This window comes from Toxorhynchites rutilus, chromosome 1 (assembly GCF_029784135.1).
Source record: "Toxorhynchites rutilus septentrionalis strain SRP chromosome 1, ASM2978413v1, whole genome shotgun sequence".
Lineage (NCBI taxonomy): Eukaryota > Metazoa > Arthropoda > Insecta > Diptera > Culicidae > Toxorhynchites > Toxorhynchites rutilus.
Window position 1 is genome coordinate 117,871,784 of NC_073744.1, and position 62,306 is coordinate 117,934,089.

Genomic DNA, 62,306 nt, shown 5'->3' on the forward strand with positions numbered 1-62,306 from the left:
AACGATCCCCGATCGATGATAATCTGGAATTCCATGGATTTTCTCCTTCATGAACAGATCAAAATGTACAGAGGAATTGATGTAGTCAGGAAAACAAACACGGTTGGGAATATACGAAGAAGGATCAACCTGCATGGAGATGAATTCATGATATGAAGTCATGAATCCAGAATGAACATTTAGCCCGATCAGCTGCTCAAAATTTCCGATCACCAATGGGTTCATGACCTTACACCGGAGGAAGAACCGAAGAGATAATAAATTGAAGCGATCTTTTAGTGGGAGTAGGCCTGCCAAAACCTCGAGACTCATGGTATGCGTTGAGGGCATACATCCCAACGCGATACGAAGACAAAGATACTGAATTCGCTCGAGTTTAATGAGGTGTGTTTTGGCAGCTGATTGAAAACAGAAACTGCCATACTCCATCACTGAGAGAATAGTTGTTCGATACAACATTATAAGATCTTCTGGATGGGCTCCCCACCAGGTGCCGGTAATTGTACGGAGAAAGTTAATTCTTTGTTGCCATTTGTTACTCAGATACCTAATATGGGCCCCCCAAGTACATTTGGAGTCGAACCAGACCCCAAGATACTTGAATGACATAGCATGAGTGATCGGTTTACCCAAAAGTTGAAGCTTTGGTTTTGCTGGTCTGTGCTTCCTAGAAAAAACCACCATCTCTGTTTTCTCCGTGGAGAATTCGATCCCTAGCCCAATGGCCCAGGTTGAAAAATTGTTCAAAGTATCTTGTAAGGGTTCTTGCAGGTCGGATTCTTTTGATCCTACGACAGACACTACTCCATCATCTGCAAGTTGTCTTAAGCTGCAATTTTGTGTAAGGCAATTGTCAATGTCGCTTACATAGAAGTTGTACAAAAGGGGGCTTAAACATGAGCCCTGAGGGAGGCCCATGTAAGAGACCCGACTTACTGCCGAATCTCCGTGAGAAAAATTCAAATGTTTCTCACAAAGCAAGTTATATAGCATATTATTCAATAGAGGCGGTAGACCCCGAGAGTGTAATTTGTCTGACAAAACCTCTATTGAAACTGAATCAAAGGCCCCCTGTATGTCCAAGAATACTGAAGCCATTTGTTTTTTTTTTTCGGCGTAAGCCATTTGAATTTCTGAAGAAAGCAACGCAAGACAATCATTCGTCCCCTTGCCCCTGCGGAACCCATATTGTGTATCTGAGAGTAGGCCATTCGTTTCAACCCATCGATCAAGGCGAAACAAGATCATTTTCTCCAACAATTTCCGTATACAAGACAGCATTGCTATTGGGCGGTACGAATTGAAGTCGGACGCGGGTTTTCCGGGTTTTTGAATAGCTATAATTCGCACTTGTCTCCAATCATCTGGAACAACATTATGCTCCAGAAACCGATTGAATAAATTCAACAAGCGATGTTTCGCCACATCAGGGAGGTGTTTCAACAAGTTGAACTTAATTCTATCTGTTCCTGGAGCCGAATTGTTACAAGAAAGGAGAGCAAGAGAGAATTCTACCATCGAAAATTCGGAATCAAGATCGCACCTATCTTGTGATATATCTCGTACAATTTTTTGCACAGGAACGAAATCGGGACAAACTTTCCGTGCAAATTTAAAAATCCATCGATGTGAATATTCTTCGCTTTCATTCGATGAAGAGCGATTTCTCATGTTTCGAGCCACTTTCCATAATTTTTTCATTGACGTTTCTCGAGACAAACCTCCCACGAAAGTTCGCCAATAAGCACGTTTTTTCCCTTTCATCAAGTTTTTAAATTGATTTTCAAGGTCCAAATACGTTTGAAAATTCTCAATGGTTCCACGTTTTCGAAAAGCTTTAAATGCGTTCGATTTATCCTGATAAAGCTTGGAACATTGGCTATCCCACCATGGATTGGGAGGCCTTCGACGAATAGTGGAGCCTGGGATGGGTTTCGTTTGAGCGCGAACCGCGCTGTCATAGATCAAACGAGAAATGAAGTTATACTCCTCCAATGGAGGCAAACCATCTCTGGAATTGATGGCTAGAGCAATCGCGTCCGCATATTTTTTCCAGTCAATGTGTCTTGTGAGGTCATATGCCATGTTTATAGATTCAGAAGAATTCGACCCAATGGTGATGGAAATTTTGATTGGCAAGTGTCAATACCGTTGGGGTCCTGGATTACATTCCACTTGCAATCTAACGATAGTGAATTCGAGCAAAGCGAGAGGTCAAGAGCACTTGGGTTAGCAGGAGGTTTAGGTACACGTGTTGTTTCCCCAGTATTCAAAACGGTCATATTGAAGCTGCTACAAAGGTCATATATCAACGATGAACGATTAACGTCGTACTGTTCCCCCCAGGCAATTCCGTGAGAATTGAAGTCTCCCAAGATCAATCGTGGCTCAGGAAGGAGTGAGCACATGTCAACAAGTTGCTTGCGGCTAACCGCAGCTCTCGGAGGCCAATACAAGCTGACAATACAGAGGTCTTTGCCTCTGATGTTTGCATGACAAGCAACAGCTTCTATCCCTCCAATAGATGGAAGGTCAATTCTAAAAAATGAGGTCTAACAGTTGACTCCCATTAATTAATTAATTAATATAGTTTGAAAACTTCAAGAAACAGTATAAGTTGCGTTACGTGATCCAACTTGATTTCTAGTAGAAAGTGTTATTGTTGTACTTTTCAAAAACTCAACAAATAGTTGAACGCGGATAAATTCGTATAAGATGAAAAATTTACCATATAAATTTGGCATTTGCGTTCTGAAATTTGTTGGAACTTGAATACACTCATTTAATTATTTAAAGAGATAACAAGAGATAACTAAAGTTTACTAGCTTAACCCACGGTTGCCACACTTCCAGATTTGTCTAGAATCTTCCAGACTTTGGTAAATCATACAGATATCCCAATCGTCCTTTGTCTAGTCCTGTCTTTCCGCACATTGCCCAATTTTTTCCAGATTTAAATAAAACTCTGCAGTCACATTTGATTTTATTGAGTTGTTTTGGAAAGCTAGTTCAAACAATTATTCAAAATGGCATCACTGATTTCACCTAAGGAATTGGGAGGCCAGACTGAGCTGGCTTTCTCAGAGCACCGATAATCATGCTGGTTGCTGCAAAGTATGTAGTAGAAACATAAAGTGCCTTGAAGGATTGAAAGATTTCTTGAAGCATGCTGCGACTGAGAAGTACAAGAGCGACTGCTGTGATCACGAATGTTCTCGGAGATGGTGAACACGAGGAGCCCATTAGTCATTTGTGACACAATCCATTCAGTTTATTTGCCAACAAGTCGACGGATCTGTCGAAGAAATAGTCACTTACCTTAAGGTAGCCGAACACTGTTTGTCCAGAGGTCAAACAATTGACATTTTTTGATAGATAAAGTTTGGTTTGAAATTTGAACAAACACTATTTTGTTTGCAACTCTTCAATTATCAACAGCGGAGAACAATGTCAAACATCGAACATGGTAAAAATTCGACTGAAATATTTAAGGTAACCTAACCATGTACGAAGGGTTCGAAGAACAGACCAAAAAATATTTTAGGCGTCCAAAAACTGAATATTTGCTTGTCGAGTTTTGTGTCGAATATATTTGATAAAAACACGTTGATCAAATTTTATCGGTCAAAAAAAGTCAAGTATTTGGATTCGGACAAACAGCGTATGAGCACCCTTAGTAGCCAGAACTAGCTATTGGAAGAATGGTATACTGTTCGTGGATGATTGTTTTTATTATCTTATACAGGTTACCGAAACGGATTCTAGAACATTGTATGACGAGATGGTTTCATTGTTCAAGAGGGACAAAATTGCATATCAAACTTATTTGATTGGCTATGGGGTTGATGGAACCACAACCAGGCAATTCACCTGACGCTTTGATTGTGAAGTGTATTTGCTATAGTTCTGCCTTATGCTCTTTGATGCGTGTAAGCATATTGCAAATGAAATTGAGCGAACCAATAGCTGTCTTAGCTACAGTTCCTTGTGGACTAGTAAATGTGATGAGATTCAGGAAATTGTTGAATTAAAACCCTTGAAATTACTGCATCCATGCGCGACTAGATGGCTTTCACTGGAAGCAGTGGTACAAAGAGTGCTTGAGTTTATGGGACGCTAAAAGATCTGAATAAAGTTGCGTTTGATCAACAAAATTACTAGAGCTTGGAAACTGTGTAGGTTGTGACAACGGCTGAACAACTCATTAGGGAGTGCGTAAACGATGGACAAATATCTGTTGATCGGCTCAACGAATTTAAGGCTAATGTAATGCATCAACTCAACGGGCCTGATTCTCGAATTCACTTCACGGTGGAAACGAAAAAAACGGCACGCCATTGAACTACGTTTTACGAGTTAGTGAAGTGTCGAAGATAATAATGAGTTTTCAGGCAGAATGTGCACTTTTCAAATAAAAAATCATTAATGAAAATTAACTTCTTTGTATCAAACTGGTATTCAATCTAAAAGGAAAACTTTGTTTCCTTCATGCGATAGAATAATCTCATACAAAAATTTTATCTGAAGATGATTTGATATTATAATGATTATTTTAATGGGAAACTGATCTCGTATCCAGATGTCGACACCGTACCGTTGTCATCGCGGATACGTTTATTTCCGTTTCCACCGTGAAGTGTATTCGAAGTGTATTCGAGAATCAGGCCCAACAACTCAACGGTTATGATAAATCTGACCATGCTGAACCCGTCCAATGTCATCAGAAGAAAACATCTAATCATCCTACCGCTTACTGAAAATTTTCTTAATCTGGTTCCCAGAGAAATGATTCAGTCAATTGATGAGGAATTCAGAGAGCTGCGCAATGTTGATTCTCAGACTATTTTCCGGATGAGCAAATTAAAAAAATTTATTCCAAAAATTTACTGAACACCGAAGAAAGTGGTTTGATGCACATGTCTGCAACCATCAAGTTTAAGTATAATGCGTCGATTTATGATAAGAAAAAATAACTGTTAAAACATGTTTTACACATCAGACGTAGAAGCTTCGATTGATTGATTGTGCTCAATTATAGAGACTTAAAACTTTGGCAGTACTAGTCCTGAGAAGGGCCATTGTGGACAAACTTAATCCAAACTCCTTCTTCACCTGCCTGATGTTGAGAAAGACACTTCATTGTCATTGCTTATTAGCAAACCGTGTCCGCTTCCACAAACATCAAACGTCGTTCTCGTGAAAATGTTTAATTATATTCGCAATTGAATACACTAGAACCCCTATTATACGCTAGCGCTGGGGGCCAGATCTGGAGAATACGGTGGATGCGGAAGCAATTCGAAGTCCAATGCATGCAATTTTGCCATCGTTTTCATTGATTTGAGATTTTTCCATTTTTTTTCACAATAACAATTTTTTTCCATTTTTTTTCACAATAAAAAATTGCTTCACTCTCAATGCTGTAACTCACGAACCAATCGACCGATTGCTGTCAAATTTTGACACGTATCCATTGAAAGATGGTGCTTTGCAGGGTACGTTTATGACAAGGTATCCTGGACTCGAAGTGTGTCCGACACGATTCACTTATACACTCTCAGCTATGACATCTTAGCTTTGACGGAAATCAGCGATCGCAAAGCAATTCATAACAAGCGTTTTTTTGTGGCGAATATTACGTGTTTTGCTACTTTTTATTTGAAAATACGTCAATAATACGTGAGATAGAGGAGTTAGTGAAACATTAAAGTTAAAATAATGGAACTAGTACCCAGGATGTGATCTTTCTGTGTTGCTTTTTAAAGTGGTATTTTTACGGCTTGACTGCGAAGGAATATATATAAAATATTTCTATTTTCAGATATCTCTATGGCTCGATGTGTGGCACCCGGATGCGTGAGCGTTCGGTAATTAATACCCGGGCTCGAGTCCAACTCGAATTATGAAAACATATCCCACAAATCATCATTCCATCGATCCCCAAGGGATGTGACTATTCGGAAGAAATGGCTTCGATTCTTTGGACAAGACCTAAACAGCAATACTAAAAACATGTACATTTGCTCGCTTTACTTCAGTCCAGATTGTTTCATTCATATCGATGACTTGGAAGTACAATATCGCCGAAAACTGATACAAACAGGCAAATAAAATCGGGAGCAGCACTATCAACATCTCTAACGAAAAACCCAGTGATACTGCTAGTTCCGATAGCTTAATTCAAGCACTGAAGTAAGAGGTATCGGAGATCTACAGAGAGATTCAGGAAGCTAAATTCTGAAATACCGAATCACAATTTCTCCAAGGTTTTGATTAGAAAAAAAATCTAAATAGATTATCTTTACGCAGCAATGAATAAATGTATACATTTTGCTAAAATACAAAAGAAATAAACTTATTTAGACAAATTCATTATACCGTTCCATGATACTGCCAAAGCTAACACGTCACAGCCTCACTGATGCACTAGTCAGTCCAGAGTACCTTGTCATATACGTACCCTGGGTGCTTTGTGATATTAAAGTAGGTTTTTGCAAGAGGCATCATCTAGACGTCAACGTTTAATGATTCCTGTATGGATAAAACATAGTTTTCATGCTGAAATATATTTTTTTCGTGTTTGCACCTCATTTTAGTCCTTTATTGCGTTATCCGCGATTTTCGTTATACTTGCCCGACTATTTCGCCGATAATCGGGGTTCTACTGTATAAAAAATGTCGTCAAAAATCCAGACAAATCCTGACTTTTGATTTTCCAACTTTTGATTTTTTAGGTTCATTAGCATTTTAGCACTAACAGAGCCGAATTCTAATCGTGTTCATATCACATGTTTATCATATCTATAATTAGCACATTACACAGTTGCCATTTTTCGGCGTTAGAGTATTCCCTTCTATACCATTGCATATGGTATACGTTCACATAGTAGCCATTCAGGCATAAGAATTTTTCTTCTATTCTTCCATTATCCAGTTAGACCGGACAGCGGAGATAGTAGATTGATCTTTTGTTGAGTTATTAATAGAACAGAAGCCCGATGTGTCTTGCAGAGCAGAGCAGTTGTATGTGAATGAATGAATATGTGGATCGATTTCCATCGCTGATTATTGTTGCGTGGACGTAGGTATTCTGTAACAACACAAAGATGGTCAATGAGGTCCCTGAGTTTTGAACTCACGATCGATCGCTTACTAAGCGAACGCGCAACCAATGTGGCTACGAAGACCCCCCTATCGTACATTTTAGCAGCCCTAAAAAATTGGAGTGTTGCCAGAAACTTTTAGAAGATTTTGAGAAAAATATTGAAAAAATATTCCAAAAAATATTTTCTGATGGTGGCAATATAGTTGTTACGGCCTTCTAACAGGTTAACCAGCCGCAAAGTCTTTTTTTTTTATTAATTCGTTTATTTTTACAGGCTCAGTTACTTAAGTTTAAAGGAGCCGAATTCTTAAATATAATTTTAAAACTATATATATAAACAATTTTCTTAGATCTATGGTTAGTAAGGTGGAAAACCGATTACTCGCGGTGTACTCGAGTTTAGGAGGGTGACATATTTTTAGGAGAAGGATGGGATATAAGGAAATTGTAACAATGTTGATGAACACTCATTTCTTAAATCTATTCGTATATCTATAGTGTATTTACATTTCAACTTATTCTACTATTTATAGCAAGGGGACGAATTACCCGCAAAGGAAGGAAAGGAGGGTATAAGGATGTAGGGACAATCACACACGAAGATCTATAGCTTTAAGGAAAACATATATATGGGACATGTAATCAAGGTCTAACCGAGCCAACACATCTCTCACCGGCACATTGGGCTGCCTTCCTCTAACCCGAAGGGAGTTTTCTAAATTCGATCTGGCAACAAGATACACCTCACACGACCAAACAACGTGTTCGATGTCGTGGTAACCTCGGCCACAAATGCAGAGATTGCTACCGGCCAGATTGAAACGAAAAGTAACAGAAACTGCCATACTCCATCACTGAGAGAATAGTTGTTCGATACAACATTATAAGATCTTCGAGATGGGCTCCCCACCAGGTGCCGGTAATTGTACGGAGAAAGTTTATTCTTTGTTGACATTTTTTACTCAGATACCTAATATGGGCCCCCAAGTACATTTGGAGTCGAACCAGACCCCAAGATACTTGAATGACATAGCATGAGTGATCGGTTTACCCAAAAGTTGAAGCTTTGGTTTTGCTGGTCTATGCTTCCTAGAAAAAACCACCATCTCTGTTTTCTCCGTGGAGAATTCGATCCCTAGCCCAATGGCCCAGGTTGAAAAATTGTTCAAAGTATCTTGTAAGGGTCCTTGCAGGTTGAATTCGTTTGATCCTACGACAGACACCACTCCATCATCTGCAAGTTGTCTTAGGCTGCAATTTTGTGTAAGGCAATTGTCGATGTCGCTTACATAGAAGTTGTACAAAAGGGGGCTTAAACATGAGCCCTGGGGGAGGCCCATGTAAGAGACCCGACTTACTGCCGAATCTCCGTGAGAAAAGTTCAAATGTTTCTCACAAAGCAAGTTATATAACATATTATTCAATAGAGGCGGCAAACCTCGAGAGTGTAATTTGTCTGACAAAACCTCTATTGAAACAGAATCAAAGGCCCCCTTTATGTCCAAGAATACTGAAGCCATTTGTTTTTTTTCGGCGTAAGCCATTTGAATTTCTGAAGAAAGCAACGCAAGACAATCATTCGTCCCCTTGCCCCTGTGGAAACCATATTGTGTATCTGAGAGTAGGCCATTCGTTTCAACCCATCGATCAAGGCGAAACAAGATCATTTTCTCCAACAATTTCCGTATACAAGACAGCATTGCTATTGGGCGGTACGAATTGAAGTCGGACGCGGGTTTTCCGGGTTTTTGAATAACTATAACTCGTACTTGTCTCCAATCATCTGGAACAATATTATGCTCCAGAAACCGATTGAATAAGTTCAACAAGCGATGTTTCGCCACATCAGGGAGATTTTTCAGCAAGTTGAACTTAATTCTATCCGATCCCGGAGCAGAATTGTTACAAGAAAGGAGAGCAAGAGAGAATTCTACCATCGAAAACTCGGAATCAAGATCGCACCTATCTTGTGGTATATCTCGAACAATTTTTTGCACAGGAGCGGAATCAGGACAAACCTTCCGTGCAAAATTCAAAATCCATCGATGTGAATATTCTTCGCTTTCATTCGTTGAAGAGCGATTTCTCATGTTTCGAGCCACTTTCCATAATTTTTTCATTGACGTTTCTCGTGACAAACCACCCACGAAATTTCGCCAATAAGCACGTTTTTTCCCTTTGATCAAGTATTTAAATTGATTTTCAAGGTCCAAATACGTCTGAAAATTTTCAGGGGTTCCACGTTTCCGAAAAGCTTTAAATGCATTCGATTTTTCTACATAAAGCTTGGAACATATGCTATCCCACCATAGATTGGGAGGCCTTCGACGAATAGTGGAACCTGGGATGGGTTTCGTTTGAGCGCGAACCGCGCTGTCATAGATCAAACGAGAAAGGAAGTTATACTCCTCCAATGGAGGTAAACCATCTCTGGAATTGAAGGCTAGAGCAACCGCGTCCGCATATTTTTTCCAGTCAATGTGTCTTGTGAGGTCATATGCCATGTTTATAGATTCAGAAGAATTCGACCCAATGGTGATGGAAATTTTGATTGGCAAGTGATCACTACCGTTGGGGTCCTACCGTTACATTCCACTTGCAATCTAACGATAGTGAAAAAGCAAAGCGAGAGGTCAAGAGCACTTGGGTTAGCAGGAGGTTTAGGCACACGCGTTGTTTCCCCAGTGTTCAAAACGGTCATATTGAAGTTGTTACAAAGGTCATATATCAACAATGAACGATTGTCGTCGTACTGTTCCCCCCAGGCAGTTCCATGAGAGTTGAAGTCTCCCAAGATCAATCGTGGCTCAGGAAGGAGTGAGCACATGTCATCAAGTTGTTTGCGGCTAACCGCAGCTCTCGGAGGCCAATACAAGCTGACAATACAGAGGTCTTTGCCTCTGATGTTTGCATGACAAGCAACAGCTTCGATCCCTCCAATAGGTGGAAGGTCAATTCGAAAAAATGAGTGGCACTTATTGATCCCCAAAAGCACCCCTCCGTATCTATCATCACGGTCCAAGCGTATAATATTAAAATCGTGGAAAGAGATATCATCTCGCGAAGAAAGCCAAGTTTCGGACAGAGCAAAAACATCACAATTGAAGTTATGAATTAAAAATTTGAATGTATCCAATTTAGGGATAAGACTACGACAATTCCACTGAAAAACAGTGATATCTCCGACCTCTCTATTTAAATTAGACATCAAGAGAGATAATCATTGCAAGGAGGGGCCATGTTTGCATCAATTGCTGTAAAATTGTCTTTAATACTGGAAGCATTGAGATGACAAGGGTTCTGATGGAGTCGGAAACATTAAAACACTTGAAGATTTGATCCAAAAGGTCAGACAACTTTATAAATCCCGATTGGGAAGTTGAGCTGGACGGAAAAACAGGGACAGTTGGGGTTTTTGATGTCCCCTCGAGTGCTGGGTCGTTCGAAGGTGAACTATTCCCACGGAAGCCAGGAGGAACCTGATTTTGCTTGTCCGCTGCACTCGGTTTTTTAGGCAAGCTAACTGGGGGTATCACCGGGGGGACTTGTTCTTGAACTTTGGGAGTGGTCACATTTTTGCGCCGGGGATTCCCTTTGAAAATAAACGGTGTGCCCCCGCTAGCTGTGTCCGCTTCCATTTCATCAACTGGCAACGTGGAGAAGATATTGTGTGTTGAGATTGGTTGTTGTTGTTGTTGGGCCAGTGGAGAAGCGCCCTTTAAAATTTCCGCAAAAGTGCGCTTCGAGCGTTCCTTTAAAGAGCGCTTCTGTTTCTCCCAGCGACTCTTGTAAGTTTCACAAGCTGAGAGCGCGTGTGGGGATCCTCCGCAATATGGACACTTATGCTCAGTCGCACTGCAGGATTTCCCCTCATGTTGCTCTCCGCAAGTGGCACAGCGCTCCTTGTTGGCACAATAATCTCACACTTCAGACCAACTGACTTGCATTTGTTGCAAGTCATGGGCTTTGGCACGAAGAGTCGCACAGGTAGTCTCAATTTGTCCACCATAACGTAGTCAGGGAGGGCGGCACCAGCAAAGGTGACTCGAAACGAGTCTGACGGCGTAAATTTAGTTTGGTCCCCATCATGGGAGAGTTTCCCGAGTTGGCGACAGTCCAAGATCTTTACTTCCATTGAGGGAAGCTTCTTGAACTTGCCTTTTCCTTCTTTTTTTATTTGTTCGCTCGTCAGACCCGTTTCAGTTATCACCCCCTCAATTTCTACGTTATGGGAGGGTATAAATGTTCTATATTCGAGAGTGAAGTGTTGGTCAGCAACAATCTCGTTTGCGTGTTTCCGTTCATTCACGACAACCCGCAATTTGTTCGGTCTAACCCTGCGAATTTCAGATACAGAAGTGTATCTGGCCAGATCTTTCATGATCTGAATCACGTTAAGGCTTTTTCCTTTTGGTTTTGGCCGGAGGAAAACAACCCAAGGGCCAGTTTCAGGTGCATCTTCTGGATAAACTCTGACACGTGGAGCGGAGACAACAGAGGGAGAAGACGAGGACAAGGACGAGGACGAGGATTGGGTTGGATCGGAAACATCAGAAGGGGGAAGCGAAATCGATGATGGGAGAGGGGGAGTGGAAGTAACAGTGGGTTCAGAAGGGAGGCTTGCTATTTTCTTAGAGGGGGGCTTGGAAGGATGAGCAGATTCGTCCCCAGAAGAATTATCTTCTTTTTGAGGGACTCGTTTATGTTTTTTCCCAGATCTTGAATGGGATTCATTATCGGAGATCTCCATCTCTGGAGATCCTCCACTATTCTCCATTTTACAAAAATTTGTGTCTTATTTCTAATCTATTATTGATTTTAACAATAATCTCAAAAAAAAAATAACAAAACAAACAAACAAAAAATTATGATGATAATATTAAGCAATGAACATATGAGTTGAACAATAATATTAATATAAAATATGTGTACCTTAATATAAAAGTTGTTCCGATACTGCGCTCTACTGCCCTAACCAGGGAGAGACAGAGGCTACGCGCTATGGATCAACACAATAGCGCAAGAATAGCTCACACGGTCACGTGATGATAATTCCCGTTAACGAAAGCCACACGATGGCGATCCCGTTATGCCAATGTTCAACAGCCGCCAAGGGCTGCAAGCTGCAAGAGCGCTGCTTCCTTTGTTCCACTTCACAAAAGGTCAATTCGAAAGCGGACAGCAATGACCTTCACTCGTACACTATACCAATCGCACAATAGTAAAAGTGGCAATGCACAATAACGAAACTGAACTTTACTCGTCAAGAGTTGGATAGCGAATGTTGTTCGATGCTTAACCAAGAGTCATTTGGAACGATGCGGGGTTTTAACTCACGGCGGATGGCAAGCAGCACTCCACCTCCAGAAGCTTTCGAACTGTTTGACTGACAGCGATCGCAGCGAAAAACATCGTAACTCTTATCAAATACCTGAGACGGTCGTTTAACCAAGTTTCGGTGAGTGCAATAATGTCGGAACATAGATCAGAACTGGCCAGCAAATAATCCTTAATGCTACTAGTTAACACCGAGATGACTTCATTATCGCGCAACGTCAGCATAGCCACCCATAAACATCATCCCAGACAAAGTGCAGAAGATCATAAATTAGCCACCCAGCGGACAGGCGGGCGATCGAGACATAAACATTGACCAGACGGATTATCGAGAACGGAACTTTCCCAGGAAATCGATAGCATGATTTCATCATGCTATTTCACCACGACGCATCACCAAATCACTGGCGCCCGTATAGGGACCCAGAGTGTGCAGTGATAGTCATAGTGTGGAATCAAGTGTTATGAGTATTACAACGTTAAAGTGAAGTAGTCCATATCACAAGCACCGGAATAGTACAACTGTTAAAGGATTTGTACATCCGGACTATCATCAACCGCTTAACCCAATCGCAACAAGGCAGCCGTACGTAACGTTCCTGAGTAGCTGGTTTATCCTGAGGAAAGGGATCCAACGCGACGTACTGAGAAGGTGAGCAACACACTCCAGGTTCCTGCTCAGCAGATTCCATTCGCACCCGGCGAAGCTGAGATAAAAGATAGTAATAGGACATCGGTAAGGACCATCTGAACACGCGTACCGGAGCTTGCTGAGATCACCACTGATAAAGGATTGGTGGCCAGAAGTACGTTGTCCCGCAGTCTCAAGGAGTACCCTCGAGATGTTCAGGCTAATCATGTAAGTCAAATAATTTTTTTTTATATAAAAATACCGCATAAAGCGAAGTGAAATATAAAAATACCGCATAAAGCGAAGTGAAATATAAAAATACCGCATAAAGCAAAGCGAAATATAAAAAGACCGCAAAAAGCAAAGAAAAATAATAATTATCAAAATAAAATTATACCACACAACATCACAAAAATTAAAAAAAAATATCTTCTTCTTCTTCTTCTTCAATGGCACTAACGTTCCTAGAGGAACTTCGCCGTCTCAACGTAGTATTACTTGCGTCATTTTTATTAGTACTTAGTTGAGATTTCTATGCCAAATAACACGCCTTGAATGCATTTTGAGTGGCAAGCTCTAGAATACGCGTGATCACAGTGCAAGTCGGAGGAAATTTCTTTGACGAAAAATTCCCCCGACCAGAACGGGAATCGAACCCGAACACCCGGCATGTTAGTTATGACGCTAACCACTCGGCCAAGGGAGCAAAAAAAAAATATAAGAACGTGTTGAACTCTCTTCAGTAGTAGAAGCCGACATGATAGCCATCCAGGACAGGATAATGCCGACGAGAAACTGCAGGGAGGTCCCAATAATTGTTCCAGTCGTTCTCTCTGGAACTGGAATTACTGAAACAGAACTGAAACAGCACGAGCATGCAGATACGTACATTCCGCAGAGCCTAGTCCCCCTTTGGCATTCAGAAGCCCTGGGGCAGGTGAAAATTCTGGCTAGGTTCGCCTAGTTAAGAAGTGAGATAAGTCTGCCAAAAAAAAAAATTAAATAAGAATACGAAAATACGAAACAAGTAGAATTAGATAACGACCCTCTTTAAATAAAGAGGAAGCATTATTTTAAACAAAAAAAAACGACCTTCTTTCAATAAAGAAGAAGAATTATTTTAAGGAACGACCTTCTTTTACTAAAGAAGAAGAATTATTATTAGGAAGCGACTTTTTTTTAAAAGAAGAAGAATATTTAAAAACTTACTAATATTTAAGGATAATTTTTAACTTCCAAATTGATCCTGACAGCATTGCCGACTTATTGCAAAATTTCCATCTTAATATGGCTCAACAACAAATTCAAGATCTGATCAATCGAGTAAATGTACTTGAAAATGCAAGACCAGGAATCGCAGAGTTGGATTACAGTGATCCACCACTTTTTCTCCAAAACGCAGACGGAACACCCGTTAACCCAGAGTCTATCGAGAAGCTATCTGATTTGGTGAAAGATTTACCGATATTTAACGGCGAACCAAATGAGGTCAGCATCTGGATAAATGACGCTGAAGGTTTAATCAATCTTTACAAGCCTCATCATCAAAGTACAACTGATGAAAAAAATAAATTTCATATGATGTGTAAAGCCATAAGAAGGAAAATTCGAGGTGAAGCGAATGATGCTTTAGTAGCATCAAACGTCAACATAAATTGGCTATTAATTAAGAAAACACTTTTAACATACTATGGAGAAAAGAGGGATCTCGGTACTCTAGACTATCAGTTAATAAGTTCGCATCAACATGGTCAAACTCTTGAACAATATTATGATAAGATCAATAGATTGCTCTCACTTATTGCCAACCAAATTAAAACAGATCCTCGATTTCAACATCCTGAAGCCTCTCGTGCTATGATTGAGAATTATAAGGATAAAGCTATCGATGCTTTCATCCGAGGTCTAGAAAGAGATGTAGGAAAATTCTTGAAAAATTACAAACCTGATTCATTAGCAGCCGCATATGCTTACTGTGTATCTTTCCAAAATGTAGAATTCGGAAACCAATTAACAAGAAATAGAACTCCAACATTCGCTAGTGTCCCAAGAAACCAAATTCCATTACCACCTCCTATTCCTCCAAAAAGAAGACCTGAAATTACTAACTTCAGATTACCCTTAATACCTCCACAGCGACCGCTTCAATATAATAGACCTTTCCAAAACAATTATCCACTAGGACCTCAACGATATCCTAATAATCAACCAATGGTACCTCAAAGAAATAATTTCAACCAACCTCCAGAAATAATTTCAACCAAACCCCCAGAAATCCTTTCAATCAAGTCAATAAACCTGAACCTATGGAAGTAGACCCTTCCATTAGAACAAAACAAGTCAATTACAAAAATAGACCCCAAATTTCTAATCAATTTAAACCACCACTAAAAAGACCCCGAATGTATAACATAAATTCTGTGAACCAACCTGAACTTGAACAAATAATAGAAGAACATAATACAGAAATACCCGAAGAAATGGAACATGAACAACAAATCGAAGAAATGATGTCTATTGATTCTACTTTTGAACGCTATATGCAACAATGGGAACAAAATGAAAATTCGGAAGATTTCATTGAAGAAAATGTTGAATTCAATTTTTTAGGCTAAAGTCAACATTACCATATTTCTTATATTATGGTAATCCAAACAAACCTTTGAAAATTTTAGTTGATACTGGATCAAATAAAAACTTTATTCACCCTCGCTTTACCCAAATTGCATATACCGTAAAAAAAACCCTTTACAGTTTCATCAGTCGGAGGAGACATTCTAATCAACAAATACTCACAAGGTAAGTTCTTTTTACCATATTCTAATCTAATGATTAAATTCTACCATATGAACGAGTTAAAAACATTTGATGCAGTAATAGGACATGATACATTAAAGGAACTCAAAGCTATAATCAATACCTTCAAAGAGAAATTGATACTTCCAGGAAATCATGAAATACCTTTGTTACAGCATAAATTTCAAGAAATAAACAAAATTCAAATCAGGAATGAACACCTGACAGCAGAAGAGAAATCAAAATTAGATATATTTTTAGGACAATTTCAAGATTTATTTCAGCCACCTGATGAAAAACTACCGTTCACCACTAGAGTTGAAGCTGAGATCAGAACAACAGACGAGAATCCTACCTACAGCAAATCATATCCATATCCACAGGCATTAAAATCCGAAGTGTGCAAACAAATAGACAAACTTCTCAAGGATGGAATTATCAGGCAATCACGGTCCCCATACAACTCACCAATATGGATAGTACCCAAAAAAATAGACGCATCTGGAGAAAGAAAGTATAGAATGGTAATAGACTATCGACGACTCAACGCAAAAACAATCAGTGACACTTACCCAATTCCAGAGACATCTGTAGTTCTTACAAACTTAGGTGCAAACAAGTATTTTACAACTTTGGATTTAGCATCCGGATTTCATCAAATCCGAATGGCTGAAAAAGACATTGAAAAAACAGCCTTTTCTATTAATAATGGTAAATACGAATTCGTTCGTATGCCATTTGGTTTAAAAAACGCTCCCATAATATTCCAAAGAGTAATGGATGACGTTTTACGTGAACACATTGGTAAAATTTGTTATGTCTACATAGATGACATAATAATCTTCGGTAAGACTTTTGGCGAACACCTAAAAAACATTAAGACAATCTTCGAACCATTACGAAAAGCAAACTTCAAAATACAACCAGACAAATCCGAATTTTTGAAAACTGAGGTTGAATTTCTTGGATTCATTGTCTCAGAAAATGGACTTAGACCAAATATGAAAAAGGTCGAATGTATTCAAAAATACCCAGAACCAACAAATTTGAAAGAGTTACGAGCATTCCTAGGACTATCAGGATACTACAGGCGTTTTGTCAAAAACTACGCAACACTTGCTAAACCATTGACAAAACTTTTAAGAGGGGAAGATGGTCATCGCCAAATTCCTAAAACTCAGTCAAAAAACTTTTTGATCAAATTAGACGAAGAAGAGCGACAATCTTTCAAAACTCTCAAAGAAATTCTATCTTCGGAAGACGTACTCACATTCCCAGACTTTGAAAAATCATTCATACTCACGACCGATGCATCAGATAAAGCAATTGGTGCAGTATTATCACAACAATTTCCAGAAGGAGAAAGACCCATTACTTTCATTTCCAGAACTCTTTCAAGAACCGAAGAAAATTATGCGACTAACGAAAAAGAAATGTTGGCAGTTGTTTGGTCCCTTAACACATTAAGAAATTTCATTTACGGAACAAAAATCAAAATTTATACTGACCATATGCCACTTACTTTTACGTTATCCCCAAAAAATAATAATGCAAAGCTAAAACGTTGGAAAGCATATCTGGAAGAGCATGATTATGAGTTACACTATAAACCTGGAAAATCCAAAATTGTAGCTGATGCATTATCTCGAATCCAAATTAATTCATTAACCGCTACACAGCATTCCTCTGATAATGATGACAACTCCTATATCCCATCTACAGAAACACCTATTAACGTATTCAGAAATCAATTAATTTTCAAAATCAATCCAAGATCTAGTTACGAAATGAATATTCCATTCGAAAAATTCAAGAGACATATATTTTGTGAACCACGTTTTACAGTAGAATTTTTAAAAGACAAATTAAAAAGATTTTTAATACCAGGAATAATAAATGGAATTCTAACAGATGAACCGATAATGGCAACAATACAAGAAATATACAAAGAAAGTTTCAATTCACAAATTGTAAAGGCACGATATTCACAAACACAGGTTACAGATATAAATGAAGAAGAACAACAATTAGAAGAAATAAAAAATGTCCATAATTTCGCTCACAGAAATGCAAAAGAAAACGTACTACAATTAATAAAGCACTTCTATTTTCCAAAAATGAATAAATTAACTCAAGACTATGTAAAAACATGTGAAATTTGTAAAACTGAAAAATATGATAGAAATCCACAAAAGTATATCCCAGTTAAAACTCCAATTCCAAATTATCCAGCAGAAATTATACATATAGATATTTTCGTTTACAATCAAAATGCATTATTTATATCATCCATTGACAAATTTTCCAAATTTCTAAAAATTAGACCAATCAAATCAAAATCTATTGCACATATCAAAGATGTATTAATGCAATTAATATATGATTGGGATGTACCCGCACAAATTGTAATGGATAATGAAAGCGCTTTTGTATCAAATGTAATGGAACAACAGATTAAAGGATTAGGAATAGAAATATTTAAAACACCAGTACATAGATCTGAAACAAATGGACAAATAGAAAGATGCCATTCAACAATAAGAGAAATAGCTAGGTGTATAAAAGCACTAAATCCAGAAATAACTATAAACGAATTAATACAACAGGCAGCCCATAAATATAACAATTCGGTTCATTCAGTCACAAATGATACGCCACATAATATATACCAGGGAAGAAATATAAATAATTTGCCATTAGAAGAATTTAACAAACAAAGAGAAAAATTACACGGAAGAATAACCAAACTTTATAAAGAAAAAGAAGAAAAATTACCACAGAACACATATCCAAGTTATACACCAGATACATATGCTTATGAAAAATCAAATGATATATCTAAACGAAAAAGTAGGTACAAAATAATCAAAATCAAAGAAGATCATAACACACATGTAATAGACATATATGGAAGGAAAACTCACAAAGCAAATTTAAGAAAACCCTAATTGTAAATTCTTTTCCATCTTTTCAGACTCGCCATCTGCGTGTCTATCGTTAAACCGATACTGCAAGTACATGACCTCACAAACAACCCACTAGCAATTATACCGTTAGGAGAAGCTAAAATCAAGATAGGTTACATCAGAATAATACACCCAATCAGTTTACTGGAAATAGAAAATACAATAGCAGGCATAAACAGAGAAATTCAGAATCACCCTTATCCAAACACATTGTATGAATTGATTCAGATAAAAAATTATAAATTGTATGAAACATATTTAAAATTAAGACCCAAAACAAGAAGGACCAAAAGATGGAACACGATCGGAACCGTATGGAAATGGATAGCTGGAAGCCCCGACGCAGAGGATCTACGAATAATCAACAGCTCGATGAACGCCCTAATACTCCAGAACAACAAGCAGGTGATGATTAATGAAGCCATCAGTAAACGCATCCAAGAGATAACAGACGTCGCTAACCAAATATTAACCGTCGAAAGCGAAAGACTCAAAAACCACTCCATGGAAATAAATCAGCTAGTACTCCTGTCAAACCTCGATTCACTACAAAATCAAGTTGAAACATTAGAAGAAGCCATACTCATGGCAAAACATGGCATTCCTAGCAGCAGAATATTATCGATGAGAGATTTTCAAACAATTACCACTTTTCTGGACAATCACAATATTTATGTCGCATCATATGAAGAATTACTTTCAATGTCAACACCTCAAGTCACCTTGAACAACACACATATAGTATACATGTTGAAAGTGCCCCAAGTATCAACAAATACGTATGAGTACAACTATATTGATTCCACTATCAAAAATAGCAAACGCATTTGGATAAAACAAAATTACCTTTTACAAAATCGAACTCATATTTACGAATTAGAAAAACCATGCGAAAATCCAGAAAATCTATATCTCTGTGAAAGCTATTTTCTTAAACCGACATCAGAATGTATTCACAAACTAATCCAAGGCGAACATTCAAATTGTACTTTCGAAAAAGTCTACTCCACAGGATTAGTAAAAAGAATCAGCGAAGCAGTTATTCTCATCAATGACGCCAAGGTTGAAGTGACCTCCAATTGCAGCAATTCAACACAAGTACTCGAAGGAAGTTTTTTATTACAATTTGAAGATTGTAACATCTATATCAACGGAGAACTTTACGCCAATCTCGATGTCAACATTCCAGGACGACCTTATCATCCCACAACAGGTCTAATTGTTCATGAAGCGCATATCATTGATTCACCTTCAAATGATTATCTTCAAAACTTAACACTCGAGCATAGAGATACATTATATACTCTAAAATTAAAGAATGAGTCATTACAGTGGTCATTAAATTTATTCAGTTCATTGGGAACTACGACAATAATCCTCATCATAACCGTAATAGCGATATTTTTCTTTCTCTCCAGAAGATCAACCACGAAAATTCAAGTTCAAGTTCTAACTTCCAGAAGAATCGACACAAAACATCGCATCGAATGAGCTAAAGTCAGCAGAACCAACGATCGAATTATCGGACGAGCGGAAAAAAAGAAATCGAGAATTTTATTAATATGCTATCACCATTCCGGACCGTTATTCAACTTTGAGGACAAAGCGATCAAGAGGGGAAGAGTTAACACCGAGATGACTTCATTATCGCGCAGCGTCAGTATAGCCACCCATAAACATCATCCCAGACAAAGTGCAGAAGATCATAAATTAGCCACCCAGCGGACAGGCGGGCGATCGAGACATAAACATTGACCAGACGGATTATCGAGAACGGAACTTTCCCAGGAAATCGATAGCATGATTTCATCATGCTATTTCACAACGACGCATCACCAAATCAATATAAATAGAGCAGGGCCATGATTGTAGAGTCAGTCGTAATTTAAGTTTAGTTTAAGTAAAAAGTAGAGCATAGCTCTAAAGTAAAAATTTTTTTTTTCTTTTATCTTAGAGAAAGAAAATTAACTTACTATTCATACCACCAACGTTTTGGTAGTAAACGTGCAAAGTTGAAAGATGGCGATCACTGTTATGTGAATAAGTACCAACAGCCACAGAATGACGATCGTCTCCTTCTGAAGCACATCCTGAGAGAAGTGGGTACTGTAGGCTATCGTATGTTACGTGTTCATCAACAATAAGAGGGTCGCAAGTAGAACTGAAATTACAAGAGCCTTCAAGGAATGATCGACTGTTATCGCACACGTACTTGCCTGAAGGTGCAGGCTGGAAGACCTCTTCCGAACCTCCGTGAACAGGGCCGGGACGACTGCGACGGCAGGATACGGAGCGTGTAGAGGTGACGGAAGACGAAGGCTCGACTGTTACGGGGTCAGGAGAGGCTTCCATAATACTTTGTGGTGTGCGGTGTGAGAATGGTTGGTTTCGTCTTCTAGTTGAATTTATTCATTAACCTTACTCAAACAGCAACACAATAAAGTAATATAAGCTACGTTTCTGAATTCTTTATTATGCTTCGAAATAACGTACAATTTTGAATGTAAAATGTACGTTATATCGAAGTTACCCTGTATCTGTATTATTATTATGTTTAATCACAATGGAAACGTTTAACTTAAAAAGTTTTTTTACCTTTTTTATTATCAAATTCTTTCTGTTTTGCATTTTGTCTGAAGGTCCTTCTCAGAGCCACCAAGATTTTTTACCTAAAGAGTTAATTCTCAAATTTCGATTAATTTCAAAATAATATTCGAATATTTATTTATATTTAATGAGTTATTTTCGTAGTCCAAGGCGATGTTAAAAAAATAATGATTAATGCATCGAGAAAAGATATGATAAAGGAACGCAAACATTAGTATTTATAGTTCAAGTGAATGGCGAATAATGTTGGCTCCTTTAATTCTCAATTTGAAGAGCCCAAAAAAAGCACCATCGCATTTGTTTAAGAAATAAATAAAGAGCAGTTGGACGTCCATCGCAGCAAATAAATTAACATACAAACTCCTACCGGAACATCCAGCACTGTCATGTAAATCAGATACAAATGATCTTGTTTGAGTCATTAAATGTACTGCAGTGCTAGGCAGAAGACTTTAGCTCCCGTCCTGATTTGTTCTACACAAATTTTGGACTATAATTTTCCCACAGCATTGACCTCGTAACAATGTGTTTGACGTACTAATTTAATGGAGTCGGAAAATACAATTATAAACATTTGCCGCTAGTTCTTCTTTGCCTGGCACGAAAGCAATTGCTGCACACAAGTCACTTTTTAAGCCACTTCCCCCTCCTTTCCGAAACAACCCTTGGTGTGACCGAAACTTGTCCTCTGTCCAAAATAGACAGGAAACCGCAGAACATACTCGGAATAGTCACCAGAGATGCACAAACATCGGGGCACACTCCAAATGAAACACAAAATAAATAAAGCTTAAACAATTTATTCGTCTGCAGTAGTCAGTAGCAAGTCAGCACTCGTCTCTTTCCATATGACCGACATACCGACATTCCAGGCAAGAAACCATCTGGGATGTGGTAATGGCATTTTCGTTTCCGAGGCGCTGCTATGTGAACTGCAGTGCATTGTCACTTGCACTGCAGTGTTGGTTGATACATTGAATTTTGAAATTTGTATTTGTTCATTCTTCACACAAACAACGATTTCAGTATTCATCCGTTCGATTATCACGAAATTATTCACTTCCATGTCAGCCTGATTAGTCCTTTGAATTGTATGCATTCAAACAACTTGAGACGGTTTCGTGTGCTTGAACACTGGCCAGAATATTCTTATCATATATGCCTTTCATATCAAGCCATCATAGAATATCATCACTTCGTTGGAAAAGTTTGATTTGGTAGATCTCAAGAGCTATCCAAAACTATTTTAATTTATATGGTCGCTATGCACTTCTAATAGCATATTTATCTATGGTGCTGCTGTTTCGTGGCTGTCCAAACTGGAGGCAAATGTTTTAATTTATTTCACCGAAAGAAAATAAATATATTCTACACTCGTTGTAGAATGATGCTCGAGATGAATAACATCTCTCTCTGTCCGTTTTCTCGTTTTATCACAACGAAAAAGTTTGCGAATGAGCTCTCCTATGTCCAAGTAGAGTTCCATACTCACACGTTGAATAGGTGTTGAAAACATTCATTTTAAGCAACATCGTCAACCACAAAAATAGGAACAACGTTGGCCCAATTTCCAAGTCTTTTTGAAGATTCATTTTCATGTTCGATTTTATTATTTTTAATTTCAGGTATATAATGTAACATCAGCGTTAGTTAAAAAATATGCGCTCGAAGAAAAGCTTGTTTGTCCTTTTCACTTTTGACCCTATGTTTGCTGTCTATCGGCATTTCCGAATGGTCACTCACCCGGCTTCTGAGAAACTTATGAAATCGTTCCTACAGTCTTCATATGTCTTATTGTGGAAAGGGCAAAATATCGATGGTGAATCCCAATCCAGGCATCCTGTTTGTTTCGTTTCGGCTGCTGATATCTTTCCGTATGAAAAATTCATATCGTAAACTTCTGATGTATCAATTTTTAGCGAACATCAAAAGATTCTACGGCTGATTTCGCTTCTGATGGTTCTGTTTGATTAGAGCCGCCTTGCTCCCGGGGATGGATAGGAAAATTTCGGTAGTTCTATGGCGAACATGAGCTGCATTCATCCCTCTAGCGAAGAAGGATCAACCTTTCGAGAATGGAATTAAGTTCTGAAATCAGTGAACTCAAATTGTTCATGATCGCCTAATCTTCGGCAGCCTTGGAACGTGCGAAACGAATTAGAGAAAAGCTCATGGACTGGTATTTCGACATGCTAATGGAATTTGTTGAGGGTATAATATAGCCAATAATTCGTAAGATGGTTACAAATTCGAAGCTCGTCAACGATGCTCGCTTATGTTTTGAGAATGACACCAAATAGGGCGTTTATAAGCAAAGGTCACGCCGTAATCTCATTCAATTTGCACCGGAAAATCAACTGACGACATTAGCTTCATCCTGTTATCCCATTTAAAATTCAAATTTCACCTCACTTTTCTTCGCAGCGCAAGATGACACAAGTTCTTCTCGACTTAACCACAGCTTGCGTTCCAATCGTCGGCGTTGAAAAAACTCAGTCATGGAAGAGAAGAAAAAAAACTTCATCTCACGTACACCTATTTTTTGCTCATTCCCACTATACCTCAAGTACCACACGGAGAGTGTACAACAATTCGTTCTTCGATGCTTCTTTGATGAAGGAATAAAAAAATTACTTATGCAAAAAGTTTCTAAATTAAATTTACATTTCTCCTCTTGTTTTGCTCTCATTCGCAATGCCATTTTGTTGCCTAGTACAAACCCGAGACATTCTTCGTCTTCGACAGTGATACACGTGTTGGTGGCGAAAAAAAAAAGAAAGTCCTGATGGTTCGTTTCCTTGGTGGCGTGAAAGATGAAACATGTTGGCGGCTTGAGCTCCATCGATGAAAATTGAACTAACACGATTTACGCGGGATGCCTAATGAATTTAGTCCTGGTACACTGCATTGCTATTTCAAGTAACTGTTTCGCTTGTGTAACAAACACTTCTCCAGTTCTCGATGCCATTTCCAATTTGGAATTGGGAGCAAAGTCAAATTTTCCTGATTATTCGAGAAAACTCTAGATAACTTGTCGCTCAAACTTAAGAATACGCTAAGCTTTTTCTTATTACAGGTCGGACTCGATTATCCGGAGACTTAAGACTCGATTATCCGAAGTTTTTATTTTTTTATTTTCAGAAATTTTGAATAATTTGTATAATAATACCATATTGAATAGCTAATATTGGCATCAAATGAAATGATTTGACTAATAGAATACAGTACATCATCAAAATACTAGTCGAGAACTTTCTTTTTATTCCTATATTGACGAGATTTTGAAAAAAATTGATGGGTCTGGCCCTAGGGGCACGGACAGGAACTTGACATAGGACTGGGATTGTGTGTAGTGATTGCATTTGAATTAAGTTTTTTCATTGTTCAAAATCTGTATTTTTTCTCTTTTCATATATCAAATGGAAGCCCTAAAAAATATGCATGAGTATACCCTTTCGAACTTTCAGATCAGCAGCATTTTTTACATAACTCAACAACATACTCGATATTATGACATCCTGGACCACAATTACATAAATTGTAGCAAGACCCACACGATCAATTATGAATTAAGTACGAATTGATTGGACAATAACTGCGACCTAATAAAATCTCTATCAACGTTTAACCTCGTCAAATCTTTGGGGAGAATAAAGTGAAACAATCTAATATCATCTTTAAGATCATTCCTAGATCATCTCTCCATTGATTCTACTAACTGATGAATGCTGTTTATGTTTATGTCTTAAGCAAAAAAAAAATGCTGGATAAATTTCCTGTCTAATGGTATACAACACAACATATTAGGCTGTCAAAAAAGTCCTGCGGTATTTCCGCGAGGAGTCGTTGTAAGCGCGTAGTTCTAGTTGTATTCATTGTATCGAGTCATACTACAGCTTGTTGGAAAGGTATTCTTGTGCGCTATAATGTAGTCCTTGACAGTGTTTTGTTTGGTTAAATCGTTCGTGAGTTATAGTGTCGCAAATATGGAGCAAAATAAAGAGAAAATCCGACATATTTTACAGTACTACTATGACAAAGGCAAAAATGCATCTCAAGCTGCCAATAAAATTTGTGCAGTTTATGGACCCGATACAGTTTCCATTTCCACCGCACAACGATGGTTTCAACGTTTTCGTTCTGGTGTAGAGGTCGTCGAAGATGCGCCACGCTCCGGAAGGCCTGTCGTCGAAAATTGCGACAAAATCGCTGAATTAGCCGATGTTCGGACGAGTGTTAAGAAAACGTTCTTTTTGGCAATCTGTTTTGATGCAACAGATCAAACTGCAAATATATTTTCCCATTAATTCGATATCACATAATTTATTATTGATCTTACAATTTTAGTTCTTCTTTAGTCCTTCGCCTTCTGAACAAAAACGTTTCCCTACTGTTTGGTGAATTTCAGTTCAATGTCGTGGATTCGTATTAGTGATCTAGATTAGACAAAGAAAATGATCTATTCAAACCCCGTTATATTCACAATTTGAATTCATTATCTACCTGCCGTTCTACCGTTAATTCAAATTTGAATTTCAGCCCAGTAAACTTTGCAAACACCTTTCTTCCACAATTACACGATCTTTCAAGCTTTCTTAAATTTCCTACTAACTTTCTCCAACTTTCTCTCTTAAAACTTTACACAATTTCCCAATGGCTCTTTTGTGCAACTCTCAGCTTTTCTTCCAAATAGCGAATGTTTGTTTTTTGTTTCCTCTATCTGTCTTTGACGTTTCTCGCTCCGTTCTTTTCCCCATCGGCCAAAGTCTACAGCGATGCGGCAGGAACAACACCAGTGTGGCCAGAACATTCCCCGGCCCGTAACCCTGTCCCGGGAGTCAAATCCCGATCAGAGTTACCTTCCTCACCGATTTCCATCACTGCCAGTTTCGCTGTCGCTCGCTTCAACCGTCCGCTCTTTGTTCGAATCCAAGCCTGTCGGATTCTTCCATCTCCAGAAACGATGGGTTCCTCCACTACTCCACGAATCCAGAACTTCCGGTTATTTCCTTCGACGACATATACTAAGTCTCCAGCTCGTAACGGTCTTGTCTCACCAAACCACTTAGTCCACGTATTCAGCGATGGAACGTACTCCTTAAGCCAGCGTTCCCACATATTGCTAGCTAGCTGCTGCGAACGCTGGAAAGCGTCTCGAAGCGCCACCGCTGGGTTCGAGGTTGGCAAAACAGCACACGGTGAATTCGGTGAAGCACCTTTCAAAAAATGATTCGGCGTTAGTGCTTCTGCTTCGTCAGACTGTTGAGAAACGTAGGTGAGTGGACGAGAGTTGACTATGTCCTCCGCTTCAACGATGGCAGTCTGCAGAATTTCGTCCGTTATTCGTCTACCGTCGTCAATAACAGTCAGTACTTCCTTCACTGAACGTACGAGGCGCTCCCACACGCCCCCCATATGAGGTGCTGCTGGGGGGCAGTCTTCCGAAAAACACTTACACATGTCCACGCGATGTGAAAATTCCATGCTTTTGTTTGAATTTGAACATGATTCTCGCTAGTGTTGAGTGTCTATCCCCAACACGAACAATGATACACAAACATAGACATGTGAAAACAAACACGATGTTTATAATTCAAGAACATCATGTACAAACATATCACCCGATGTCGCAGTATTCATTGCTTTCGTTTCGTTTCTTTTCATACACGGAAAGAAATTATTCATCCCAAAACATTTCTTCGTAGAATACTTTTTCACAGAAACGAACTTGAAATTTAGTTCGCATTTCAAAAATTGCACGAACTAAGAGGCTATAGGTGTTGCTGCGAACTATCACGCCCACCGGTCATGTGCTGTGAGCGTCTCCGTTAAAGCATTGTTTTCGGTTATCGTTGGCTGTTATTTTTTTTTATCGCCCGGGTGTGCTTTTTTCGCGCGTTTTCGAACTGTTCGAGATATCGTAAAACGCAGTGTGAACTCGGAATTAGTGAGAAAAGCAGAATCATCAAAGCCTGGCAAGGCCAGCCGGCTTTCAGTTTTCGCCGATTTGTCGCCATCGCAATCGAAGTCGGACATCGGTGCTCAGTTGCACGCACACAATACCAGCGCGATTCGCTGTTCACTTACAGCAGTGTGAAGGAGAGCATCACTTCTTAGTGGTGTGTGATAGTGCCGAGCGCTCAAGCGCTCCGATTGAGAAGCAAGCAGCGGTTGCCAGTTCATCAGCACTGGGTGCATTGTGATTAGAGGTACCAATTACGGAATGGCAGAAGGAGGGGGAGGATCTCCAGATATGGAGATCTCTGATGATGACTCCCCTCTGGTTGAAAAAACAAATAAAGGAACAGCGAAGACACTTAAACGCGTTCCTACATCAGAGGATGTTTCGTCCGGGGACGAGTCTGCTAACTCTAGCAAGCCCCCCTCTAAAAAACCTGCAAATATCTCCTCTCCAACCCCCCTCGCTCCTACCCCAGCTCAGATTTCGCCTCCCCATCCTGTTGTCCCCGATCCCCTTCAATCCTCGTCATCTCCTTCTCCTCCTGTTGTCTTCTCTCCACGTGTCAAGGTCTATCCTGAAGATGCACCTGGAACTGGTCCGTGGGTTGTTTTCTTCAGGCCTAAGCCAAACGGAAAAGCACTTAATGTTATTCAGATCATGAAAGATCTGGCAAGATACTCCTCCGTGACAGAAATTACGAAGGTTAGACCGACCAAACTGCGTGTTGTCGTGGCTGATCGGAAAGACGCAAACGGTATTGTCGTCGACCAGAGGTTTACCCTGGAATATCGTGTCTACGTGCCTTCCCATGACGTAGAAATCTCGGGGGTGATAACCGAAACGGGTCTGACGTGCAAATCAATTATGGAAGGAGATGGCAGATTTAAAAAGCTGCCTTTGATTAAGGTTAAAATCTTAGAATGCCGACAACTCGGCAAAGTCTCCCAGGAAGGGAAAGAATCGAAATTTACGCCGTCCGACTCGTTTAGAGTCACTTTTGCTGGCTCCGCCCTCCCTGACTACGTTATGGTGGACAAATTGAGGCTACCGCTGCGACTCTTCGTGCCAAAGCCCATGACTTGCCTGAAATGCAAGTCAGTTGGTCACACAGCAGCTTACTGCGCCAACAAGGAGCGCTGTGCCACTTGCGGAGAGCAACATGTGGACAAATCCTGCAGTGCGATTGAGCAAAAGTGTCCATATTGCGGAGGAAATCCGCACGTGCTCTCGGCTTGTGAAACTTACAAGAGTCGCTGGGAGAAGCAGAAGCGCTCTTTAAAGGAACGCTCGAAGCGCACTTTTGCGGAAATTTTGAAGGGCGCTTCTCCATTGGCCCAACAGCAACAACCTTTAACCGCAAACAATGTCTTCGCTTCGCTGCCAGTTGACGAAATGGAAGCGGATACAGCTAACGAGGGAACACCGTACATCTTCCAAGGGAATCCCCGGCGCAAAAATGTGACCACTCCCAAAGTTCAAGGACAAGCCCCTCCGGTTATACCCTCTGTTAGCATGCCTAAAAAATCGAGTGCAGCGGACAAGCAAAATCAGGTTCCTCCTGGCTTCCGTGGGAATAATTCACCTTCGAACGACCCAGCACTCGAAGGGACATCAAAAACCCCAACTGTCCCTATTTTACCGACCAGTTCAACTTCCCAATCGGGATTTATAAAGTTGACTGACCTTGTGGCTCAAATCTTCACATGCTTTAATGTTTCCGACTCCATCAGAACCATTGTCATATCAATGCTTCCAGTATTAAAGACAATTTTGCAACAATTGATGCAAACATGGCCCCTCCTTGCAATGATTATCTCTCTTGATGTCTAATTCAAATAGAGAGGTCGGAGATATCACTGTTTTACAGTGGAATTGTCGTAGTCTTATCCCTAAATTGGATACATTCAAATTTTTAATTCATAACTTCAATTGTGATGTTTTTGCTCTGTCCGAAACTTGGCTTTCTTCGCGAGATGATCTCTCTTTCCACGATTTTAATATTATACGCTTGGACCGTGATGACAGATACGGAGGGGTGCTATTGGGGATCAATAAGTGCCACTCATTTTTTCGAATTGACCTTCCACCTATTGGAGGGATTGAAGCTGTTGCTTGTCATGCAAACATCAGAGGAAAAGACCTCTGTATTGTCAGCTTGTATTGGCCTCCGAGAGCTGCGGTTAGCCGCAAGCAACTTGTTGACATGTGCTCACTCCTTCCTGAGCCACGATTGATCTTGGGAGACTTCAATTCTCACGGAACTGCCTGGGGGGAACAGTACGACGACAATCGTTCACTGTTGATATATGATCTTTGTAACAGCTTCAATATGACACTTTTGAACACTGGGGAAACAACACGTGTACCTAAACCTCCTGCTAACCCAAGTGCTCTTGACCTCTCGCTTTGCTCGAATTCACTATCGTTAGATTGCAAGTGGAATGTAATCCAGGACCCCAACGGTAGTGATCACTTGCCAATCAAAATTTCCATCACCATTGGGTCGAATTTTTCTGAATCTATAAACATGGCATATGACCTCACAAGACACATTGACTGGAAAAAATATGCGGACGCGATTGCTCTAGCCATCAATTCCAGAGATGGTTTACCTCCATTGGAGGAGTATAACTTCCTTTCTCGTTTGATCTATGACAGCGCGGTTCGCGCTCAAACGAAACCCATCCCAGGCTCCACTATTCGTCGAAGGCCTCCCAATCCATGGTGGGATAGCCAATGTTCCAAGCTTTATCAGGATAAATCGAACGCATTCAAAGCTTTTCGGAAACGTGGAACCCCTGAAAATTTTCAGACGTATTTGGACCTTGAAAATCAATTTAAAAACTTAATCAAAGGGAAAAAACGTGCTTATTGGCGAAATTTCGTGGGAGGTTTGTCACGAGAAACGTCAATGAAAAAATTATGGAAAGTGGCTCGAAACATGAGAAATCGCTCTTCATCCAATGAAAGCGAGGAATATTCACATCGATGGATTTTGAATTTTGCACGGAAGGTTTGTCCTGATTCCGCTCCTGTGCAAAAAATTGTTCGAGATATACCACAAGATAGGTGCGATCTTGATTCCGAGTTTTCGATGGTAGAATTCTCTCTTGCTCTGCTTTCATGTAACAATTCTGCTCCGGGATCGGATAGAATTAAGTTCAACTTGCTGAAAAACCTCCCTGATGTGGCGAAACATCGCTTGTTGAATTTATTCAATCGGTTTCTGGAGAATAATATTGTTCCAGATGATTGGAGACAAGTACGAGTTATAGCTATTCAAAAACCCGGAAAACCCGCGTCCGACTTCAATTCGTACCGCCCAATAGCAATGCTGTCTTGTATACGGAAATTGTTGGAGAAAATGATCTTGTTTCGCCTTGATCGATGGGTTGAAACGAATGGCCTACTCTCAGATACACAATATGGGTTCCGCAGGGGCAAGGGGACGAATGATTGTCTTGCGTTGCTTTCTTAAGAAATTCAAATGGCTTACGCCGGAAAAAAACGAATGGCTTCAGTATTCTTGGACATAAAGGGGGCCTTTGATTCTGTTTCAATAGAGGTTTTGACAGACAAATTACACTCTCGGGGTCTGCCGCCTCTATTGAATAATATGTTATATAACTTGCTTTGTGAGAAGCATTTGAACTTTTCTCACGGAGATTCGGCAGTAAGTCGGGTCTCTTACATGGGCCTCCCCCAGGGCTCATGTTTAAGCCCCCTTTTGTACAACTTCTATGTAAGCGACATCGACAATTGCCTTACACAAAATTGCAGCCTAAGACAACTTGCAGATGATGGAGTGGTCTCTGTCGTAGGATCAACAGAATCCGACCTACAAGAACCCTTACAAGATACTTTGAACAATTTTTCAACCTGGGCCATTGGGCTAGGGATCGAATTCTCCACGGAGAAAACAGAGATGGTGGTTTTTTCTAGGAAGCATAGACCAGCAAAACCAAAGCTTCAACTTTTGGGTAAACCGATCACTCATGCTATGTCATTCAAGTATCTTGGGGTCTGGTTCGACTCCAAATGTACTTGGGGGGCCCATATTAGGTATCTGAGTAAAAAATGCCAACAAAGAATAAATTTTCTCCGTACAATTACCGGCACCTGGTGGGGAGCCCATCCCGAAGATCTTATAATGTTGTATAGAACAACTATTCTCTCAGTGATGGAGTATGGCAGTTTCTGTTTTCAATCAGCTGCCAAAACACACTTAATTAAACTCGAGCGAATTCAGTATCTTTGTCTCCGTATTGCGTTGGGATGTATGCCCTCAACGCATACCATGAGTCTCGAGGTTTTGGCAGGCCTACTCCCACTAAAAGATCGCTTCAATTTATTATCTCTTCGGTTCTTCATCCGGTGTAAGGTCATGAACCTATTGGTGATCGGAAATTTTGAGCGGCTGATCGAGCTAAATTTTCACTCCGGATTCATGAATTCATCTCCATGCAGGTTGATTCTTCTTCGTATATTCCCAACCGTGTTTGTTTCCCTGACTACATCAATTCCTCTGTGCATTTTGATCTGTCCATGAAGCAAGATATCCATGGATATTCAGATTACCAACGATCGAGGATCGCTCCAACGATCTTCGATGAAAAATATAGGGGTATCAATTGTGATAATATGTACTTTACTGATGGGTCCACTATAAATGAGTCCACAGGATTTGGAGTGTTCAACGAATTTTTTAGCACCTCACACAGTCTTCAGAATCCTTGCTCAGTGTATATTGCTGAATTGGCAGCAATTCATTGGGCGCTGGACAGCGTCGCCTCACGACCTGTTGAACACTATTACATTGTAACGGATAGTCTTAGCTCTGTCGAAGCTATCCGTTCAGTGAGGCCGGAAAAGCACTCGCCGTACTTCCTTGAGAGAATACGAAAAATTTTGAGTGCTTTATCCAGACGCTGTTATGTCATTACCTTTGTGTGGGTCCCTTCTCATTGCTCAATTCCGGGTAATGAGAGGGCTGACTCATTAGCAAAGGTAGGTGCGATTGAAGGCGATATTTATCAGCGTCAAATCGCCTTCAATGAATTTTACTCTTTAGTCCGTAAAAATACCATCGCTAACTGGCAACGCAAATGGAACGAAGATGAATTGGGCCGGTGGCTTCACTCGATTATCCCTAAGGTTAGCCTTAAACCATGGTTCAAAAGTCTGGACTTGAGTCGGGACTTTATTCGCACCTTCTCCCGACTCATGTCCAATCACTGTTCGTTAGACGCGCTACTCTTTCGTTTCAATCTGGCCGGCAGCAATATCTGCGTTTGTGGCCGAGGTTACCACGACATCGAACACGTTGTTTGGTCGTGTGAGGTGTATCTTGTTGCCAGATCGAATTTAGAGAACTCCCTTCGGGCTAGAGGAAGGCAGCCCAATGTGCCGGTGAGAGATGTGTTGGCTCGGTTAGACCTTGATTACATGTCCCAAATATATGTTTTCCTTAAATCTATCGATGTTCGTGTGTGATTATCCTTATATCCTTATACCCTCCATTTCTTCCTTTGTGAGTAATTGGTCCGCTTGCTATAAACAGAAGAATGAAATGTAAATTCACAACTGATGTACGAATAGATTTAAGAATTGAGTGTGTGTGATTATCAACATTGTAATAATTTCCTTATACCCCATCCTTTTCCTGAGAAAATGTCACCCTTTTAATCTCGAGTCCACCACGAGTAATCGGTTTCCCACATTACTAACCATAGATTTAAGAAAATTGTTCATATATATAGTTTTAAAAATATATTTAAGATTTCGGCTCCTTTAAACTTATGTAACTGAGCCTGTAAAAATAAACGAATTTATAAAAAAAAAAAAATAAGAGGCTATAAGTTCATGCACCAAAATATATATTTTTATTGAGGCTCATATGGCGTCAGCCTAACGGGCCGGGAGTTCAATATTTTGACAATGTTTGCTTACAACTATGTTAGTAATATGTAACCGATTACTCGCGGTTGGCTCGAGGTTAGTATTACAAGTGTTCTCATAATTGGGATGTTGCAGTCTTCAGTGCTCTGTACATGTGCCCGACATGGGATACTTCCTATTGGGATGCAGCTGACCGTTAATCAGCAACGACCCCCTAGTCTGCACCCCATATCTAGCGTGGTGCGTCTTTTTCGACTCGAGGAATCCAGGATAGAATGATCACTAGCCGGCGCAATCATCAGCTCATGTAGAGTTGTCATGAGCGGTACAACCTTTGGCTCTTGTTGAATCATCAGTGGACTGCACAACCTTCGGCCCGTGTATCTGTAAAGAGTGTGTGTATGTATTGCCGCGACTAAGTAAAAGTTTATAGATCGTTCATGCACATTTTGCAAGTCTGATTAAATAATCCTTGGTTTCATTCAAAGAAAACATTCTCTGAAAAGAAAGAAGCTTTGTATTTTTTTTGCGTGCATGTTGGCAATTAAAGTCTGGGGAGCCGACTGCATAGCGGGCGACGTCGTACAAATGCTGACCAAAAAAATAAATACCCAAAAATTAGTTTTAGATGCAACCTTCAGCGGCACACAGCAGAACCAGCAGAGAAATTTCAGCGGCTAAAACACACCATTAATTTCTCGATGTTATCACAAACTGAATGAAGGAAAAAACTAAAATCTACACTTACACTGCACTACATATGCTATATGTGCATGCGATTGCATCATCCTTTCTTCTCCTCTTCTCCGCTCGTTTTATAGCTCGGGTCGCGATCGTCGCGAACAAGCAGTATTGGCCATTTGTATTCAAAGATCCAGTCAAAATTGTTGCTCCCGTGGTCGAGTGGTTAGCGTCACGCCTAACATGTCACTGCTGAATAATTCAATTTTAGTACTTGTTCAAATAAAAGTGCACCCGTGGCCGAGTGGTTAGCGTCTCACATTATCATGCCGGGTGTTCGGGTTCAATTCCCGTTCTGGCCGGGGGATTTTTCGTTAAAGAAATTTCCTTCGACTTGCACTGTGGTCATGCGTATTCAAGAGCTTGCCCCTCGGAATACATTCAAGGCGTGTTATTTGGCTTAAGAAATCTCGACCAAGTATTAATAAATGACGCTAGTTAATGCATACGTTGAGACGGCAAAAGTTCCACAAGGGAACGTTAACGCCATTCAAGAAGAAGACTTGTTCAAATAGCTTATAATAGCGAATATTACATGAATTCAAAATATAAATTTATGCGTGCACTAAATAATGATATCAAATGTGAAAAACTCTCATATCAATCGATCTTTATTTTGTTCAGAACAGAAAAAGAGGTTTATTCTATTTGCCCAATATTTTTGATGAAGCACCCATTGTCATGAAAGGAAAGCATTTTTTTCATGTCAACATACCAACACACCACGCGTTGAGTGGTGGTGGTGTGGTGTCCGATTCGCTTCTTCTACTCTACGCACTGCCGGTGCTTGGGGTGAAAATGCAAGAGAAACTGTACACCATGTTCGAACATCATGTGAAACATTGGGATTAAACATCGTATGTCCAAACATACCACGAATACAAACATGTCACATTTTCTAACATAGGTACGAAAAAATCATGTTTGTACTCAAACACAAAACTGTGAACAGCAGCGTGGACGTGTTTATTCCGGACGCAGTGTTTTTTGTGAAACATGGAAGACTGCTGGGGGGTTAAACGTCCATTTCGTTCTCGCACTCGTAAGTTGATCAGCACAGTCGTCTCCGATATTCCTCACAGCCTCTATTATTTCTTTGCTGGCGCCTCGCAGATTCGTCCCATTGTCGGAGAAGAACTCGAAGGGCCAGCCTCGGCGACTGGTAAACCTATCGATCGCCATCAAACACGACTGGGTTGTCCATCCATGAGCCACTTCCAGGTGAACCGCACGTGTAACCATACAGGTGAACAACGCTATCCACCGTTTCTCCGTCCTGCGACCAACGGTCACCTCGATCGGTCCCAGGTAATCCACACCGACGTAACTAAACGGGCGAAGATTCGGCGTGAGCCTCTGCACCGGCAGCGGAGCCATACGTGGAACTTGAGGTCGACTACGGTGTACCTCAGTTCGTTCTTCACCGCTTGACGGTACCCATGACCGCTCTTCTCGTGGTAGTACTGGACAATCAATCTGGTAATCCTGTGATCGCTTGGAAGAATCACTGGAAATCGCATATCAAACAGAAGGAATTCCGCTCGCTCGACTCGACCTTCCATTCGTATTAAACCTTTTGCATCGACCAACGGTGTTAGCTTGTACAGCGAACTGGACTTCTCCAGCGCCATCCACTGATTTACCGGGCGATCCTTGTTCCTCTTGAGTACCTTCAACTCATCTATAAAGCATTCCGCCTGCGCCGTCTTCATCAGAAACAATTCCGCTTTCTCATACTCGTTCTGCTGCAACGGTATGTGAACCGACGCAGCGGACCTCTGCTTCAGCACTTTTAACTGTCTGCCTGTTGCTCGCAGAGTCTCAATCGGCAGCCCTTGAATCTTCCTCCTGCCGTTAGACACAAAACGGAATACACAGGCCATCGTACGTACCAGTACTGTCCACTTGGAAAAGCGAAGAGCGTCCACGAGAACATCCGGTACCTTCACATCGTGCAGCAACAAATGAACGCGTAGCTCCTCCGTTGAGTTTGCTGGCGGTAATTCCTTTTCGGCCACTCTTCTACTCTCTTGTACAAAAAGGAAGGACCTCGAACCCACGTACTATCCGGATGCATTTCTGGGTCCTTACCCCACTTCGTAAGCTGGTCTGCTACGTTTAACCTTGTCGGAACCCAGCGCCAGTCCGTCAGCTTTGTCAGGCTAAGTATTTCTCCGATCCTAAATCCGACAAACTGTTTGTATCTGCGCTGATCAGACCGAATCCACGACAGTACCACGCTTGCGTCGATCCAGTATACCACTCTATCAACCTTAAAGCTGTGGCTCTCCAGCACCGTCCGTGACAACCGAGCTCCAAGGACAGCCGCAAGAAGTTCTAGGCGAGGGATCGAGATTTGCTTCAGTGGGGCCACCTTGGACCGACTCATAACCAGGGCACACCTCACCTCTCCACGAACAATGGCGCGAAAATACGCCACGCATCCGTACGCTGTCTCACTCGCATCAGCAAATACGTGAAGTTGCAAGTCCGTTATTTCACCTGACTTGGCATTCCCAAAGTAACTCCGAGGCAGTCTGAACGATCCAATATCTCGCATCATCTATATCCAACATTGCCACTTCGTGAAAGATACCTCGTCGATTTTATCATCCCAGTCACAACCTGTCCGCCAAAGATCTTGAACCAGCATCTTCCCGCACACGGTGATCGGAGTGAGAAATCCTATAAGATCGAATTGCGCCATCACGAAACTGAGGACAGTCCGCTTCGTCGGATGTTCTTCTCCACAAATAACTTTCAGAAACTCTGACTTAGATACGGTGGCAAAACAGAAAATGTCTTCCACCGGCTCCCAAATGATGCCCAGCACACGTTCGTACTCCGTGCCTTTGTCTCTGGAAAAATGTACTGCTTCGTTTGCGCTACGCTCGCCGAGGGCCTCTAAGAACTTCTCCGAGTTTGACACCCAGTTTCGTATGTGGAAACCTGCCCGTGAATGGATGTATTTCACATCTTCGGTTCTTTGGATCGCCTCCTCGATGGTGTCTGCGCTGTCGTAATAGTCATCCACATAGTGCTTTTTTGTAATTGCTGCCGCTGCCTCCGGGAACTGCTCAGCAAATTGTTCTGCATTTAGGTTCTTCACAAACTGCGCCGAACAGGGGGAGCACGTGGCGCCAAAGGTTGCTACGTCCATAACGTACACTTGTGGAACCCCTGAATCGTCGGTTCCAAACAGAAATCGAAGCGCTTGTTTATCCATAGCTCGAATTTTCATTTGGTGGAACATTTCTTGGATGTCTCCCCCGAAAGCAACCGGGCCTTCTCGAAAACAACATAACACTTTCGGTAGGGGCACTAACAAGTCCGGCCCCTTCAGTAATTCGGAGTTCAGTGACACACCTCCGACAGACGCAGCCGCGTCCCAAACCAGACGCACTTTGCCGGGTTTCCTCGGATTGACCACCGCGTTCATCGGCAGATACCACACCGCCGAACAAGAAGTATCTTTCATTTCTGCCGCTGTTATTTTGTGAGCATAACCCTTAACTTGATAATCCTCGATCTGCTGGCACACGTTTCGCTTTAGTTCTGGATCTCTTTCTAATTTCCGATCGAGGGACTTCATCCTCCGAACAGCCATTGGGTAGCTGTCGGGAAACTTCCGCTCATCTCTTCGCCATATCAGCCCCGTTTCGAAACGATCGCCTACCCGTTTTGTGGTAGCTTCTAGGATTTCTCGAGCGCGTTTCTCGTCAGCTGGCTCTGGCATGGCGTACAATGTAACCGCTGCTTCTTCCATCGCATACTGCTCTCGAATAGCGTCGTGTAGTTCTTGGTTGCTCACTGTTGTGACGGAATGCAGATTCAAATACGTGTGAATACTGGGTTTCCGCTTCTCCAAACCATAAATCGTCCATCCGAGTTTTGACCGAACTGCTATCGGTTCGCTAGGCTTTCCAACCCGTGAATCTAAGGGTGCGAACAAGTACAGGTTGTCTAACCCAATCAGAATCGTAGGCGTGGCTGATGAATAGTTATTTACCGGTACGCCAGCCAGATGCTGATACTGTTTTGCCACTTCCGCAATTCGTACATTCAGCTTTGGCAACTGTAGTTCCGACACCGTTCTAGTGTTGAACAGTGGAAACCTTTCTCGTGAACCCTTCGCTGATATCATCAGTTCAACCTTTCTTGAGCCATTCTCAAAGCGATTAATATTGCCAGTCCAAGTTACAATCAGAGGCTCCACAGCGCCCTGCGCCCTCAGCAGCTTGGCTACCGCAGCATCCACCAACGTAGCAGATGACCCTTCATCCAAAAACGCCACAGTGTCGAACTGCCGATTCCCAACATATAGCGTTACCTGTATCTGGCGGAAAATTACTGAACACTCCGTGTCCTTAAGCGCGTTGCACTCCACTTTCTGCAACTGTACAGATTCCTCAACACGGTGTAGCAGAGGATGATGGTTCCCCTGGCAGTTTCGAATCGTGCATCGGATCTTCATTATCTTCGCTATCGCTATCTCCCTCTTCGTTCTCAGTATCCTCGATCTTACCGTGAACTTCTTGTTTCTTTGGCAGGACCGGAAGCCTATCATCTCTATCGTCGCGCTGTGGTCCTCCTTTCGGGAAAGCACCTCGGGGATCCTTGGTTGTGGACCCTGAATCGCCTTGTTCTTGCTGCTGCAGCCACTGCTTAACCTTTTGCTTCGGTTTGTCCTCTGGAGCATCATCGATTTTGCCCCCAACTGCGCCTTCATGCTCTTTCAGCACGCTGACTCGATGGATACTATTCTCCATTTGTCTACGAATAGCATCCCGTTTCTTCAAAAAATCGCGTTCCGCCACGAGTTGATCATCTAGCATTTTCTGCTCGAACTCTAGCTGCTGTCTCTCGACTTCACGCTGGAACTGCAGCTCAAGCTCGCGCATTTCCCGTTCCTGCTTCATCTGCTGCTCGAACAAAGCTTTCTTCCTAGCGAGTTGTATCTTCCGCGCCTCCATCTGCTTCGCAAAGGTCTCCTTCAACAGCTGTTCCTCTCCAGACTGCTGCTCAGTCAAATCCATGACGGAACCAGCTCCTTGATCAGACCCTGCATCGCTTTTCGAGCCGGACTTCTTCGCAGGCTTCTTCTTCGTAACGGGCTCCGGAACCTTCAATTTTTGAACGTCATGCCGCGCGCACTGTGGGCAATACCAGTCGATTTTGTTGACATTCTGATCAACACCAGCGCAGGAGAAGTGAGCCCAGCGCTTGCACTCATTACACTGGACCCAATTGATGTCCACAGACTCATTCTCCGTTTTGCCACAAAACAGGCATTTTTCATCCTTCGCAGAGGGAGAATTCATTTTGTTCGAAAATAAAATTTTTGATTTTGTTCGGACGAGTGTTAAGAAAACGTTCTTTTTGGCAATCTGTTTTGATGCAACAGATCAAACTGCAAATATATTTTCCCATTAATTCGATATCACATAATTTATTATTGATCTTACAATTTTAGTTTCCTTCGCCTTCTGAACAAAAACGTTTCCCTACTGTTTGGTGAATTTCAGTTCAATGTCGTGGATTCGTATTAGTGATCTAGATTAGACAATGAAAATGATCTATTCAAACCCCGTTATATTCACAATTTGAATTCATTATCTACCTGCCGTTCTACCGCTAATTCAAATTTGAATTTCAGCCCAGTAAACTTTGCAAACACCTTTCTTCCACAATTACACGATCTTTCAAGCTTTCTTAAATTTCCTACTAACTTTCTCCAACTTTCTCTCTTAAAACTTTACACAATTTCCTTTTCACAATTTCACAATGGCTCATTTGTGCAACTCTCAGCTTTTCTTCCAAATAGCGAATGTTTGTTTTTTGTTTCCTCTATCTGTCTTTGACGTTTCTCGCTCCGTTCTTTTCCCCATCGGCCAAAGTCTACAGCGATGCGGCAGGAACAACACCAGTGTGGCCAGAACAGCCGAGAAAGACCGGCATAGTAGCAGCCGTAGCATCGGCCAAGAGCTGGGGATAAGTCATCAAACCGTTATTAACCATTGGATTTAAGCTTGGATTCACAAAGAAGCTCGATGTATGGGTGCCACACACGTTGACGCAAAAAAAACATCTTTGACCGTATCGACGCATGTGAATCGCTGCTGAATCGCAACAAAATCGACCCGTTTCTGAAGCGGATGGTGACTGGCGATGAAAAGTGGGTCACTTACGACAACGTGAAGCGCAAAACGGTCGTGGTCGAAGCCCGCTGAAGCGGCTCAGACGGTGGCCAAGCCCTCATTAACGGCCAGGAAGGTTCTGCTGTGTGTTTGGTGGGATTGTCAAGGAATAATCTATTATGAGCTGCTTCCCTATGGCCAAACGCTCAATTCGGACCTGTACTGCCAACAACTGGACCGCTTGAAGGTAGCACTCATGAAGAAGAGGCCATCTTTGATAAACAGAGGCCGCATTGTCTTCCATCAGGACAACGCCAGGCCACACACTTCTTTGGTGACGCGCCATAAGCTCCGGGAGCTCGGATGGGTGGTTCTTTTGCATCCGCCGTATAGTCCGGACCTTGCACCAAGTGACTACCACCTGTTTTTGTCCATGGCGAACGAGCTAGGTAGTCAGAAGTTAGCCACAAAAGAGGCCTATGAAAATTGGCTATCCGAGTTTTTTGCCAATAAGGAAGCGAGCTTCTATAACAGGGGTATTATGAAGTTGACATCTCGTTGGGAACAAGTCATCGAACAAAACGTCGCATATTTGACTTAAAACAGATGATTGTAACTAATTTTATGAACAAATGAAAATTCAAAAAAAAATACCGCAGGACTTTTTTGACAGCCTAATATGTGATTGATTTACAACAATCGTTTGGTCGGTTTTAAAGTTATACTCTAGATACATGAATTCATTAGCGACAAACTTCATAAACACAATCCGAGTATTCGAGTATAAGCTCAACATCTCAGCTGGTGTTTATTTTATAGACACGTGTCAAAAGCATGCAATTTCGTTGCCAGCTATTTATTCAAACAATAAAAACTTCCAGTGTAATCTTCTCCATTTCAAATCTGACTACCCCAACACATTATGTGTTCGTTTGAATCTTGACCTTGCAAATCTTCCGTAGAGAAATGCACATAAAATTTCGAAACTCATTCCATGGAACAACCCCACCGCTCCCTTTATCACCCACGATACACGAAAACGAATATCTTCAGTATTCCAATATGCTCCTTGACGTGTGTATCAGTAACCGAATGAGAACAGCGTCAAACCAAATCGTATAAATTGTCTAGATTTATGTTACAATTCCCCTTTTTGTAACGAAGACTGCGCTGCCTTAGCAGGCAAGAATTCCACGAGAACTTCAAGAATAAAAACAAACTCTGTCTCGGGGTTTACGCGAGAATACATTCCCATGAGTATAAAACAATAAAAATGTTTATTTTTGTTTAGATTTGTTTTCGTCCCACCCTTGCCAAAGAAAAATAACAGAGGACTCAACGGCAGATTTGATCCTCCGAACGGCAAAAACGTAGAGTACCCTTACGATTCGTGACTTGATTTTTTTCAGTTCTACACGCAGCTCCAAATCACACAAACCATGTGCGAAAAAGGCGCATAAACACCGGAGCACAATTTCGTCTAACATTTCCCCGATGGAAAATTAAAAAGTTTCCCTTTTTTCGCTCCTATCTTCGCTTTCCTCTGTGCTCTTTCTCTCTCTCTGGTGGGTTTTGTTTGGCCCAGCACAAATCAACGCAACGGAATGGAACAACTTTCCGACTAGACCAGACACAACTGATTATTCCTGTATGGCTCACTGACGAAAGCCCTTTGGCACATATTCCAAGTGTTGTTGTTGTTATTGTGCAGCACTATAGCCGGGGCTAGGATAGCTGTCCGAAACGAGAACCTCCAAGGAATGAACGGCCCGAACTGATTTAGTGAGCCGCACACTCGTGTCTAGTGAAAGTTTTTGCTTCCTGTTTGACTCCGGTATGTGCCGGCTTTAATTTTAGCTCTACCAATTGCGTGTAATTGGAAGATTAGCATAATTCAACGACTACAATTATGCAATTGGTTTATTTGTGAAGTTGCGTGTTTCAGGACTGTTTGATCGAATGCAGTTCGGGGCGGACAATTGCTGTTCAATTGATTACTAACAAATACACCGACAGGAACAAAAATGTTGCTTTAGACAGGGTAATGTGTTATACAATTTTGAGTTGTCAGTTTTGATTAAAATTGAGCGTCGAAAACATAACATATTGTAATTCTTTGGCTTTTTTATGTAAGGGGGATATGACTACTATCAATTATGAAACCATACAGCAAATCTAATTCCGAACAGAAACTGAAATAAAGTAAGAATAAAGTATTGAACTTTTTTCAGTTTTTCGTTATAATTACAACATGGACTGACAAGTCCCGAGATTTTTAATGAAAACAAACGTTTCTTGGGCAAAGCTGTATTTATTCCTCAACATGGTTTCCTTCGAGGGCAATACACTTGGTATAGCTAGTTTACAATATTTCAATTCCCTTTCTGTAGTACGAAACGTCTAAGTCTTCGAATTATGCCTCAATGGCACTTTGAAGACTGCGGCATTGAGGCATATTTGGATACTGTGGCATTGAGTGTGATAATGGATCCACGTTTCATCCATTGTCACAAAACGTCGAAAGAAGTCCACTTGATTACGCTTCAACAACGCCAAAAAATTGTTCAGGAATTTTCCCATCAAAAACCAATGTTTGATCAAAATACGATATTCCTCTTTTCTCATACTAATGCTCAGGTAGTGACACTTAAACAACATGTAGAACGAAATGCCATGCAACTTCACACATAAACTAGTGACAGATGAACTGAAATGAATCTTGTTCATTTTTGCGTAGAACTACGTCTTTCAGGAAGGGTGCCAATTCAGAAAACAGGTCACGTTTTTATGAAATAAAGTTAACGTTAACACCTATTTTCATTGTGAACGAATTTTTATGATTTGCATACCAATCGAATCAGGAATTCTCTAAGATTTGTTTGTATACTATACATTACAATTCGCTAATTTCTAAACGGTTTAAATTCCTTTTTCCTATACATTTGTTCTGCCGATTTGTGTACTAACTCTATCCGTATTTCAAATACTTATGACTCAAACATTTCTTAACAGATCGGAAAGATGCTTGTATCAATTGATAGGAAATATTTCTACGCGTCTATCACAATTAATAAAATGCTATTTTTTTCAGATATGAACAATTGAATAACTATAAAATGTCAAGCGTTATCTAAACGCACTGACTGCCAATTTTTGATTGGCCCGATTTATGGTTTCCCCAACACAGACTTCAAAATCGATGTACCTGTGGAAATCCGCTTTACATATACAGGTAAACTTCGATGTAACGTACATTTCACTTTCAAAATTGTACGTTGTATCGAATTGTACGTTATATCGAAGCATATTAAAGTACTCACAAACGTAGTCTATAATACATTATTGTGTTGCTGTTTTAGTAAAGTTAATGAATAACTTCAATCAGAAGACGAAGCCAGCCTTTCTCATGATGTTTTCCTTCGTACTGTTGATTAAAGCTTGATTCATTTAGAATCCGGAATCACAAAACCAGCTGAAGGTACAAAACTTGTTTTAGCATCACAATACAGGTAATTCATTGTTCTATCAGAAAAAAAATATTGAAAAAAATTTTCCTTTACACTTTGGAAATGTGTACGTTATATCGAGGTAAAATGTACGTTATATCGAGTGACGTTATATCGAGGGTACGTTATAACGAGGGTACGTTATATCGAAGTTTCCCTGTATACATGCAAATCGGCGGTATTTTTGTTCCCACCGAGCTGTGTTTCCCTAACATGGACTTCAAAATCAATGTGCCTGAGGGAATTCGTTTTGTCAAAACATGCAAATCGGGGGTATTTTTGTGTTTCCCTAACACGGACTTCAAAGTCAATTTGCCTGGGAAAATCCGCTTTGCAAATACATGCAGGTCGGAGGTATTTTTTGGTGTTGAGTACTTTTGTACTCGGTGTTTTTGTGTTGAGTACTTGAGTACTGTATTTTTGGTGTTGAGTACTTTTGTACTTGTATGTTATGTAAAAATCCTCAGCTTTCAAGAAAAAATATAAAAAAATATAGTGCCCTCTAGTCCAAAGCCATGAAAACAATATGTGAAGTCGTTTTTCAAGATAAGCAGTTTTAAAATGACAGCAGAGATTAAGGTATTTTATAAATTCGGTCAGTTCCTATTGGTCAAATTTCTATTAATGTGGGACAACCCTACAGACATACAAACATACATACGAACAGTTCAAGCTGAATAAAACCGTTTAACAGAGTAATTTGCTCTTTTGTGATTGCGGCCATCTTGGATTTGGATTTTTCATAAATAACTGTGTTCTACTAGTCAAGCCCTTTCATTTGATACACATATTAATGGGGTTTTGATATAATATGTAGTCTGCCATTTGGTAGGATTTTGATGGATTTGCATTTTTCATAAATAACCGTGTTCTACTAGTCAAGCCCTTTCATTTGATACCCATAATAATAGGGTTTTAAGAAAATATGTAGCCTTCCATTTTGTAGTGACAGCCATCTTGGATTTGAATTTTTTCTTAAATAACCGTATTCTGCTAGTCAAGCCCTTTCATTTGATACCCATATTAATGAGGTTCTGAGAAAATATGTAGTCCGTCATTTTGTAGTGGCAGCCATCTTGGATTCGTATTTTTCTTAAATAAACGTATTCTACTAGTCAAGCTTTTTCGTTTGATACCCATATTGATGGGGTTTTGGAAAACCCATATTGATAAGGTTTTGAGAAAATATTTGATCCGCCATTTTGTAGCGGCCGTCATCTTGGATTTTCAAGATCATGAAATACGCAGTTTTATATGGTTATTTTTTCTCTTAATTTCTCTTAATGTAGGTTAGCGCTACAGACAAACATGTTACAAATATACAAACATACAAACAGATTACAGGGCAAGCTAAATAAAACCGTTTAATAAAAATATAAAAGTGTGGAGCATAGCTCTCATTCAGCATTAAAAGATGAGTGCATGTTTTCAGCAGATCTAAGTATATTCATGAAAAGCACCTGAAAACATTATATTTGTCTGCATAGTTACTTAAATAGACAAATAATTCTTATAATGTCCGTGATAGTAATTTCTTATAAAGATAATTCCTACTTATAATGACAATTCCTATGAAGTAGAGTAAGCATTAATGAAAAGTTTCTATTGATTGTTTATGTTCAGAGTCATGTTTGAAAAAAAAATTAGTGGGTTATATCTATGATATAACCGCAAGGTTCACGTGGAACTACCTTAGCTTAGCAATCATTCGTTTGTATTGATTAAATTCTTGATTGAATTAAACAGTTTCCAAATTCAATTGAGTTCAATATATTTGCTCTGTGAGTGAAAAAAATGAACAAATGCCGTGTTCATTTATTGTGATTGATTGTTCTTCGTTACAAGTAAATTTAATGACGGACCTTTTACGTTTGGTATGATGACTAGAACAAAATATATGTACGGAAGAATTATCAAACGTTTGATGAACCAGCCTAAGGCTGAAAATCTTTCCAATAAAGACAAACAAAAAATTATCAAACGATTATTTTATTTTACATTTCCCTCTGAAGTTTACATCCCAAAAGTGTACATACTTCTCGAATCTCGAATTTGCTTGAAACTGGGAAGTTCATTCGCTTCTAGTGGCTGCACGATTTTCCCAGGTTCCTAAGTTTAGAAGATCATGTTAGGACAGACATATTCCACTCTGCACAAAGGCAAGCGAGGACAAAAGTACTCGCAGTTTGCATTTATTTGCAGAGCCGATTTCCCCAGAAACCTCGGTTTTGAAGTCTGTGTTAGGGAAACACATTTCAATCGGAACAAAAATACCCCCGATTTGTATGAATTCGCAATGCCGATTTCCCCACGCTTCATGGATTTGAAGTCTGTGTTAGGGAAACACATTCCAGTCGGAACAAAAATACCCCCGACTTGCATGAATTTGAAATACCGATTTCTCCAGGCACCTTGGTTTAGAAATCTCTATTAGGGAACACATTTCGGTGGGAACAAAAGCTCCCCCTACTTTCGTGTGTTCTTTTTCTTATTTTTGGCTTTAAGAGGGTTTAAACTTTTCAGTTCACTCGCCTCTAGGCTCTTTCGTGTGTTTGCAATGTCGATTTCGCTGCTTGGTTTTAAAGTCTGTGTTAGGGAACATTTTTCGATGAGAAAAATCCCCCTACTTTCATGTATTTGCAATGCCGATTTCCCCAAGGCTGCTTGGTTTTGATGGCTGTGTTAGGGAAACCGTAAATCGGGCCAATCAAAACGATGCAGTTAGGGCGTCCAACCAGCCCCCAAACCAAATTTCTATTCTGAATACAGGATATTTAATCCTCGTGCGTATTTGGTGCATATAAACTATCTTCGAAATAATGATTTCAATCAGGTCCATTCAAATACACCCATACCTCGCTATACGGCCGCTCCTTATACGGCATTTCGCTATAACGGCCCTCTTCAATTATCGCACTTTTTCCATTTACGGCCTAAAATGTTTCACTATAATGGCAAAAAAAACTTTTTTCCGATGTCGATATATCTGGGTAGGTTTATATTAGAGTGCCAATGAAAATGGCCATCTTGAATTTTCAAACGAAACTTCCTTAAAAATGTTGATTCCCTCGAAAAACTACCCTGTCTCCGCCCAGAGAGGTGTCTGAGCAGAGTTCCGAAGAGTTGAGGAGAGTATCCTGTCTACAGCGCCAACAATGTCACCGCCCAGAGAGGTATCTGAGCAGAATTCCGACGAGTATTGTTGAGGATAGACTGGCTACCCGATTAGTGATAAGCGATGAGATGATGAGATCGAATATAGTCAAACTAGGTTGATCTATACTGATCGATGATGTGTTTGCGACTGAACTCTTTTAACAATCCGTGCCCTATTTATAGATTGGCCCATAGTCATTTGAATAGCCTATAATTGCGATTGATTTTTTAGTCGGGTTCCTTCTCGAATGTTCGCTATAAACAATACGCTTTGTATAGCGGTCTCGTTTCCATGCGTTCTCTATTCCGTGACAATTCTCTTGTTATTGTTTATGTGTTAATTATTGTTTTGTATTGTTTCCTACCGCTAGTGGTAAGTATTATTCATGATACAACTAACCATTGTTCTTTCTAGGTAATTGTTCCTGTTTGAAAAGGTAAGTGACAATAAATGTGTTTCGCTCTTAACATACTCATAGATATTGTTTTCCAGGTGCGGATCCAGGCCTATTACTGCGCTGCGGTTGCTGTTGATTATGTGTAGTGTTTTTTGACGTAGGACTACGTCTTTCATTTCTATACTGGGGTGTAAGTTCAAAGTTTCGAAAACGAAAGCGTTACGCCCAAGAACGAGATTTTGAGCGTTAATAGCTCCTAAACAACTGAACGAAATGGTATTATAAACACTTCATTCGAAAAATAAAATGTCTACGTGTTATATGCTTGTTACTTTTTGACCCAAAAACTTGTTTCAATAGCCCTAAAATTGCTTCCAAAACAGGCTATTGAAATCACACCAATCGGTATATAAGCGAGTGCCGCTCGGAAATCCACTCAAATACGATTGCGCAACGATTGAGGTAAGATCGCTGGAATGGATGGATGTTTCCCTAACACAGACTTCAAAACCATGGAGCCTGTGGAAATCGGCATAGTAAATTAGATGCAAGCTGCGGGTGCTTTTGTACTCGCTTGCGTTTCTGGAAATTGGGATATTTCCCTAACACAGATTTCAAAACCATGGAGCCTGAGGAAATCGACATTGCAGAATTGATGCAAGCTGCGGGTACTTTTCTACTCGCTTGCGTTTCTGGAAATCGGAATGTTTCTCAAACACAGACTTCAAAACCATGGAGCCAGTGGAAATCGGCATAGAAATTTGGATGCAGTGGGAACTTTCGTACTCGTTTTGCAAATTAGAATGTTTCCCTAACACAGAATTCAAAACCATGAAGCGTGGGGAAAGATGCAAACTACGAGTACTTTTGTACTCGCTTGCATTTTTGCAAACCGGAATCTGTTTTCCCAATACCGAAACCAAGAAGTTGGGAGAATCGGCATTGCAGATACATTCAAGTCGGCAATACTTTCATACCTCCAAACATTTTTTTTCGTTTTGCTATCACAGTCTACAAATGCAATGCTTTGGCTTGATTATTCAAGACTCCATTGGAAGATATCCCTTCATGTCGCCAGCTCACTGAACTTCTACGCATACCGTTTGATGATTAGGCAACATGTTCATAACTATTTGCTGCGATAACTACTACCATTATGCATGAATTGACTTAAATTGAGATTTGTTTGCAATTGAATTCGTAAATAGTTTCATTCATTCACTATTTCAATCAATAATTTAATCAATACACAAAATATAGCACTGCGCAGCGGCGATATCGTACCGAATGAGGATCATCCGAGGTGGGATTATTGCTAATTGAAGAAATGCAATTGATTACTAAGCCAACGGCAGTCCTACGTCAACCTTGCGGTTATGTCATAGGTATAACCCATCCATAGTTTTTGTAGTAATATTTTGTTTTGTGAATAAAGTGTTTTCTATGAATGGATTAGGTGTTTCTTTTTAATGCTTTCCGTCTGGGCCGTAACATACCCTGTGCAAAATATCAGCTCAACCGGTTTATTATAAATAAGTTTATTAAAGTTAGTTATTTTGTGTATCATCCAATTTTTACTAATAAGTTATGTTTGGTTTTTGAAGTCTGTTATTAATTCAAGTATAAATGTATTTTTTTTATTTAAATGAAATAGAAAAATAAAGTGCATTTTGAATGATAAACCATGCTACATATTCAACAAACTTGGAACCGATTCAATTGAATTTGTATGAATTTGTATTAGAATAATTGATTCCTTATACAGCTTTTCGCCTTGCGGCCGATTTTCGTGGAACGTATCTAGGCCGTAAAGCGAGGTATGGGTTTATATCAACTTCGCTTTCAGAGAACAAACAATTCGATAACAATTGTTTGCACACCGTAGACTTCGAGATTTGTTTGGAACCGCACTTCCCTCTATAATAGAAGTTGGCATTGAAATTAAGTTCACCCAGGTTGTCTGAAACTAATTTAGTTTCACGAAATCCTCATGTAGGCTCTATATACATTTCCAGCACACAATGGAGCAGATTTTGGATATACAAGGCAATCAAGGTGGTGTAAGTGACTTGATCGATTTCTTTTCATCGACATTCCCTTTTGATCATAACTTAACTGCAAACACATTCCCGGTTTATTTGAAAATGTGGAAGATAGGTCAGAACCTACATTATCGATTTCTATAGCAAAATCAAATTGAAACGTTCTTGTGCGCTAAATTATTCACGAAAGAAAAGGTTGATGAAAAAAAATCGATCACCCCTTTCATTCTAAGCCCCTCACATAAGATAGTTACTATCAAGTCCAGGTCGCCAGTCGCCAGTCGCCAGTTTTTTAGATGGGACCTGAATGCACAGCAGCTTTATCAAACTATTATAAATGGTCGATTCAGGTGATTCAGGACAATGCAAAAATAGAGTTCAGTCCAATACTCTTCGGAAATTTAGACGAATAGATCCCAAAATATAAGATATGTTATCGAGGATATGGCGGTGAACGAAAACATTACGATAGCATTTTTTTAATCAGACCTCCCAATTTGAATTTGAATACACATAACGATTTGGTTACTCGTGTATGAAATATATCTGAGCTTGGAGTTCGGCTTCCCACGAGGTGCATTAAAACCGGGTCGGATTCCCTTATTAGTGCAATCCTTTATCAGTTAAGCGGAGATATTCCAAGTATGGCCGATATGTTCACGCTTCAGTGTTTAGTAGCTGAGTCCTGTGGATATCCATGCAGGAATAGCGCGGATATAACCAACTTTATTTCCTCCATAAGAGAAGGACGGTATAGTGGGGGATATGCTATTATGTTAGGAAAAATGCATCTTCTTCTTTTTAAATGGCTCTCGCGTTCCTAGAGGAACTTCGCCTTTCATTCGCCTCTAGTATCTGTAATGACGATTTTCTCATGCTCCTCCGTTTTGTAAGAAACATTACGGTTTGCAAATACGCATGTAGGAACAGAAGTGCCCGAGACTTGCATGTATCTACGATGATGATTTGCTCAGGAACCTAGGTTTTGTAGTCCGTATTAGGGAAATACATTCCGGTCTACACAAATGCTTGCCGATAGAAGGGAACCAGGCGTACATCGATCGTTGGACAATCATAACTGTGTGGTTTTGACGTGGGACTACGTCTAACCGGAATATATCGGAGGTAAAATGAAAACCTAAAATGAAACATTTTCGTTTACGAAATTTGTAACTTACATCCCAAAAAGGTATGGAGTTTTGCCTGAATTACCCTAGTAAGTTGTTGCCTTCGGTACGTATTTCGTAGCCTTATAAAAGATTTATTGGTGCTATCAATATGGAAAGAGTTACTCGCCGGATTTTGTTGAAGCGGGACTGCTCTATTATGGTCGGAGATAATAGTATTAGATTTATTGAGAGGTTTTTCGGGAGCTGTCAGTAATACACGTGCGGTCTTGTTGATGGTTGAAATAGAACTGACTTTATTGTCAAATGTCACTGACATTTATCAGTCGGCGCAGGCGTTACCTGCGTTACGAACGGAGTCCAGCTCCGACTACACTGTAACAATGTTTTATATTGAAGGTAGACATAACAGTCATCCCCTTTATTTTTTTTTAATCAACCTATTCTAACAATTCAGTAGAATTCATATGAACTGACTAATATTTTAATTTTACAATTCGATAAGTCAGCCATTTTGATCACCACTAAAGGATTTCTGACAATTTCTTTTAGTATAATAATAATAATTCTGTTCTTCGAATGGGCGCTTTGTCCGCTTTGAGCGCCGTAAACTTCCCGGCAATTCCGCCGTAGAAGCATTCCTCTTTCTCGAGATCATCCCGTGAGATTTCCCACTGGATGTCCTCTGAGCCGCTTCCAGCTACACGTTCTTCAACGTTCATGTCCAAAACATCGGCATTCTTGTACTGTGCACCCGGCTGCATTACGATGTTTGGTCTAGTCTCCGGGTATTTGCTGTGGTACATTCTAAGTTGACTTCGGTGGGCCATTACCTCCAGTTTCCAAGAAGTACCTGGAATGTATTTTTAGAGAATTGTTTTTTAAAACAAAGTTTTAACCATCTGTTTGGTAAAATATTATGGTAATTTTTGTACCACAATGTATCACCTTCCATCAGATTATCTAAATTGTCATTTGACATCTCTTTCTTTGGTTTTGGATTATTATCCATACCGTCATCCTCTGAGGTTTGTGATAATGACAACTTATGTTTGGAATTATTTCTAGGATTTACTAGATCAAGAATCGTTTTTGGTTTAAAATTAAATATATTCTCCGAGGGAAATTGTCCACTATTCGTCACAATATTATTTCTATAATTCATTAAAAATAAATTAATTTGGTCTTCCAAATCCAAATCTATCATATCCGGTTCCAATAAGAACTTTTCCAATACCTCTTTCACCGTCCTTATCAGCCTTTCAGCTTGCCCATTGCTTGATGGGTTGTAAGGAGGACTTTTGAACACCTTTATTCCTTTATTCTTATTGAAAGAATTGAATGGAGGACCCCCGTCTGATACCAAAACATCCGGTAAGCCAAATCTTGCAAAATAAGCAACCAATTTCTTCAATACCTTTGCACAATCCGTGCCTTTTTTCATCCAATCAATCTCCAGCCACTTGGAGTATGAATCCACTATTAATAGAAAAGTTTGGTGGGAAAAGTGAAAGAAATCTATGTGAATTCGGCTAAAAGGCTTTGTAGTACGTGTCCATTGAGACAACAATATTGTTTTCGGTACTACTGCCATACTACTGCACACTTCGTACCCCGTAACGTAACTTTCAATACCCTTGTTAATCCCAAACCAATATATTTGTCTTCTTGCCAATTGCTTCATTTTAACTATTCCTGCATGATTGGCGTGCAAAAGCTTTAGAATTCCGCTTTGCATTCTTTGTGGAATAACCACCCTGTCTTGATACAATATGCATCCATCAATTATCTCCAAATCATTTTGATTGGCAAAAACGTCCATGAAGCGTTTGTCTAACTTTTTCGGCCATCCAACATGCAAAAATATCATAATTTGTTGTAAATTTTCATCATTATTCGTCTCTTTGGCAATCGTTACAAAATCTGTTGGGAAATCTTTACTGAAATTGATACTCTTTATAAACTCTTGGTCAATTTCATTGGGAACCGACTGCTCCAATGGGAATCTCGAACAAAAATCCGCATTGCCCATTTTAGCGAAGGTCTATATTGAATTTCAAATTCATAAATAGCAAGTTCAAGCACATATCTTTGGAGTCTTGTCACGCATATTGAATTCTTGCCTTCTTTCCCAAAAATTCCTATTAACGGTTTGTGATCAGTATAAACAATAAACCTTTGTCCATACAAATATTTATGAAATTTCTTTATCGTGCAAACTAAAGCTAAAGCTTCTAAATGAAGAATTGGATACCTTTTAACGTAAAAGAAGTAAAACTGATAGGTTTTTCTATACCATCAACTATATGCGCAATTACGCCACCAAGACCATAGCCCGAAGCATCTGACACAACAACAATGTCCTTCCTAGGATCGTAAAATTCTAAAATGTTGGCTGAAATCAATGATTGCTTACTATCTTGAAAAGCTTTTTCGCAATTATTGTCCCAAACAAATTTAACATTCTTCTTCAACAAGTTATACAAATAATACAACTTGGAATACATATTAGCCACAAATCTATTGTAATAGTTGATCAGGCCTAAATAGGATTTCAACTCATTTAGATTTTTAGGTACTTTTGCTTCTTGTATAGTTGAAATTTTATCTGGACTAGGTAATAAACCTTTTTCACCAATAACGTGTCCCAAATATTTCAATTCCGAAACCAAAAATTTGCATTTCCCAAAATTTACTTTAATATTTGCCTTTGCAAGCCTTTCTAAAACGATTATCAGCTTATTACGACAATCATTCAGGTCTTTACCTGCAATTAAAACATCATCAAGATAGCAATAAACATTGACAATTCCATCCAACACCTGGTCCATAACATGTTGGAAAATTGATGCACTAGAAGAAGCACCCTGTGGTAAACGATTATATGTAAATAAGCCTTTAATAGTATTGATAACCAAAAATTTTCTTGACCGTTCATTTAAAGCATGCTGTGTGTACGCTCCTTCAAGGTCCAACGAACAAAATACCTTACAATTTGCCAACTTAGCAAATAAATCGCTAGCCAATGGTAAAGGATATGTGTTCGGTATTAAAACTTTATTAATCGACACTTTGCAATCAATAACGAGTCTAATCTGTCATTTTTTTCATTACTGCAATCACAGGCGATGCCCACTCGCTGGTTTCTACCGGAGATATCCAATTTATTTAAGTAAGCTAGAACTTTATCCCATAACCTATAAGGTACTTCATAGGCCTTTTTGAAAATTGGAATTTCGCTTTTCAACACCAAGTCCGCTTTAAAGCCATTGATCGGTGTTGAAAAATCTTTAATGAACACTTCTGCGAAAACATTTTTGATTTGTTTAACCTCATTATTCAAATTCAGCGTATTCAAGTTGTTCACTTGTTCATGTAAGAAAATTTCTTTAGAAAAAAATTGCCTCCATTGAGGAAAGAAAACATCGAGCCAATTTCTGCCAAATAAAGGTATAAAACTGTAGTTACAGTCTAAACCAATAATTATCATGCTATCCTCAATACCATTCAGTTTAACTAACACCTTTGTTTCACCTTCCACCTCTAGTTTATAGCCGTTCACCACCTGAAGTTGTTTGTTGGATTTATTTAAAGGTTTTCTTAATATATTGTAATATTGATTTTTACCCATTACTGTTACCGTTGACCCACAGTCAACTTCCATTTTAATTATTGTATTATCAATAGAGACATTAATCAAACAAGGTTCACTAATTTTATTCACTGACTTAATATACATGCATTCCAATTCACCTGGATTCCACTCCTCGAAGTCGTCATCACTATCCGTTGTCGTCATTTTTCCCAACAAGGATGTCAGCTGTTGTTCTTCACTAGTTCCTGGTTGAGTTGTATCCACAAACTTCACCGCATCTCTCTTCGTATTTTTCAAGGCGAAACACTTCCTTTTTATGTGTCCCTTAACCCCACAGTGATCACATATCATGTCAGCATAATTATGCTTAAATCTGTAGAAATTATTCCGTCCATTCCCATTGTTGTAATTGTTTCCATTGTTGTACCCATTCATTCTCCGTGAATTGTTGTGTTGAAAATTATTCACATCATTCATACAATTGTTCCTTTGAGCAAAAGAATTTCTATTCGAATTATTGTTTGTGTGAAACCCCAACCTTTGTTGTATCGGACGTCTGATTTGATTCACTCTTTGTTCATAAGGATAATTCCGCTGTACAAAATGGTTCGAATTATTATTGAGCATATGCGCATTATTTCTTGCTATATTCCATGTTGTAATAAGTTTATCCATTTTTTCTATTGTCAAACTTTCTTCTTTCAATAATAATTGCTTTAAGTCCTCATCCCGGAGTCCTGCTAGCACTCTATCTTGAATTGCAATATTTTTAAATTCACCGAAACCGCAAAATTCCGCCTGAAGCTTTACTGCTTGTACGAAATCTTCAGCTGTTTTATCGGGTTGCTGAACCCTGTGACTAAAGCGAAAACGCTGAACCAAATCCGGTTCTGTTTTATCTAGCTTTTGCTTCAATTTTACGATTATTTCATCGTAGCTAGCTGAGTCTAAAACGTCCTTTTTATAAAATAACTTCAATTGTGAATACACAAATGGACCGCAAAGGTTCATAAAATGGGACTTCCGTTTATCAGCTGACACGTCATTAGCGTCGAACATGTACGCCAAACGATCCGCCCAGTCCCCGAACGACGTACCTTTACGATACGGTTCGATTGAAGATGCCATACCTTGGCTCATTTTATATAAAATTTTGAAAAAAAATCTTCGGAATATCCGCAAAATTCGTTTGTATGGAAAACACGAGGCAAACAAGATTAAATAAAAAACTAATTAGCCTCACACGTTCAAAAAATAATAAGAACAAAATGACTCACCGATACAGCTGTACGACCCTTGCCGACGATTTTTTTTTATTTACCGTCGAAATAACTCTCCGGAGGCAGCTAATTGTCCGGATTAATGTTCCGAATCTTGGTCCAACACTTTTATCAGGAACAACAGTTGATCCAGAATAGGAGACAAAAGAATCCCCAAGATGGCGGATGGCGTTGTCCAAGCTGTGAAAAAAAGATATAAAAATGGTATTAGTTTCTATGCATAAAATCGCACAAAAAACACTATCAATTTGAAAATAAAACTGTTCTTTTATTGTCCATTTGAATTATATTGTTTCACTTTTGTTTTCACTGATTTTTAAAACCTTTTTCCTCGTCGCCACTATTAGATTTATTGAGAGGTTTTTCGGGAGCTGTCAGTAATACGCGTGCGGTCTTGTTGATGGTTGAAATAGAACTGGCTTTATTGTCAAATGTCACTGACATTTATCAGTCGGCGCAGGCGTTACCTGCGTTACGAACGGAGTCCAGCTCCGACTACACTGTAACAATGTTTTATATTGAAGGTAGACATAACAAATAGCTTTTTTAAAAAAGATTCCAGCGCCTGGTCTATCTTCATCGGGAGTCCAGAGGATGATGTTATCGTTGCTATCGATGATACATTAGAACTCAGTCCAGTTGGCTCGATGTTAATTTCGTTAATGACGCACCATAGGGTGGTCGCACGACAATTCCTCGAAGACGACAGGGACCTCGGAGATAGCCATGTTGGATAAGATTATATCTAGAGTGAAATGGACTACCATTCTGGAGATTCTAGTAGGGTTCTCTGGCGCCAGAATGTTATAATGGCCGGCCTCGGAGCCCTCTGCCACGATGATGTCAATTTGATTTTGTCTTCGGTTACACCCAACTTATGCCGGACATTCAAATCTCCCGCAATGATGATTTTTTTCGAGATGACAGTAGAGCTTTGAAATCATGTCGAAATGATTGAAAATACCACCACTGATCGACCATAGTAGAAAATGCGATCAGTACAATATCAACGTACAAACTATGAAGCTATTTGCTGTGCGTATGTTCTACAGTGCGAATACACTCAATTACATTCAATGCATTCAGCTGCACTTTTATTCCAATGGAAATAGAAAATCCAAACTTCCCGCAAATGGTGCTTATTTGCAACGAAACTCGACATTTTGTAACGGCAGTGAAAATCGAACTTTTTGAGCACTCAAAGACTTGTAAACAACATTTGGTTGACAGATGTCGACATCACGTAGAAATCTCTAAAATCAGTTCATGTTTTAGTGTAACAACAAACCAAAGAAAAACAAAAACAGTCCATTTTTTAATTTCCTTACAAACCAGATCTTCTTCTTCTTCAATGGCACTAACGTTCCTAGAGGAACTTCGCCGTCTCAACGTAGTATTACTTGCGTCATTTTTATTAGTACTTAGTTGAGATTTCTATGCCAAATAATGCGCCTTGAATGCATTCTGAGTGGCAAGCTCTAGAATACGCGTGACCACAATGCAAGTCGGAGGCAATTTCTTTGACGAAAAATTCCCCCGACCAGAACGGGAATCGAACACCCGGCATGTTAGTTGTGACGCTAACCACTCGGCCACGGGAGCACACCAGATATAACACACATTACACACATTCAAAATTAATTGTGTTAGCTCATCAGGCGATATAGTCGAAGAATGACTAGTCCGGCTTCGATCAGATATCCGTAATTTGTCTTTGAAAAAAAAAAAATAAATAAATGAATTCAGAAGGTTTAGTACAATGTGAGCATAAACATGTCATTGAGCTTTGGATCTTGAAAAACAAATTTAAAAAGATAGATATTAATCACTTTGGATATTTTTTTTTTCATTCAGTACTTCTTTTTGTAAAAGCAGTACTTTTTTGTATGTTAGATATTGTCAATATTGGCAATAAAAAATGCAGCCTCGAATCAAATAGTAAATTAAATTTGTTTAATATGTCTAAGCTGTAACAAAAAGCTAAAGCATCCTGAAAACAGTTTCAAGTACTTGAACACTAGAAATTTTATTAGGCAAACAATTAGTGGATACCGTTTCCGGCTGCTTTAATTCCGGACGGGAAAGTCTCTAGCCAGCATATACCGGTCCGAAAATGAAAACTGCAATGTATAAAGTGTAATAAAGCCTAAAATTATCACGTACGAAACATACTAGAAAGGTTCCACTGGGACGTGCTCGAGCTATAAAATTACGCTCGTAAAGCGTCTACGAGTCCTGTCGAAATTCAAGCCAACCTGCGAACGTAAACATAACCTTTCCCGAACAACGTCTTATTTGGCACTGAAAACGATTTCCTGTGTTTCGTATACATATAAGAAGCTGTTCGGTGACCATCACGTGGTGAGATCCGTTTTGCTGTAAGCGTTCATTTCCGGAAAAAGCCGAACGCTCCCCACCAAAACGTGGGAATTCATCCGCTTCGACCCCATTGGTGGTGACAGCCTGCTCCGCTTGCTTGTAGGCCCCAAGGATCACCACGAAGAGAGGATGGAGAAGTGAAGCATGTTCGTGCTCTCTCATTCACACATTTCTTCTTATCGCAGATGAAAAATATTGGGGCGTTGAGTTTAGTGTCAAAGCACGTGATTTATAATTGCAAATTTGTTAAATTTTTATTCTCTCTCACTCTCCGCTCACAAGCCTTATATAACATAAAGTCTGTGGTAGAGGTTGTGGGCTGCTTCAGACCGCGCTGACCTCGAAGATGGGTATTGCCGACGTATACCGTATTCTGAGCAAAAACTCTTAATATTTTATCCCTTTTCGCAGATCGAAACCTTGAATCGTGTCCCAAATATACATTTTCGAAGCACAATATCAACATACAACAACCTGTGGAATCGCACAATCGATCCGACTTCGACCCGAATGAAAACTCTTCCTCAATAATAAAACATACATTGTCGAAGCAAGAGGGAAGAATGTTTGCGTCAGGAATATGTCAAAGAAAAATGTTGCAGAATTTTAATTTCCGGTATTCTTGGGACGCGATTCACAATATCACTCAGAGAGAGGATGCTACTTGATGTGTGAGATGTGTCACATTATTGTGAATCGTAATCATCAAGTAATTGCCGAGGGCCAAATGCAAATTCATTCAACCTATATTCGTACAAATGAAATTGTATTGATGTTAAACCTCGTGACAATGCCTGAAAATTAAAACTGAATTACAAAATCTATTGGAGAACGCTCATTTAATACATTTGATCGGATTAATAATCATCAGAAAACCCAATTTCTTGGAAATAATTGAAATATCAGTACGTATGGATGATGATGATTCAATTGGATGATTTTCGTTTATGCACTTATATTGACTTGTGAATTTTTCTCACATTGAGATTGGTTGTATTTTTTTCAAAGAAAACATGGAAAAAATTGTTCTTAGAAAACCCCAACTGTTATTTCCATCCTACGATGTATGGATGACTTATTGGTTATTGTATGGGCTAATCATAGATTTTTTTTCACGATTTGAAAAAAAAAATCAATTTCTTAAATAACTTTCTTGTCTGTATAATTTTTGTGATTTTTAATGGAAATTGAATAATTCCCTACATTTTATTCTTTGACCAAAATTTTGTAGGTCTAATAGTTATTGAGTTGTAAATTTTCGAAAAATTTAAGAAAGACTTTCACCCTTTTGAAAATGTGGCCTAATTTTTTGGAGATTCCATGCATGCAAAGTTGTTAAATGATCAATATCTTTACACCAACAAAGTTTCACTACAATCTGAGATTGCTCTGCCAATAACCAGACGAGTTGGTATGAAATTCGTCTATGAGCCAAATGTTAGCTTAATACTCTAATTTTATGTCACACCCTGCAGTCACAGGCTATTATGTATTTGTTTCACCATTACCATTATTCCACATATCTTTTGAACAAAACACAATAGTAACCAGTTCATATTTTTGACAAAGCTGCTCGCTGGCTGGAGTGTGAGGAAATTGCATTTTAATTTTGAAATTGCTTTTTGTGTGCAAAGGCGAAGTTTTTTTTCATAACACTCATTCATCATGCCCAATCACATATTATCGGATATTTACAGAGTCATATTTCACATTTAAACAAACTTGTTTGCTACTTGATTAGAACTAATAATTTTACAATAACTAAAGATAATAGAGTTTGATTGATCGGATCTTGGATCTATAGGAATAGGATGAAGCAAGTGAATTTGCTTGTAACCAGCGACCCATGTTATCTTCGTTCCAATTGATTATCAATTGGAGAGTTGAAACGAACGAGCAGTACAGAAACAATCGATCCATAAGGCTTTGTTAACATGTTAAAAGATTCAATTGCTCGAGTAACCTCCCCAGAGCTCAGAAAGACAGATATTTCAATGTTTGAATGTGTTTGTGTATAAACAATTATTAGACAATGACATCACGGAATTCTCGGAGAGAATATTTCATCGGACTCGCGCCATGTCGTTTCATGCAAGATAATATTAGGCTGTCAAAAAAGTCCTGCGGTATTTCCGCGAGTTGTCGTTGTAAGCCCGTAGTTCTAGTTGTAGTAGTATTATTCATTGTATTCATTGTATCGAGTCATACTATAGCTTGTTGGAAAGGTATTTTTGCGCGCTATAATATAGTCTTTGACAGTGTTTCGTTTGGTTAAGTCGTTCGTGAGTTATAGTGTCGCAAATATGGAGCAATATAAAGAGAAAATCCGACATATTTTACAGTACTACTATGACAAAGGCAAAAATGCATCTCAAGCTGCCAATAAAATTTGTGCAGTTTATGGACCCGATACAGTTTCCATTTCCACCGCACAACGATGGTTTCAACGTTTTCGTTCTGGTGTAGAGGTCGTCGAAGATGCGCCACGCTCCGGAAGGCCTGTCGTCGTAAATTGCGACAAAATCGCTGAATTAGCCGATAAAGACCAGCATAGTAGCAGCCGTAGCATCGGCCAAGAGCTGGGGATAAGTCATCAAACCGTTATTAACCATTTGAAGAAGCTTGGATTCACAAAGAAGCTCGATGTATGGGTGCCACACACGTTGACGCAAAAAAAACATCTTTGACCGTATCGACGCATGTGAATCGCTGCTGAATCGCAACAAAATCGACCCGTTTCTGAAGCGGATGGTGACTGGCGATGAAAAGTGGGTCACTTACGACAACGTGAAGCGCAAACGGTCGTGGTCGAAGCCCGCTGAAGCGGCTCAGACGATGGCCAAGCCCTCATTAACGACCAGGAAGGTTCTGCTGTGTGTTTGGTGGGATTGTCAAGGAATAATCTATTATGAGCTGCTTCCCTATGGCCAAACGCTCAATTCAGACCTGTACTGCCAACAACTGGACCGGTTGAAGGTAGCACTCATGAAGAAGAGGCCATCTTTGATAAACAGAGGCCGCATTGTCTTCCATCAGGACAACGCCAGGCCACACACTTCTTTGGTGACGCGCCATAAGCTCCGGGAGCTCGGATGGAGGGTTCTTTTGCATCCGCCGTATAGTGCGGACCTTGCACCAAGTGACTACCACCTGTTTTTGTCCATGGCCAACGAGCTAGGTAGTCAGAAGTTAGCCACAAAAGAGGCCTGTGAAAATTGGCTATCCGAGTTTTTTGCCAATAAGGAAGCGAGCTTCTATAACAGGGGTATTATGAAGTTGGCATCTCGTTGGGAACAAGTCATCGAACAAAACAGCGCATATTTGACTTAAAACAGATGATTGTAGCTAATTTTATGAACAAATGAAAATTTAAAAAAAATACCGCAGGACTTTTTTGACAGCCTAATATAAAACCAACTGGCTAGATTGTTCACCAGTCGATACTTTGTTCGTACTGCCAGCTCCATCGCGGAGCGAAGAAGTTGGACATCGTGAGGCACATCATGTCTGCCGGATACAACCTGAAGAAGAAGTCCGATAGCATGGTGGCCTCATCGTTCCGCATATTGAACCGGAAAACCGTACTAACCGACCAGACGGTGAAGACGCGGGTACTTGATCAAAATGGACATTTTCATGAGGAAGCGTCGGACGGTGAATGACAACGACTGGTAGGTTCCTTCGGTACTTGCGGTGAACAAGTAGATATACAGGACGAAGAGCCTGCCGTAAGTCGCTGTCTACGTTAAAAAGTATCACGTGAAGAAGGATATGGCTTTTGGTCGGACCTGACCTCAGCCCATTATGACAATAGATCACTGGAGCATAGGGACTGGTTGAAGATAAACGTTTTACATAAGACCGCCAATCATCCCAACGATCCCCAGCCAAAACGAAGAAGCAGCCAAGATCGTGAGGGTCACGAAAGAGCTGAAAAACATTGTAACAAGATCCTCTCTCACTCGAGGAATGGGATTCTCGGTTACTCCTAACCGTCAGCACAAGCTATAATTCCAATAATCTGGACACACACAACACTAGAGATTAGAGAAGCACCGGGTCTCCCCGTACTCACCGTACTTTATGTTGGCTGCCAGATGTCATCAAGAGACCATGGGTCACTCCGGAATCCTTCAATCCGCGTCCTCTCCGCCTCTGTCCGCCGGAAATCTCGACGGCGTTCTCACCGTGCCACTTGTTTCGCCCGGAGCCACCGCGGCGCGCTCGATCCAGTGTGGATAATCCGCTGCTCCGTTGCCCGGGGCCACCCGCGGCTCCACGATCCCGTGGGGACTCTTCCTTTTAGTTGCGCTCACCTCCGAGTGAAACTCAGCGGCGTATCGGTGCCGCGAACCCGAAGCGGTTGTGCGGGAACTATCACTCGGATCTTTGATGAACTTGATCACTCACTAACGGCACAAAATGGCGTGCTTTGCCACTCGCCCCAAGCCACCCACACGAACTTTGCGGTACCCTAGAACCGCGATTCCGGTGTAATTGGGCGGTGAACCACCTTCCCGCGAATACCGACAAATCGGTCACTCAACGTTGCCTCTTGGCACAGCTAAACTAAATCTGCCAAACGTGGCATACGTAGCACAAAATGGCGTGTTTCGCACTCACGCACGCCATCAAACTTCTCC

At 40.0% G+C, this 62,306-nt stretch overlaps 1 protein-coding gene across 1 annotated transcript; it reads right to left on the minus strand.

The window, feature by feature from the left end:
- Positions 1-26,209: 26,209 nt before the first annotated feature.
- On the minus strand, positions 26,210-36,606 carry LOC129761378 (uncharacterized). The gene is made up of 4 exons (XM_055759099.1): positions 36,135-36,606; positions 35,451-36,072; positions 35,084-35,370; positions 26,210-26,865 (listed from the first exon to the last, which is right to left on the minus strand). Exons 1-4 carry the CDS (start codon positions 36,604-36,606, stop codon positions 26,210-26,212), a joined length of 2,037 nt encoding a protein of 678 aa, XP_055615074.1.
- Positions 36,607-62,306: the final 25,700 nt, after the last annotated feature.

Coding starts and splice junctions, on each gene's coding strand:
- LOC129761378 (XM_055759099.1), bottom strand. CDS start 36,606: ATGATGCGAGATATTGGATCGTTCAGACTGCCTCGGAGTTACTTTGGG. Junction 36,073..36,134: donor AGACCAGCTTACGAAGTGGG/GTAAGGACCCAG, acceptor TTTTTGTACAAG/AGAGTAGAAGAGTGGCCGAA. Junction 26,866..35,083: donor CTGTGCTGATCAACTTACGA/GTGCGAGAACGA, acceptor GCCCCCCAGCAG/CACCTCATATGGGGGGCGTG.